The sequence below is a fragment of the Suncus etruscus genome, chromosome 9, assembly GCF_024139225.1.
Source record: "Suncus etruscus isolate mSunEtr1 chromosome 9, mSunEtr1.pri.cur, whole genome shotgun sequence".
NCBI lineage: Eukaryota > Metazoa > Chordata > Mammalia > Eulipotyphla > Soricidae > Suncus > Suncus etruscus.
In genome coordinates this window covers 98,037,267-98,098,946 of record NC_064856.1, presented here as the reverse complement: position 1 = coordinate 98,098,946, position 61,680 = coordinate 98,037,267, and the positions used below count along the sequence as shown (strand labels likewise).

At 34.7% G+C, this 61,680-nt stretch overlaps 2 protein-coding genes and 1 non-coding gene across 3 annotated transcripts; 1 reads left to right on the top strand and 2 right to left on the bottom strand.

Moving 5' to 3' along the window:
- Positions 1 to 20,821: 20,821 nt before the first annotated feature.
- Positions 20,822 to 21,748, bottom strand: LOC126017797 (olfactory receptor 4A15-like). Its single transcript, XM_049779850.1, has one exon. The coding sequence runs from the start codon at positions 21,746 to 21,748 to the stop codon at positions 20,822 to 20,824; it is 927 nt and encodes a 308-aa protein (XP_049635807.1).
- Positions 21,749 to 23,228: 1,480 nt separating this feature from the next.
- LOC126019482 (small nucleolar RNA U13) lies at positions 23,229 to 23,332 on the top strand. The gene has a single exon (XR_007499169.1). It is a non-coding gene; the product is annotated as a small nucleolar RNA U13 (small nucleolar RNA).
- Positions 23,333 to 45,544: 22,212 nt separating this feature from the next.
- On the bottom strand, positions 45,545 to 51,190 carry LOC126018610 (olfactory receptor 4A5-like). The gene is made up of 2 exons (XM_049780717.1): positions 50,290 to 51,190; positions 45,545 to 45,600 (listed from the first exon to the last, which is right to left on the bottom strand). The coding sequence occupies exons 1-2, from the start codon at positions 51,188 to 51,190 to the stop codon at positions 45,545 to 45,547; spliced, it is 957 nt and encodes a 318-aa protein (XP_049636674.1).
- Positions 51,191 to 61,680: the final 10,490 nt, after the last annotated feature.

The window sequence follows — 61,680 nt, the reverse complement described above, 5'->3', positions numbered from 1 at the left end:
GTCATTGAGAATAAAATTACCATTAAATTGTAAGATTGACAAATCGAGTACAGGTGCATTATAACAGAGGCATACTAACTCAAATATTTTATTAGAAATAAAAATATCAATACTCCAAAATTTTTGTTATCAGAATTTTTCTTAATAATAAACAAACAAACTAAAAATGTATGGTTAGATTAAAAAAGTCAACTTGTAAGAGAGTTTTGATAAATATATTTCAGTTGTATTTTTACAATAAAAGTGAAAGAAAAATGGCTTTTAACTTTTGTTTTGCAAACAACTGTAATGGTTTGCATCCATAAGGCATAATTAAAATTGATTTTTCTGAAAAATAAAAATACTTAATATTTTGTACTTATGTTCTGAATTGATCATTTCAATTCTTGAATAGGTTCTTCCATGTTAATACTGATACATGAATATGTCTCTGGAGTAAGAGCAAAGGGTTATAAGCACTTTGTCTACAATTGATGTAAAGCAGGCTTTGTAGAGTAATTCACTTGGCTCATCTCCGTGGATGATTCTTCTCTAATTAAATTCACTGGGACCTAAACATTATTTTACATTTACTATGCATCTCCAGAGATGTGTAATTATAATCATCATAGAGCAAAGGACATACATGTTCTTTGGGGAAGCAACACAAAAGTAAAATTTGAGTTCTAATCACCAAAGACAATTCCAGTGGACAAAGATAAAAATATATAAAAACTCTCATGTGTAAAGCATGAGTTTTGAAAAATAAAAGGCTCTTTAAATTATGTTATATGGTACCTGAAATGACTTAGAGAAAATGATGAAAATTTATTTTTGACTAATTTTTGTGAGACTTGATAGAGGACAGATGAGAAAAAGAGACTGCCTTTCCATCAACTCACCACATACTCTGAGAAAGGCAGGTTAACAGTGTCTGTTGTAGTGTGGTAGGAAAGAAATCAAACGATGAGTCAATGTTATTCTTCTCAAAGAATGAGAATAAACAGTGTTGGCAGGAATGTGGAGAGAAAGGAACTCTTATCCACTGCTGGTGGGAATGCCGTCAAGTTCAATCTTTATGGAAAGTGATATGGAGATTCCTCCAAAAACTGGAAATTAAGCTACCATCCGATCCAGCTATACCACTCCTAGGAATATATCCTAGGAACACAAAAATACAATACAAAAACCCCTTCCTTACACCTATATTCATTGCAGCACTATTTACCATAGCAAGACTCTGGAAACAACCAAAATGCCCTTCAACAGACTAATGGCTAAAGAAACTGTGGTACATATACACAATGGAATATTATGCAGCTGTCAGGAGAGATGAAGTCATAAAATTTTCCTATACATGGATTTACATGGAATCTATTATGTTGAGTGAAATAAGTCAGAGAGAGAGAGAAAAAAAACGCAGAATGGTCTCGCTCATCTATGGGTTTTAAGAAAAATGAAAGACATTCTTGCAATAATAATTTTCAGACACAAAAGAGAAAAGAGCTAGAAGTTCCAGCTCACCTCAGGAAGCTCACCACAAAGAGTGATGAGTTTAGTTAGAGAAATCACTACATTTTAAACTGTCCTAATAATGAGAATGTATGAGGGAAATGGAAAGCCTGTCTAGATTACAGGCGGGGGTCGGTTGGGGAGGAGGGAGATTTGGGACATTGGTGATGGGAATGTTGCACTGGTGATGGGTGGTGTTCTTTACATGACTGAAATCCAAACACAATCATGTATGTAATCAAGGTGTTTAAATAAAATATAAAAAAATATTAGTGATCATATATCTGTTTGGTTCTGATACCCTCCCTTGTTTCCCCCTCTATTTGAGAGGTGGAGCTAGATAATTCGAGTGATGTGGTTTTGTTTAAAGGAAAGAAAAGCAATAGAATGGGGTAGAAAACTAAATAATAAATAAATAAATAAATAAATAAATAAATAAATAAATAAATAAATAAATAAATAAATGAAAAGAAAAATCAAATAAGCTGAAAATGGGCTGATTCCTTCTAGAGGCTTTCAACCTCAGCTTGAGCGAGGACATAAAAAAGGTAATTGAAACACCACAACAACACAGAAAGAAATATCAAATTAAAATAAAATTGGTGACATCAACTTCAATATCTGCATAAAGTAAAGAAGTCAAAAAATAAATCAACAAATAAATATATATGTGGATAAGATGATTATTTTGTGGTTTTTTTTTTTCTTTTTGCCCCGGCATAGGCAGAGTAACTATTGGGGATATTATAGAGAAAATTCCCTTGGCCTAGGAGATTCAGGGTCTCTCCACCCCTGAAATATACTGTCATGGGATTAACTATAGATTTCTTGCATGATCATTTACTCTCCCCTCTGTGCTTTTGTGGTGTATGGAAGACTTCTGCTTCGTCATGGATGGTAAAATCAGACCTCTGTATCTAGAGATCTTGGTGTCTATACAGCTCAAGGAATGGAGCTTATGATGAAGTCTTTGTGGTTCTAGCAGTACTGCTTCTTCAGTGTCGTTTTAATCTACCTTCTGTAGTTGGTGGTCTTGGTCATTATGCTGCTCCTAGGATGGAGCCTGGGATAGAGTCCTTCATTATGTTTCTGGAAGACCCGTTCAGTTGCGATTGTCTTAGTCAGACCTCTGGAATTAGAGATCTTGTTTGTTGAACAGATCATAGAAAAAAAGCTAGGCTAGAGCTTTTTGTTGTTGCTCTTGGTGGTGATGGTGGTCTCAGGATGCGTACTGTCCAGTCATGGTTGTAACAACCAGTCATCTGTAAATAGTGATCTTGCTTTTGCACAGATCAAAGGATGACATGTCTTCTGATTTTGTCTTATCGTTGGCTGGTGAGGAAGGACAACTTGCTCTTAGATCAAGTTGTTGCCGTTTCCTCGTTGTCATACTGGCACGTGTTGGTGTCAGAGCAGCATCATGAATGCCCTGGAGGGGACTTGGTTCCTGGAGCTGTTGTGGAGAACTCTGTCGATTCTATGTCTGGGATCCAGTAGTCAAGGCTGGACGGTCAGTGCCTATTTCCCTGCGGTCTAAGTTGTTTCCACATGACTAACATTCAGGGTGGGAGCTGCCCCTGTGTTGTAAAAAAGTATGAGTTCTTATCCCTAGTAGATAAGAGCTTGTTTTTACACATAGAATTTCCCCTTTTTTTAAATATGCCTTTGCAGGAAGAAGAGGTGCTATATAATATGGCTGGTGGATTTGGGGGTGAAGAGAGAAGAAAACAGATACACGACAAAAACTAAAAATATATATGCTCAAACATATCTAAAAAAAAGTTTCTTTTTTTTAAAAAATATTAAGTAAAAGACATAATTAAAGGAATAAAGTGGGGCTAGGAGAGATAGCATGGATGAAAGGTGTCTGTCCTTCTTGCAGAAGGACGGTGCCTCAAATCCCGGCATTTCACATGATTCCCCATACCCACCAGGGATGACCTCTGAGCGTAGAGCCAGGAGCACCCTCTGAGTGCTGCCATGTGTGACCCAAAAGAAGCAAAAAACAAATCCAATCATAAAACAAAAACTAAAACAAAACAAATAAAAAACAAAAAACGAAGAAGAAAAACAAAGAAAAAGGGGGAAAGTGATACAGGAGATTACATTTGAGAAAAAACAGGATATGAGGTAGTGTTATATAGGTCTATACTTATGATGAAAGTATAGGATTCCCCATTGTCTTTTGAGATTTCCTTGTGGGGTGTGAGCTCCAGGCAGGCAGGTCTTGGGTAGAATTCTTGCAGTGGGGGTCCTTTTGGAGCTAGGTCTGATATCAAGTCACAGTCCACATTAGGAAGAGGTTATTAGGAGGGCCACACTACCTGAATTAGTCGGGGTGTTGGTTGTATTTTCTTGCCGGGAACGAGGTGTGAGTTTGAGTGGGTGTCTCTTCACTTGGTTACTGGGTACTGGTTCGTTGGGGTAGGAGGTCGGTCTTGATGCCTAATGGATTAGGAACTTAGGGTGAAGAGTTATAATATGGTGGGGATATTGGAAATGGGGTGAGGGATGAAGGGATAGTCAGATTTGTGAAGAGGGGAGAGGGAATAGTACATGGGAGAGGTTATATAGGGTATAGGTATGGGTTGTTTGTGGTTTAGGTTTGTTTGAGGATTCTTATCTCTGTGTGCTCCTGTCCACATATAAACATATAGAAGTTAGCATAGGTTTATATTAATGAAAAGAGGTGGGGAGGGCAAGAGATGGTTGATTACAGAAAGATAGGTAAGTATAGTACTTGTAAGGAAAAGAAACTAATATATCAACTTTAGGATATGTATAGATTTCGTGTCTCGAGTACTAACCATTGTGTTAGTGAGGTTTATCTATATAGGTGTTTACCCTTTGCAGTATTGTCCGCAGCACCCTATATGTCAGCTTTCCTTTCCTATAGAGGAGGTAACCGTGTGGTTTTTATTTGACATGGATTCAATTGATGTTAATGAGGAGGAGGAGGAGAAGAAAAAGAGGGAAACAAGAAGAAAGAAAAGGAAAAACAAAACAAAACAAACCAACAATCAAACAACAACAACAAAAATATGAAGTAATGAGAAAAGAAGGTAAAAGAGCAAGGGATGTTAGTTTGCTCGAACGTGTTTGATGCTTAGGCTCTGTAGTATAAATCTGTAGGACATGGTTGTTGCTTCAGTGTTCTGGCTGGTCATGTGCTTCAGGTCCTAAAAGAAGGCATAATCTAGAGATAAAGGGTATGTTAAAGAGTTTTATCCAGACAGTTTCATAATGCAAGCTGAGTATGGTGCCTCGTGTGACTGAGCACTGAGGTACCACCGTAGGACGTTCACCCTTGGTATCCAGGGACCCCTATGGACAGAAAAACTAAGAGGTTATTTTATATGTGGAAAGGGTAAAGCATTCAAACATATTGTTTTGAAATGTTTCACTGGAGTCAGTAATTTCCAGACATAATTTTTACCTGTAATCCTGTATATGATCCCTAGTAAATTAGTATGGGCCTTTGTAGTAAAAGGCTAATTACATATCTCTTCTCTCTATGCTACTGTTTCTGCTATTGCTGGTTTCCTTAAGATATAATGTGTAGTCGGGTTTTGTGTTGTTTCTTTTCCCTTTGGTTTGGGCTCTACTCCCCAGTATATGGTAATTATTACAGTGTTTGAGGTTTCTATCTTGTTACACCCTGTTATTTGATTGCGGGGTATTGGTTGTATATCTGGTGTATATTCTAGGTACTTCAGAATTGTGCTATCATTCTGTGTTTATCTTACATCTTCTGGCTTACTTCATTTAACATAATATTTTCTAGGTCCATCCATGTTGCTGCAAAGTCTATGATTGTATCATTTCTAATCGTCATGTAGTATTCCATTGTGTATAGATACCACATCTTAATGATCCATTCAGCTGTTGTTGGACATCGAGGTTGGTTCCAAGACTTGGCTATTATACTGAGTGCTGTGATAAATAGTGGGGTGAACACATACTTTGGAATGAATGTCCTTCCGACTTGGGGATAGATATCTAGGAGAGAAATTACTGGATCAAATGGCATCTCAATTCTAAGTTCCTTGAGCACTCTCCAGAATGTTTTCCATAGGGGTTGGACTAGGGGGCATTCCCACCAGCAGTGGATGAGAGTTTTTTTTATACCGCATCCTCGCCAACAGCGATTGTTCCCATTATTTTTGATGTGAGCCATCCTCACAGGTGTAAGGTGGTATCTCATTGTTGTCTTGATTTGGATTTCCCTTATGATGAATGAAGGTGAGCATGTTTTCATGTGTTTGTTGGCCATCTTTCGATCTTCCTCGGAGAAGTGTCTATTCATTTCATCTCCCCATTTTTCTATGGCTTTATTTGGTTTTAGAGGACTCAGCTTTCTGAGTGCTTTGGATATTCTGGTTATCAGCCGTTTATCTGACATGTTGAGTGTGAAAATTTTTTTCCATTCAGTTAACTATCATCTTGTTTTAAGTTGGGTTTCCTTCGCCATGCAGAAGCTTCTTAATTTGATGTAGTCCTATTTGTTTATATTTGATGCTAAAGTCCTTGCCATTGGTATTCCATCCTCAAAGACTTTTTTGATATATAGGTCTTTGAGTGTTCTGCCTATTTTTCCTCAATAAACTTTATAAATTCTGATCTAATTTTAAGGTCTTTACTTCATTTTTGAATTGACTTTTGTATAAGGAGTGAGGTATGGGTCAATTTTCAATTTCTTATAGGCAGTTTTCTAGTTGTACCAACACCATTTGTTGAAGAGACTTTCTTTGTTCCATTTCAACTTCTTGGCTCTATTGTCAAATATTAGTTGACTGTATATCTGGGGATTTATGTCTGGAAATTCTGTTCTAACCCATTGGTCTGAGGCTCTGTTTTTGTTCCAGTACCATGCTGTTTTGATCACTATGACTTTACAGTATAGCTCCAGGTTAGGTAAAGAGATGGCACCCAGTTTCTTATTTTTCAGGATCTGTTTGTCTATCCTGGGTCTTTCGTGGTTCCAGATAAATTTTATGATTGGTTGTTTTAAGTCTTTTAAGAATGATGCCTGGATTTGGATGCGAATTGCATTGAATCTTTATAGAAGTCTGAATAGGACAGTCATTTTGATTATGTTGACTCTACCTACCCATGAGCATGGGATGTTCTTCCATTTCCTTAGATCCTCTTAAATTTCTTTCTGAAGTGTTTTGAAATTTCACTTCCCTTGTAAAGTTGATTCCTAAGTACTTAATATTTTTGATACGATTTTAAATGGTATTGTATTCTTAATCTCTCCTCTACTTCGTTATTTGTATAGAGAAATGCTACAGTCTTTTGTGTATTGACTTTGTAGCCAGCCACTTTGCTGTATTGGTTAATTGTTTCTAGGAATTTTGCTGTGGACTCTTTAGAGTCATCTGCAAAAAGAGATAGTTTGAGTTCCTCCTTCCCAATTTGGATTGCTTTGATTCCCTTCTCTTGTCGGATTGGTATTGCTAGGACTTCTAATATTATATTAAATAAGAATGGAGAGAGTGGGGAGCTTTGCCTAGTTCCTGACCTTAGTGGAAATACTTTCAGTTTAAGGATAATGTTGGCTGTGGGCTTTTCATAGATAGCTGTAACTATTTTGAGGAAGGTTCCTTCTAGCCCTATTTTGCTAAGTGTTTTCAACGTGAATGGGTGTTGGATTTTGTCAAATGCCTTCTCTGCATCGATGGATATGATCGTGTGGTTTTTGTGTTTCTTATTGTTGATGTGGTGTATGATGTAGATTGATTTGCATATGTTGAACAAACCTTGCATCCCTGGGATGAAACCCATTTGGTCATTGTGTATAATCTTTTTGATATAGTGCTGAATTCGGCTAGCTAAAATTTTGTTAAGTATTTTTGCATCTATGTTCATTAGTGAGATTAGTCTGTAGTTTTCTTTCTTGGTGGTATCCTTGCCATCTTTGGGAATGAGTGTGATATTAGCCTCATAAAAGGAGTTGGGGAGGATTCCTGTCTTTTCAATGGTTTGAAAGAGCCTGTGGATCAATGGTAGTAATTCATCTCGTAATCTTTGATAGAATTCACCTGTAAAGCCATCTGGACCTGGACTTTTGTTCTTAGGGAGTTTCTTAATTACAGCTTCAATTTTCTCTAAAGAGATTGGCCTGTTTAGGCTTTCTAGATCTTCCTTATCCAGTCTCAGAAGATGGTATTTTTCGAGGAATCTGTCTATTTCTACTGGGTTCTCTAGCCTAATTGAGTATAGTTGTTCATAATATGACCTTATGATATTCTGTATCTCTCAGGGTTCTGTTGTAATCTCTCCCCTTTCATTTGTTATCCTACTAATTTGGATGTTTTCCCTCTTTTTTTGGTGAGTTTTGCCTGTGGTTTGTCTATCTTGTTAATTTTTTGAAAAACCAACTCCTGGTCTCATTGACTTTTTTGTATTGATTTTTAGTTTCTATGTTGTTTATTTTTGCTCTTTTTTATTATTATTTCTTGCTTTCTGATTGTGGTTGGATTTCTTTGCTGCTGTAGTTCCATTTTCCTCTTTCCTGATGTAGGCCTGTATTGCAATGAGTTTGCCCTAATTACTGCTTTTGCTGTGTCTCACAAATTTTGACAAGTTGTCTCTTCATTATCGTTTGTCTCAAGGAATCTTTTTATTTCTTCCTTGAGTTCCTCCTTGATCCAGCTATTGTTGAGCAACATGTTGTTTAATCTCCAAATGTTGGATTTTCTCCATTTCTTCTTCTTACAGTCAATTTTGACCTCTGTTGCATAGTGATATGATAGGGTGCTTCTAATTATCCTTACATTTGTGGTTTTGTACAAGTTGAATTTATATCCCAGGACATGATCTATTCTGGAGAAGGTTCCATGAGGGCTTGAGAAGGATGTGTATTCTTTTTTGTGGGGTAGAGGGCCATATATAAGTCTATTAGCCCTAGATCTTCTAATTTTTCATTTAGGGCTCTTATTTCTTAGCATTTTACTGTTTGGTGGATCTGTCCAGTGGTGATAATGGAGTATTGAGATCTCCTACCATTATCACATTTCCCTTCATTTGTTTCTCCAGGTTAGCAAGCAATTGTCTCACATATTTTGGTGACTCTACATTAGGTGCATAAATATTGATCAGGGTTAGTACCTCTTTATCTAGTGTTCCCCTGATTAGTATGTAGTGACCCTCTTTGTCTCTTATCATGTTCTTGAGGTTGAATGGAATTTGGTCTGATATAAGAATGGCAGTCCCTGCTCTTTTTTGTTTTCCATTGGCCTGAAAAATTAATTTCCATCCTTTTATTCTAAGCCTATGCCTGTCCTGTACTTGTAGGTGTTTTTTTTTTTTTGCAGGCAGCAGAAATCCAGTTTATATTTTCTAATCCAGTTCTCTACTATATGTCTTTTAATGAGAGAGTTTAGTCCGTTCACATTTAGGGAGATTATTGACAGAGAGGGCTGTTGTGCAGTTGTGTTGTTTAGGGTGGTTGTTGTTACAATTGGGGGTTTGAATTGTGTAGTTTGTCTCCGAGTAGGTCATTTAGAGTCGGTTTTGCTATCCTTACTAGAATAAGATGATATCTCATTACCATCTTGATTTGAATTTTCCTAATGATAAGTGCTGATGACTATTTTTTCATGTGATCGATAGGCATCTATTGGTCTTCCTCAGTGAGTTTTCTACTATTACCACTATTCAATACAGCACTAAATACAATAGTTAAAAGTTGAAATCAATCTAGATGTACAGCAACATTATAATAGTACAATATTACTGCAAATACATGGTAGTGCAAATTGGGGACAAATATAAAAAAACACTGTCAGGACAGTAATTATCTCATGCACAGAGATGTTTGGTAAGTATGGTTTAATTTTTCAAAGATGGAATGGCTGCCTGTATAAACAATTTTTGAGAATTCAAGATCTAACGTCTGCCTCAAATTTGTCTCAATTTTCATACCTATGAACACTCTAAATTCTACACCATGTATATCCCAAATAACTTGTAGAATTAGTTTAAAAATTAAAATACTACAAACACTTTCTGGCCACTAAATAGAGATTATGCATGTTTAATATGTTATTTAATATTAAGTTTCTTTATATTATTGTAAGTGCCAATTTTCTAGAATTAGTCTTACATAAATTTTACCAAATTTCAATATATATAGACGTTATACGAAATTACCTTCAGGAGACCAGAGTGATAGCACAGCAGGCAGGGTGTTTGTCTTGCATGTGACAGACCCGGCTTCCATCCTTGTCATCCCATATGGCCCTCCGAGCCTACTAGTCGTAACTTCTGAGCACAGAGCCAGCAGTAACCCCTGAACACAGCCAAGAGTGGCCCAAAAAAAATGTTTACCTTCAAATGAAACAAGTGAAAAAAAAACAGTATGTAAGAGTTAACTCCAGTAATTCTTAGCATAATAAAATATTGAAAGATATTAGAAACTGGGGCTGGATAAATAGTACAGCAGGTAAGGTGTTTGATTTGCATGAGATTGACTTAGATTTGATTATCATCTTCCAATATGATTCCTAGGCACTGCAAGGAGGCACTTCTGATTGCAAAGCTAGGAACATTATCTGAGCATAGCCAGGTATGGGGCCTTTCTCTGCCAAAACAATAAAAAATAAAAAGTTACAGCCTAAACATATACTATCTTCACAAAAAAAAAATGAACAGCTCCTTAAAAAGTTAAACATTTTTACTAGCACTGTTTTCTAGCAAATTAGTACCTAGGTATATTAGAAAAGAATTTACTAAATATGGCCAGTTAATAACTTGATATTTTAATGGAGTTCATTACAGCATTATTATATAATGCTGTGTACATTTTCCAAACCTATATAGTGTATAACAACAAGAGTACACTCTAATATAAAATATAGAATTTGGGTGATAATTATATTTCAATGGATCTCTATTTATTATAATAAACAATATCACTATATGATAGGATGACAATAAGCTGTATATGTATTAAACAGAGTTAAGAGAACTAAAATTTTCTGTGAACCTAAAATAGCTTAAAATAGTGGAGAAAGTAGTGCTAGAATTCTTTGCCTGATTTTTATGCATGACTGCCAATAACAGAATTGTAAATAATATGCCTAGAATAAATTAAGAGAAGTTAACAAATTAAAATAAAATGAATAATTTAAGTAATATTAAAATAATACAATATAGTTAAAATGTCCACAAGTTCTTTTTTTTTGTCCACAAGTTCTTAATTAACTTTTTCTCATTCTCACAAAATAATGAAGGTTTCCTGAAAGATTTTTTAAAGTAAAAACATCATATCCATGTTTTATATAGCATGATGAGTTCAATCAAAGAGGTATTATTGTATTACTGCATTAGGATCATATAAGATTTAAGGAAGAAAAAGGAAATATTTTATAGTAATTATGTCATGAGGTATATCTTTTAAGAACTTTTGAGGGGCATACCTGGTGGTTTTCAGTTCTTACTCATGGATCTACTACTATAGGCAGGCACAGGGGACCTTATGGGATGCTGGAAATGGATTGAGGATTTATTGAAACCTGGTAACACAAGTAATGCAAACAACCTACCAGCTCTGCTATCCATCCAGCCCCAAGAACATTTAAAGAATAAGTAAATAAATAACATAAGGAATAGATCTATTTCATTCATGTCATACTAACTTTTCAAGAACTTAGAAAAAGTTTTTAATGTGTAATGAGCAAAGAATATAAGTTAGTGAATGGAACTCTTAGGACAAGAAGACATTTGTGTTCCAGAACAACACTTAACAAACTTCATTGGAAGACTCACAATGATCAAAGAGACAAGATAACCCATCAGTCATGTTTATTCTCCCAGTTCTCAATCTTATTAAATGAACCAAGATGGTCTCAATTATGCCTGCACTCACAAATATAGATTTTTTTCCCTCTTCGTGGGTTTTCTGACAACTGCTACAGTGTCATACTCAGCCTAATGTCAATAGAAAACATATTGAATATAATAGAACTCCAGTTGATAGAGTATGTCTGATATAAACTGTTACAATAGAGTCAAGGATCTAGTATCAATTGCTATAGTAGACAGATGATTATGAAACAGCTGTCACAGAACCAGAAATTTTGTAGCATTAATGTACATAGATTCAAAAAAGTGTTTCAATTATTGTCATGCAAACCTAGTGTTGATTGAAATATAAAATATATGGCATAAAGTCTACATGTTGGGAAAGCTGCCCCATGCACTGAGTTTCTAACCCCTCAGGCAGACAGCTCTGAGGAGGAAGGGTAGCAACAGAGAAATAATTCACAAGCAGTCAGTTAAAATTTCATCGGAGACAGCTCACTTTATTCCCTCACAACTTTTTCTCTGCCATGATTTTTTCTATCTGCTTTCTTTATGAGCATTTCTTTTGTGGCTTCTCCTCTCTGCCTTTTGTTGCTCCTTCTTTGCACACACACCCAGGCTCTTTTATCCTTTATTCAAAGCCACCCACCCACATGGATGGGTCTGACTATCCAAGTGTACTCTTACATAAGAAGAAATGATCAATATATGTGTGTGTACATCTTATCAATGGTTGAAAATTATGATTATTAATTTTGGCCAAAGAAGTCTTTATAAACTAGACCAAAATAGTCTACTTTGTGAAATTGTTTTTGGTTTTTTGGTGCATTTTTATCCTCCTTTAACTTTTTATGAAGAGCACTTCTATTTCATATTTTATTACAGAGTTGAAGCAATGATGTGTCCAAGATGAAATAGGTTGATAATGAAAAGAAAAAATGTTCTGTGACATTTGTACCAGGGCAGACTTCTTCTTCATGTCCAAAGTCCAAAGTGAAAAACAACAGTAAAAATTGTTAACCGTTTTGGATGTACACAAATAATGCACATGCTCACAATAATCAAACTCTAAAAATTTTCCACCATATACTGGAACCTTTGATGCTGATCCAAAACAGCATATCAGTTGAGCAAATTTGCCTTTTAACTATTAGTATGACTACACTAATAGAAGAAGCAAACATAAGATCAGAAAATGAAAAGAAAAGAAAGCAAGTAGTAATTTCTCAGGCTTTATCCCTATTAGGGCATGCCTTCAAAACATCTTTTAGTCTTTCGGCTATTGCATTAATGACGTTATAGCTGGCACAAGAAGCTTCACAAATATAACTGCTAATGAATTCTCTCCCCATTTTCCATTTTTTTATTTTCTGTTTTTATTTCTTAATAATTTTTCTTTCTGTCATGCCAAAACAAATGTATTATGATCAGTATGTCAACAATGTAATACATTTTCTTAATAAATAATTTAAATTAAAAAAAAAACATCTTTTACTCTTGACCAAAATGTAACTTCTGTCAACTTACCATTCTTCTGTTACAGCTTACTATATGTAAAAAATAATATCTCATCCTTGTGTTCTTCCCTTAGTATAAATAACAAAGATTCCCTATGCATCTAGTTGCTTCAACTAATAAAATTGCTCACCATGTAAGGGCTAATTATTTTGAATATATTTATAAATGTTTACTCACTAAATAAAATGTGTAAGTATTGAAAAAGAAGATATGCAGCATCTATAAACAAAAATTAATTATTCTTATTATAGAAAATTCTAAAGAACTCAAAGATAAAAGAAAACAGTAGAAAACAAAAATAAATATGGGGTCAAAGAGATAATATTGTCAGTAAGATGTTTGCCTTGAATGTGCTTAACCTGGTTTTTAGTCCTGGAATCCCATAGATTTCTTAAGCCATGGAAGTAATAATCATTGAGTACAGTCAGTAGTAAGCCCTGGACACTGTGAATATGGCCTCCCAAACAGTAAACAAAATAAGTAGATTCACTTTTAATATAAATTAGAAAGAAATGTTCAACAGACATGAAAATATGATGATAGTCAATTAACATATTTTAAACAATTAAATTTCTGACACTACCAAGTATAAATTAAAAAAATTATAAAAATTGAACCCAGATGCTTTTGCCGGCATGAGGGTCTGAGAGGCTCCAAGCTGAATGTCTCCTACCAAGCTTAAATGGACCTACAGGGCCTCTGCCAAACCAGCAGCCTTCAACTATTCTCCCACTGGACTCCAGGACCATGCCTGGGTCCCTATCCAGGGGGCCAGAGAGGTGGATGTGGGGAAGACTTTAAAGGGGACCCCAGGCCTTCCCCATGCCCCACCTCAACACCGACATTTTTTTCTTATAGGAACCTGGAGGCTTTTGCAGCATGAGCGTATGAGAGGCTTCAAGACAAATGTATTGTGGAATGGCTTGGGGAAACTGCCGGCAACTTTCCTTCCTATCAATTTCAATTCTCAAAACCAAAGATTAGATAGTTTAACAGGATATCATAGGGGTCATAATGTTAGAATGCTTAGGAAAGGAAATGATATGCTCACGACCCACTGGACAGGATTTCATGGTATAAACTCCACATACAGTGCCTACTACTATATTACTTAGCTTTCTAGACTTGAAAATTATAACTTTTTTTTTAAATGCTCTATTCACAATCTAAACCATGAACCCTTTCTTCAGTAAATGTTACTAAATTGTTAGTTAGTTAGTTAGTTAGTTAGTTAGTTAGTTAGTTAGTTAGTTAGTTAGTAAACTATGTTTTGTCGAGAAAATGAAAAACTGGCCCTCTCCTGAGCTGGAGGCTGAAGACCCCATGTGGAAGGCCTTCTCCCTAACTTGGGTGCGCTGGGAGCCTTGATAGGCCCCCAGCCTTCCCCTCTTCTGCCCCTGGTCTCCAGGCCTTCTGGGGTGGCAGCCCAAGTGGCTAGAAAAGGTGTGTGTCAGGGGTCCCTCCTGGATGGGGTCCCAAGCTTTCCCCACCCTTCCCCCTGCTCTAGGTTGTAGGGCAGGCAGATCCTGGCTTCCGGCTCTCTATCGATCCTCTCTTGAGCTAGAGGCTAGCTCTAGCCAGCATGGGGTTTGGGGAGACCCCATGTGGAAGGCTTTCTCCCCAACTTGGGTGCGCTGGGAGCCTTGATAGGCCCCCAGCCTTCCCCTCTTCTGCCCCGGCCTCCAGTTTAATGCTTATGATTGAACCATGTCATGGGAATTGTTGGACTTGTTCTTATGGCCCCCGTATGCGCCAATAACACCACATGGCATTGCTCCTTTTTTGCATAGGCACATTAAAATGGGAAAATACCATACATACAAATAAGATCCTATCTAATAGAGATTGGAACACACAAATCTTGTGTGCAAAAGGACCTTACACCCGAACATTGACATAACGACCTGGCACAGGCCTCAGAAGAAAGCGCATTTTCCATTCACCCCTGAACCAGGGAAGCCATCCATGAAACATCCAGGTTGATCTTATATCACCTAGAAGCAATCCTCTATCATGAAGACCCTACCACTACTCAGACATCGACCTGCTCAAAAGAGACTTCCCTTAACACTGAGAAGACTTAACAACAACAACAACGACCTGCTTACAGGACAGGGCTTCCTGCATTGCCCTTTAATGGTGAGGTGAAATGAGAGGACGCTCCATATCCTGAATTCAATGTAGGATATGCAGATACCAGTATCTTTAATACAGAAACATGATACCAACAACAGAGACTGTGTGAAAAATAAAAGTGTGTTGGCACTACAGACAATGTCTTGGATTGGACAATCTAGCTTGCCCAGAGCCTAGAGTTGATCTTATGCCAGGAAACTTCACAGATAGGGTCTCTCTGTATTTAGGCCATGCCCCTCATATTTTGGTAGGCCTATGCAAACAATTGCCACTCTAACACCATTTTTACTATGCTCCTTTGACTCTAATCCTTAAAAAAAAAAAACACTTAAAATTTGAGGTTAACAAGCTAATATGCATGTACATGGAAATGTAAAAAATAATATGCCTCTAATGTTTAAGGAGTTACATAAGTTTTATGGCCTTAGATTGCCTTGTGTGTTGTTAAGAAATATTATGTGTTACAATTTGGGGACTTGAGGGACAAAGTAATTGTACATGGATTCTGTTTTATTTATCTTAATGTTCTTTGGCTGAAATTTCAAAGTTAAGATATCAGCAAGGGGACTTCTTATGAGAATTATGTTATGGGTGATTGTCCTTCCACTGTAACTTTACCTTGTCCTCTTTCTTTGCATCTTTGTTCTCATAACTAAAAACAAAAAAATTAAAGAAAAGTAAAAAAAAAACTGGTACACCAGACTACCTGGTATGTATGTATGTATGTATGTACACCAGACTAGCTGCTATATTTTATTTACTCTTTTTCTTTCAAAAAAGCATCCTTTCACACTGTACCTGGGACAATATTTCAACTGTAATCCTAAATTTATCCCCAGTATATGCTGATACAACTGCATGAGTATATGTGTATGCCATAGCAATATCTGTCCAATGTCCTCTGTGACATATGTCTATTTCATGGTATTGACTCCATATAAGTGCTCACTACCATTTCACTTAGCTTTATAGACTCAACTACTATGATTTCTTCTAGAAAGGCACTATACACAATCTAATTCATAAAGCTTTTCTTCAGTATACTCTACCCTCACCAAGCATGACTGGCCAAGAAAATAAAAATCCTCTATATTAGACTGTCTTTTTCTCATTTTATTTTTTAAGCATTCTGTCCCATTCTATTTGGGTTAGCTTTTCGATTGTAACCCATGAGTCAATCCTTAGTCTCTGATGATGTATGCACATGAGTGTACAGTCCGCCATATCTATATCTGTTTAATGTATGTTTGCAATAATACAGAATGCCTATGTTGTATACTGTCCTTCCCCCCTTGGTTCACTACCTTAAAGGCTCATTTCTAGTCCTTCACTCCCTTATCCCCACCTGCTATTACCCCACATTTAACCCTTTTACCCTCAGTTCTTGGCTCCTCACGAAGCATATCATTATTCCCACTCAAGCCAGCCTACAACCAGCTCCCAAAGTGAAAAGATAGACTCTCAGCCTTAGAAGAAACCAATACTCCGTTGCTATTGATTCATTCTCAGCGACCTCCTTTCCTCTACCCCCTTTCACTGTGGACCTTTGCTTGCTACCAGACTCGGTTTCTGAGAAGTCCCCACTCAAAAATATTTCCTGATATGGAAATTCTGGAAGCCATTTTTTAGACTCCACAAGGACAAATCACAGATCAAAATGGTGCCCTAGTTTTTACACCCCCTGACTATTTCTAAAGACTTAAAAGGGACTTATATATCTCCTTTGAATATCTTAGATGGATTCCCTTAACAGCTATAACCGTTATTTAATATCCTCTTATATAGCAACAATTTCCCCCACTGTTTGTTTATTTATTTATTTATTTGTGATATGTTCAATAAGGAATTCTGGTAGAAGAGTCTCTCTGTTTAGAGATCATGTTAGAATCAAGGTACGGGGGTTGTTGGACTTGTTTCCTCAGCACCCATATGCACCAATACCTTGTAGCATTGTTCTTTTTTTGCATAGGCACATTCATATGGGAAAATGCCACACATACTTAAATTTTCAGGGGGGCTCAGCCTACCAGATGTATCCTCAGATTTTCCTGGTGGGGAGAACTGAATATACCCCCACGGGGTTCCTCAAAAGGCTCACTGTGGACGCCTTTTTTTCCCTGTGTGGATGGTTGAGGAATTTCCGAAGAGATGCTTGGCATTACAGTTTTGGCTATCTCTCCTTTGTAAAAATTACAGGCCGAAATAGGCCTCTGTCAAATTCCTTTTCCCAGAGAAATTTCCGCACCAAATAAGACAAGCTTGGTTTCTTTATGTCAGCCTATTTACTTCCAAAGGCTAAGTCAAAACATAACTCTTCAAGACGGTGTCTTCTCTCCTTGTCTTTGAGCATGACAGCAGGATGATTTTGTCTCAGGGACTTTCCCTATCACTTTGAATACCTGCTAACAAACAGGTTCGGCCAGTGTAGAATTAGGCTATTTACTAAGTATAATTCTGTATAAGTATAATCCCTTTCAATAGTTTTATTCTCTTTCTATTACCAGATCATAGGAAGTGGGTCTTAGCCCCTAGCTAGAAAACTATTCCCTCAAGTTAAGGATATTTGTTATTAGTAAGAAAACCAGGGTTCCTGCTATCCCTTAATTTACATCAGTAATGACACCTAGGGCCAGGAACTACTTTGATATGTAAAAAATTAGCCTTTCTTTTATCCTCTGGCTCCTAACTGAAACCTATTCTATTCTAAGGTTACAAACCACCTAAAGCTATGTATATTTGTTTTAAAAATCAAACAATGTACATTGATAGTTCCTGCACTTTGAAAGAAACAAATGTGGACATTCCTTTCATGAGATGACTCTTTATCCTTTATATACTCCCTTGCCTAAACATTAAATTTGTCCTACTCCTGCCAGAAACGTGTTGACCCCACATTCTATGTGTGTGGTTTCATTTATTTCATATTTCATATTTCTCCATACACCGTCCTAGGCAACCCACTCTCCCTGACGTGGATTCACCGAAATCGCAGTGGCGCTGCAAGACAGAAGCCGCTTGCAGCAGGAAAATATTACATGCAAACTAGTTCTTACCTGATAGAGATAGGAACACACAAATTTTGTATGCAGTGGGGCCTTACACCCTTTGTTATAATGTTCATATGTTCACTGTCATAATGTCTTAAGCCTCAGAAGAATGGGCATTGTCCTTTCACCCTGAACCATGGCTATCATCTACGGAAACAAACACGGTTGTCTATAACATCACCAGGAAGCTAACCAGGGAAGACCCTGCCACTGCTGTGGCATCAACTTACTTCAAAGAGGGCTCTCTAACACCCAGACAATTTACCAACAGCCACAACCTGCTTGCAGGGCAGGGCTCTCCGCATTGCCCTCTAATGGTGAGGTGAAACTAAAAGATGCTCCACATCATTCTTACTTCGATGTAGGATAAGCTCAGAAATCAGGAGCTTTAACTATAGAAACCTAACACCAATAACAGCAATTGTGCGAAAATATTTTACTAGGACCACAGTGGATGACTCAGGGGTTGGCATCATAGGATGCATGGAGCCCAGAGTTGGTCTTATGCCAGAAAACTCAGGAGTAAGGTCTTGTACTTAGACCAAGACTTTTCCTTTTCATTTCCCTTATATTTTGCTGGACCTATGCAAACAACAATTGCCACTTTCACATCGTTTTTACTGTTTTTCTTTAACTCATATGTTTAAAAAAATAAAAGAGCTTGCTAAACTTTCTGCTAGTGCTTTAAGGAGTTCATTAGTGATTCAATAATTTTCAAAAATATACTTGCTACTGAACTTTATTTTCTTTCCTTTCTCTCCCATCTCTTAAGTTTTTCTTTCTATTTTCTATTTTTTAATAACTTTGCTTTTGATCATCTTGAAACAAATGTATTATGATCAATTTTGTCAACTCTGTCATGCACTTTCTTTAAATAAACTTAATAAAAAAGAAAATACAAAAATAAAATTATTACATATTACAAGAATGTGTATGACTGATGATACAGCTTTAGAAGAAAGCTATGAAGGATATTATGTAAATAACTTATTTCTAGCCAATTAATTTATATTTAAACTACTAAATTTAAATTACTAACAAAGTAATTTATATGATTCAAATAGAGCACAACAAGGACTATCTAAACCTGAAATAACCCCAATGATCATTAACTGTATTTACATATGATATATATCATATCAGATAGAGAAGTGGAGGAACTAAAGAGTCATGCAACATCAAGAGCAAATGATTAAAAACATAAAAGTCAAATGAAAAATATCTATCATATATGTTAAATTTTATAGATTAATGGATAAATTAATGGATAAAATAAATTATAATAATACATACATATGTAGGTAATTTTTAGTGATAATCAGCAAAAAGTTCAGTATTTAAAATTATCTCTAGAAGAGGCAAAGAAACAGTCAAGAATGAAAAGACAGTTTGTTCCAATGATGCTAACAAAATTCTAGATAGTAGGCTTATATAACAATATATTTATTATATATTGTATATACTATTGAACATGTAAAATAAAAAATTATTAAAACTATTTTAGTGGGAAATACACTTCTAAAAAGCATAGGTCACATTCTTTACTGTTCTTATATAAAGTTATACTTCTTTGTAAGTTTTGTACAATACCTAGTAAGGAAAATCGTGAAAATATTTACACTTAGCTGATATGGGTTTATATCTTCTAATAAAAAAACTAAAACCTGTTTTATATTTTATTATATCACAAACTCAGTATTTAAAAGAAAACAAAAGAAAGTCTGAGATTTAAAAAAAAGACTTAGAGAGGGGCAGAATTAGGAAATAGCTCACTGATTAGATCTCTAAGTAAATAGGATATCCTCCTGCATACAAAAATCTGAACCCACAAATACATAGACACTGACAGGAGAACAAGAAATAAATTTAAAGACAAAATTTATAAGCTACAGAAACTTAGTGGGACTGATTGACAAATGAGCATTCAAAAACTTTAGGGCCAGAGATATATAGCATGGCAGGCAGATGCTTACCACCTCAGTTTGATTCCCAGCTCCATATAATATTCCTTGAACCCAGGCAGAAGGGATGCCTGAGCCCATAGTCAGGAATAAGCTCTGAATACTGCTAGAAGTGGCCAAAAAAACAAAAATATATACACTATATTAAGATATATTATATAATTTATGTATTATATAATTATATATAAATATATAATTATACACTATTTTATATATAATTATATTATAAATAAATATATATTTCTTATATAAAAGAAAATAATTTGAATAATTAAATAAAATGTTTAAATTGCTGCATTAGACAAGAAATATTTTTGAAGTATTAGTCAAAAAGTTTCTTTAAAAATTTCTTAAGGTGACAGGCTAGAGCTATATAGCACATTGGGGAGGGCATTTGCCTTGCACACAGCCAACCCAGGTTCGATCTCCAGCATCCCACATAGTCACCCTAGCCTGCCAGGAATGATTCCTGAGCCCAGAGCCAGGAACAATTCCTGAGCACCATTAGGTGTGGCTAAGTAGCACCAAAAAAATTTTAGAATGAGATTAAATGTTCAGAAGGTCGTATTTCTTTTGTAGCTGATAAGAAAAATAATCTAAACATCCACTTCAATATAAACAGAAAAATAAAGATACAAAGTTAACATTAGAGGAACAAATAGCTCTGTCTTTTTATGTCCTCTAGAATTTCTTTATTAATTCTAATCTCAAAGAAGAAAATGAACTGATTCATTTAACTTTGCATAAATAAAAATCTATAAAGAAACATTTGTATGTCTAATTCCATAGTTCCCAAAATTCATTGCTTGTTTCTTGGTTTAAAATAAGTGACAATCATATCCTGTATAAATAGCACATTCATATTTTACTAATACTTTTTTTACACCATAGTTTTCCCATTGCATTTTTCATCTCTGAATTTCTCAAGGTATATATTAGAGGATTCAACATGGGAGTAATCACAGTAAATACCACAGTTATGGATTTATCAATGGGAAAGGTGGAAACAGGTCTAACATACATGAAAATACATGGAACAAAGAAGAGTACTACCACTGTAATGTGGGAACCACAAGTAGACAGGGCTTTGCGCCTGCCTTCCTGGCTGTGACTTTTCAGGGAATTTAGGATGACACCATAAGATATTAGAAGAAGAGTCAAAATGACCATGCAGATGGCACCACCATCAGCGACCACAATCAGTCCAACATAGTAGGTGTCAGTGCAGGCAAGTTCCAGTAATGGGTACATATCACAGATGAAGTGGTCGATGACATTAGGGCCACAGAAGGGTAAATCATATACAAAGAGAAGTTGTACCACGGAGTGTAGAAACCCCCCAATCCAAGACACCACTAAGAGAAGAATGCAAACTCTCCTGTTCATGATGGTCAGATAGTGCAGTGGTTTGCAGATGGCTACATATCGATCATAGGCCATCATCACCAACAGGAAGACCTCAGCACCCCCAAAAAAGTGTTCTATAAAGAGCTGGCCCATGCATGCTGGGAAGGAAATGGTCTTTTTATCACGAAGCAAGTCTGCAATCATTTTGGGTGAAACAGCAGTGGTATACACGGCATCCATGAGCGACAGATAGGCAAGGAAGAAGTACATGGGGGAGCCCAGGGAAGGGCTGGCAAAAATAGTCATAACAATGAGCAGATTACCCACCATTGTCACAATATAGATGAATAAGAACATGACAAATAATGCTTTTTGCCCTTCAGGATCCTGAGTGAGGCCCAGGAGGACAAATTCAGTTACATTATTTCTATGTCCCATTTACTCTTATTGAAAACAGAGAAGAGCTCCAGAGAAATTGACCTGCAATGATATTATCAACAGGACTGTGAGTTATCCATCATTGAATAATGGAACACATTATTATCATTTACTTCTACAGAATTATACTTACAATAAACATTTAGAAAATACTTAATATGTATTGAGTTTTTCAGAATCATTACATCGACTTTAACAATATTATTTATCTTGAAATAAATTTATGAGGATTACATATATAGGTGGTCATAGCTTTATATACCTTACAGCAGCTCCTATAGAGAAAGTTTATCAAAGAACCAATACATTCATTCATTGTAGCCTTATAAAATGTACTGGCATAAAAGGCAGCAAGGATAAGCAAGGGAAAAATGCCTTTTCTCCAAAACTTGATTCTGTGATGACAATAAATCTGTGATGACATAGAATTCTTTGAGATGATTATATTTGTGTTGGCTACATTTATAATGTGTACAATGTAAGATTAAAATACTTTATTTTCTAGAATAATTTATATAAGAATATGATATTCTACTATTACATATATCTTGCCTTTCTTGCCTCAAAGAATGTTTTAAGAAATTGCATATGAAATTCTTGTACATAACTAGGCATTTATATATATCAATTGTTTCCTGAATAAACTACTTTGATTATTATTGTCAGAGTTTTGAAAGTTTAATTTTTTCCAGTTATCTTTGTCTTTCTTACAACTCTAAACATAGATATGTCAGCTAGATTTTCATCAAACCATTCTGAAATAATCTGAATTCATACCAGAATAATGCAAACTATTAGGTTAGTGACTGGTTTTCTTTTTCAAATAAACTTTTAATTTTAGCCAGACAGTAGGGAAAGAAAAACAGATACTGAAACTAAAGGTAGAGAACAATAGGTCATAGTATTATTCATAATCTTCTTAGATAGCAAGGTACATGAAAACTAAAGCAATGGCCCCCAAATTCCAAAATATTGCCTCACAGGGGCGGGATAAAGTTCAGATAAAGTATAAAAAGTGTGGAATTGTTTTTATGTTTATCATAAAACCTCTATATTTATCATTATATCTTCTGTTATTATATCAGAATTTTTCAAGTCCCACACCTACTCATATTCTTTCACCTTATTCTACTGACATTCATTTGTTCTTTATATTTTATATGAAACATAACAATTATTTAAAATGTACTACACTCAGGAAATAGAATTTCATCAGTCAAGAGACCAAATAATGAAGACAGATTTCCCATTCATTGTGAATCTTTGAAGATCTACAACTCAGTGAAGTGGAATCATCTCTAGAGCTCTATTATTCCTGTTGGAATGCAGGCTGCAATATGTATTAACTGATCTCAGGAAATTCATCTAGCTCACTATGCCTGTCCTGTTATTCATCCTTTTATACAATATAGTAGCCAATTGAACATTAAATAATGTACCAGAGCATAGCTTAACACTTGCTTTAAAAATGCTTAAAATGATCCTTTTCCGGTTCATAAGCATGATGATTGGGTTTTCACACACCTGTGTGATATGTGCCTCCCTTCATATGTGTTACAACATCTGCACATGACACTTCTGACATTAAAAAAAAATGTTTAAAATAGCTAATGTATCAATGTTCATTTTGAATGTCTCACTAGGAATAGCAGAATAAATGTTCTGGATCTTTGTCAGTTTTTCAAGTATAGACATAATCTGAGAAAAAGAGGAAAAGATAAAATTATATGCTTTGGAATTTAGTATGTATATAGTATTTACTTATGATGGACTGTATCATAAAAAACAGCTAAATAATATAAAATAATCAAAAATGAAAGAAAATGTAGATCACATAAGGAATAAGAAATTATATAATATATTAATATTTAAAACAACATTAATATTATAATAAGTACTCTAAAATTCTTCAGAAAGATAGTTTATTGTGTGAAAATGCTCAAACCCAGTCATTCGAGTTTTCTGAGTTCCTCAGAAAGCTTCTTGAAAAAAAAATACCAGACAAATACAGAGCACATTCTAAAGTGTAATTTTCAAATATATTGTTTCTTTGGTAAGCACATAAATACATTAGAGCAAAGAATCAAAGTATTGCTACAGGATCAAAGTTTGGTAAATTCACAATTCAGGAAATTATCAAAGTACTAATCCTCAACGTATGCAAACTAATTCCTTTAAGGATGTGTCCAGAAAGAAATTGAGCATCTTTAGAAGCCAACTGTGACCTGCTATTATTTGATTCTGAAGTATCAAACTAATAAAAACTCAAAATGATAGAAGCATACATAATTAATAAAATACAGCAGACTATATCCAGTACTTTTCCAAGTCAAACTTTCTGCAGGATTAACTCTCAATAATTACAATACTGAATAAATTGGTCATCCATTTTAGTAATTTAAAATAGTTACAGGTAAAAATTAAGTTTGCAAATAAATTCAACCTTACAGATTCAGTATAATAAAAACATATGCTATTTGTAGACGTTCAAAACAAAACATAAAATAAATGCTTTTTTATTTAGCAATAGTTTTATATCATTTCTTAAGAGCATGGTTTTAAAAAACTCAATAAAAATCTTACAATTATAAAAATGCCCTTCACAGTATTTTTATTTATATAAAGTAATAGCAGATAAGTTATTTCTGAGCTTGGGCTGAAATTGAATACATTCAAACATAATTTAAAGTTTGTTGCATGCCAAACTCCAAAAAAAGATGACAAAAAGTTATTTTAAATTTGATCATTCTTGACATCTTGGCATTCTTGACATCATATATAACCTAACATTCTCTCATTTAATATCTGAGATTGACAAAATAATATTAATATTAAACCTGAAAATATAGGGCATTAACCAAGATTTTTAATTCACTGGTTTATAATACTTTCTATTTCTCTGTTATTTGGAAATTGGACAGCAAGCATCTACCACATTCTAATACTAAAGACTAGCAATAGTTAACCATATTCATTAATTTTCAGTGAGTATCCTGTAAACTATTTCAAGACCTCACCTCCAAAGTTTTTTTTCCTTGTCTCTCAAAAGTTAGTGCTTCTTTTGCTGAAGATATCTTTTGAGACATGTACCTTTATGTGTCTATGGAACACAAAATAATATGCAACTGATCAGTGAGTCCAGAAATAGCAGCCAAATATTTATATTTATATATATATACTTATATATAAATATATTTATATATATATTTATATACAGCCCCATATTTCCAGATAAATCCTATCTTACTCTTTTTCAAGTAAGAGAGAAGTAGCTTATTTAGGTTTCTAGTTTATAAAAACACTTAAAGACATTATAAATATATACTATGCAGAGATAGACAAATATGCTCACCTGCTGAAAATTTCCTCAGAATCAAAGTTTTACATGAGCATGTAAAGCTTATCTAATCTGTGGATATTAACTTAGTCATGTTTATTACGATCAAAATCAAATTATTTTAATACTAAAATGACTTATTTAATGCAATTCTTCTCAGACATATTTAGTGAGACTACCCCAAAATACTTTACTTTGATGATTTAGAATAGCATTTATGCCTTTAAAGTCTCCCTATAAGCCAATGGAATGAATTTAAGGCTCTTGAAGAATCAATGACTTTATAGGTGATTGTGATCTCTTTAGCCTTTCAGTCATTCCAATGGCTTGTCCCCAAGGCTGCTTCCTACCTAATTAAAAGCATGACACTATCTCTTCCCAACTTAGGTCAAATAATTGGGAATGTCCACAAACTTCTATATCCAGTGAAAGAAATATTATCAAACCTCTAGAGGTTTAAATAGCAATAAGAGATATTAGCCTGAGCAAAAGTTAGCACTTTCAAAAATTCACTTTATTTAGAAAGAAATTATTTTGTTTATATATACAATCTCTCATATATGATGCAGTATTTTATATATCCAGACACATTCATATTAAATTTAAGCAAAAAAAGATATCATTTGGAAATAAACACACTAACAGGTATAACTATTGAGGTATTAAACATCAAAAGAAAATATAGATGTCCTCATTAAGTCTTCTGAGATATTCTTGAGGGGCATGGGGTCCAGGGTACATTTTCGTCTCACCCAATGGTCTTTTTGGGTTTGTGAAATGGTTTGCCGCAGTAAGGGATCAGGTAGTGTCCTTGAGCTGGGGGTCTTCTGGAGCTGAATCTGGTAGCATGCAACAGTCTACATTTGGGGGGGTGTGTGAGAAGGCCACATAGAAAGAGTCAGCAGGAGTGGTGGTTGCAGCTTCTTGTCAGGGCATGAGATGTGGTTCTGAGATGGTGTCCTTAAGCTTTGGAAGCTAGGTGGTGGTTTATTGGGGCAGATGATCGGTCTCAGTACCCAATAAGTTAGGAACTGAGGGTAAAGAGAATTAAATAGGGAGGAATAATGGATCAGGAGTGTGGGGACGAGATGGTAGGACTTCTGAAAGGGGGAAGGAGGGATAATATATAAGAGGGGTTATATACAATATAGGCATGAATTGTTACACCAATACAATATAGGTTTGGCAGACATAGGGGTAGGGGAATCCACTGTATAGAAATTTATGCCCACTTATAGACAGACAATAGAGATCTATTCATAAGCTATTGTTGGAAGCCTGACCCTCATAGGATGGGTCTGAGTCCTTAAGAAATAATTGAATTTAGCTCCTAGATTGTCTCCTCACAACTTTTTCCCCCAACAAAACCACAGAACTTGAATCATCTTGTTCTGCCTCATAAATTGAGGGGGAAAATGAAGTGTATGGTACCAGGAGCAAATAAACATTTGGGTTTAAGACACATAAACATTGGGTGGAAATAAAAAATGATCAGACCTAAATACCAAACACAAAGTCAAAGACAAGAGAATCAAGATACACAATTTTCCACAAGTTATATACAAAAGGGACCCTTTACACTACTAGTCCAGGGGGCAATTAGGGGAGGTATGGACAATTAGGGGAGGACAGGGGTGGAGGGAGAACAACAATGGTGGTGAGAATGCCCCTGATTCACTGTCACTATGTACCTTCAATATAACTGTGAAAGACCTGTAATTCACATTGGTCACAATAAGAATTTAAAAAATATGATCATTGTGGGCTACTTAAAAGAATATTTAAAGAAATTCAAATGATGTAATGAGACAAGAGTGTGCCCCCAAAAGAGTATTAGATAACCAAATATTTTATAAAGCCTTAAATTAGAAATATGTGAAGTGAGTTATAATGTGTGAACTTTGTATTAGAAAAGATCTTTAGGCAAATAATATTTACAGCAAAGTAAATTAAAAAAAGTTTCAGATTCTCTTATCCAGTGATATTTTTAGCAAATAAGATCCTTTCATTACACAAGTTCAGAAATTCCCAAACTTATTTTGTTTACTGACTGCATTTTATTTTTGAGTGGTCATGCCTGGTGACTCTCAGGGGTTACTTCTGGCTCAGAAATTACTCCTGGTTTGGAGGACCATATGGGAGACACCAGGAGATCGAACCAAGGTTCGTCCTGGCTCAGCCATGTGCAAGGCAAACACCCTACTGCTGCGCCACTGCTCTGGTGCTACTGACTGCTATTCAAAGGGGAAAAAAACTATTTTGACCCAGTATTCCCCTTAAGTAGACCTTTTCTTAGTAAAACAGAAAAGGCTGAAGACTATTAAATTCATCAGCAGGCATCTTAAGAGATTACTGCTGCAGCCATCACTAACCGCCAACCCCACCATTTTAGGACCCTGTGAGTGTCGTCTACATTTTATTCTATGCTCAAAGGTCTGGACTTAGACATTGAGCTTTGGGAATAAGAATATTATTGCAATTGATCCTTCAGTTACTGAAATCAAAAGTAATCATCGTTGTGTAGTTGTAAGCTGGAGTGAAATGTTTAGAAAGACCAAATCTATATCAGCTGTAATAACCATAATTTTCTATCCATTCGTTTAATCCTTCATTTTAGCCCCACGTCAGCATTAAATCTTTATAATGCTTTACATAGTATCTTGCTTGCCTCAGTGCCATAGGTAGGTCATACAATTGTTCCAACCAAAATTTGCTTATAAAAGTGACAGAATAGTAGTTTTGGAGTAAGTCCTGGTGCTATCACTTTACCACTAGACTTCATAAATATCATTTTGAAAAACTATATTCCTTAAAGTTCTACATTTACATAGATAGAAATAGAAGTCAAGATCCATTCAGTTATTAGATCTAAGTCTTACTAAAAGAGAATTAAGTGATCCTGAGTTGCACAGATCACCCAATTATCAGTTGGATGACAGGGTTTCTCCAATCTGTGACACCTATGACAGATAAATACCCAACTAATCTCTGCCAGAATACCTGGCACTCAACATTTGAGATAAAATAAAGTTTGTCATTTAAAGTCATAAAATATGGGCTCATACATCATAGAGTAAGGAGTAACAAGAGTAAAATTATGGAACCTGAGAGTATTGTGCTTCTTAAACAAAAAATTAAAGTCTGGGTCATTTGCTATGATACCAAAATTCTGATAGCAACTGCAAGGACTTTGAGGGGTTTGTGAGATTTTAAGAGACAGAAGGAATAGTTCTTACAGGCTAATGCAAAAGTGACTGGCATATAATAAAAAAAATCTGGCAATAGTATCACTTTCCAATGTGAAAAAACAGAAAAGATGACACTGAAATGAGAGAGTAGTTTCAGCTAATAACTACAGATAGAATAAAGAAACTATTAGCTTCTCTATTCAGCAGGTATATGACATTGTATTATTTCTGTAGTATTTAGAAAAAAATTAGGGACTAAAGCAATAGTGCAGAGGATAGAACTCTTGCCTTACATGTAGCAATAACAGGTTCAATCCCCAGAATACCACCAAAATTGTCTCCAGAGTCCTGCCAGAGGTGACCCTCAGAACCACATTTATTCCCCAGAGTACATCAGGGTCAGCCCGGATCACAGAGCCAAAGTCAACCCTGGCACTATTGAGTGTGGTGAGTCTAGCCCCAGGTGAACAAACAAGAAGCAGAAGCACCATGAGGATTAAAAAAAACATACAGACATAAGGAAAGCAAGAGTCAGGGTCTCACAGCCTCTTTTTTTTTTTTTTTATATAGTTCTGTTCTTTTTTTTTTTTTTAATTTTTTTTTATTTAAACACCTTGATTACATACATGATTGTGTTTGGGTTTCAGTCATAAAAGGAACGCCACCCATCACCAGTGCAACATTCCCATCACCCAAGTCCCAAATCTCCCTCCTCCCCACCCAACCCACGCCTGTACCCTAAACAGGCTCTACATTTCCCTCATACATTCTCAATATTAGGACAGTTCAAAATGTAGTTATTTCTCTAACTAAACTCATCACTCTTTGTGGTGAGCTTCCTGAGGTGAGCTGGAACTTCCAGCTTTTTTCTCTGAAAATTATTATTACAAGGGTGTCTTTCATTTTTCTTAAAACCCATAGATGAGTGAGACCATTCTGCGTTTTTCTCTCTCTCTCTGACTTATTTCACTCAGCATAATAGATTCCATGTACATCCATGTATAGGAAAATTTCATGACTTCATCTCTCCTGACAGCTGCATAATATTCCATTGTGTATATGTACCACAGTTTCTTTAGCCATTCGTCTGTTGAAGGGCATCTTGGTTGTTTCCAGAGTCTCACAGCCTCTTAAACTGAATCCTGGACAGTCCTCTACATACAGTATTTGTTGTTCAGGGACAATCAACATGGGATAAAGGACAGACTTTAACAGGCAGATATGATTCTAATGTTAATCAAGGCTAAGTGGGTCTTTACATCTCAAAAATTGAGGAAATGAGGAAGAGGAAGCTAATGACAGTGTCTGTGGAGTATCTTCCTCCTGGAGAGGTGGCAAACAAAAGGGAGGACCATTTCTTGCAGGTACTGGTTTTCCGAAAGCTTAAAAATTAAGAGCCCTTAGCCCTTTCTGCCTTGGACTATCAGTTCTCTTGATAAATTTATTTATTTCTTGGATGTCTTCATATTCACCACATCATACTATTTCACACAATTTGGGCATTTAAAAGTTAGTCCCCAACACATTTGTGGATACATGCTTACACAAAGAAATAAATACCAATTAAGAATATATAGGAAAACTACATGAATTTTAGAGAATTATGGTGAAAGAAGTACTAGGGCTTTCCCTTTGAAAAGAGTTATTTCTTTTGGTTATGCTACAATTCCCCTTCCATGCCAGAAATTTCTATATAGGACACATTTCATAAAAAATAATTTTAATGTATTATTTTAGTTTTCCCACCATATTGGTATATGTGAAATATATACAATTGATATATAGCACTGTAGGTTTAATTTTTAAAACTTGTAGATGTAATATACAATTACAATGCAGAATTTTTACCATGGTGAGGTTAGTTAGCATAACCGTCATCTCATCTATAACCAGTGTTAAGACAAAACATAATATCTACTCTTTGTAACTTTAACATGCAGAATATAATATTGTAGGATATTTTCACCATGCTAGGTATTTGATTGTTGGATTACACCTTATTTTTACCTAAAACAGAGTGTATCCCTGATTTCTTTGTATCTGTTAGTTTAGAACTTGGTTTCACCCAAAACACAGATTGTCTTACTTGTAAACCTGAGCTGAACAAGCTCAGGATAGCTTCCCCATGTAGGGTGGTCCCTGTACTCAATAGAAAACAATTCTGGCAGGCAGAATGATGAAAATACCAAGTAGAAGACTGCCAGACTTCATGTGTTTCACCCTCAGTCTGGTCTGAATTTTTTCTTGTGCGACCCTGATTGAGACTAGTTCAACCTGGGTTTGGAAATAAGGTACATTGGACTGATTTTACATTTGATCTGATTAGCTTTCTCAGCTTGTGATTCAAGAGTTGCATTTTTTTACCAACTTCCTTTTTTCTCTAAACTCAAACTTCTACAAGCAAAATTTCAACCATCTGCTTCTAGGAGTTTTTAAAATTTTAATAGCTTAAAAAATTTGAAATTAAAAATTAAAATTTAAGTTATTAATATATCTTCCAGCTTAGTTTAATAGAGCATAATGCTCTGAGAGACTCTCCAATGTATTCTAAATACTTGGTTTTGGGTTTGGGGCACATCTGGTGGTACTCAAGTGATATTCATGAAGGATATTCTCAGAAGAACTCCTAGCAGGATCCTTTTTAGAGTTAGGGACTCAAACTATCAAACTAGAGTTAACCACATGCAAGGCGAGTGCCTTAGCTCCTGTAATCTTTCTTCAGTATCCAAATCCAATTTTATAAAAGGTAATATTGAATGTCACATTTTCTTCTTCCTGTGAACATGTGTCCATGGCTGAGCTATTGTGACTTCGTTGAAATTAAGACAAAATTTCAGGTCAATTATTTGCTTCCTTAATACTAAACAATATTGAGAAAAAATAATATGGCTGAGAAGTTCCACAAAGAAATGCTTTTAAGGCTTTTTTGCCCATTTATTATGGGTTGGTTGTTTTACTTTTTTGCCTAAATAGTAGTTTCCCTTGGATGTGTAAGTTTTTTCAATTAAATGTAAGCCAAAGTACTTATTCCTGTTTTGTTCAGCAGGGTTCATCTAAAAAATATTGAAAAGAACATTTTTTGGTGAAGAAGTGGAGCACAACTCTGAAACATTGTTGATAAGAATGTAAGTTGATATAGTCATTTTGAAAAATGGTATAAATAACCCATAAAAACAAAATTCAATAGCATCAATTGCTAAGTTGAATTCTGGAGGCAGTTGCATCAGCCTTTCATTCCAAGGAACTATTTATATGAATGAAATTATCTTTGACACTTCATAAAAGCTAATCAGTCAAATGCTAAAGTAACCTTAAGTGATGATGTCTTATAATAGAGAGGAATTGGTAGGGCCTGTTTAGTATGTTGATCCTCAGCATCCCAGGTCCCCTGATTACTGTCAGCAGTAACTCCAGAGTGCTGAGCCAAGAGTAACCCTGAACACCATTGAATGTGGTTCAAAAACACCGAGAGAGATGAGAGAGAGAGAATAATTGTTTAATCAAGTTCATAAAATCATATATTGTCAGGAACAGACCAGGATATAGCAACAGCACATAGTCCTGTGGGTAAATATGAATCTCTGTATGATTAGATTGGATATACATGAAAGAATACATACATCTCTATATAATATTTAATATTCAAATAAATAATAGGAATTTGAATAGTTGTTACCACGTACTACCCATTTTATGTGCATGTCACATATAGACACATATTTTTTTGTATTAGGCCTGAACACCATTGACTATACACCTAAAGATGGGAATATAGACCTATATGGGATCAGAAGATATTTAAGTATATAGCCATAATCCATACTGGTGTATCATCAGATATAGTTATAAGGGTGATTGGATGTCATGTCTATGACTTAGAATTATTCCATATTCATGTTTGCAAAAGACACTAATTTTTCATATAAACTCATTGAACTAAGAATAAAATATAAATGTAAATTGGGGGCGAGCAACAGAACAGCAGGTAGGGCATTTACCTTGCACACAGCTGACACAGGTTTGATCCCCAGCATCGCATATGGCCCCCTGAGCCTGCAGGAGTGATTTCTGAGTGCAGAGCCAGGAGTAACTCCTGAGCACTTCCATGTATGGCCCAAACCCCCCAAAAAGAAAAGAAATAAGAGAATACTTTTAAATGAAAATCAAGATTGAAACATACCACATGAGATAGTTAAAATTTTGGTATTGTGTTATCAAGTAAAATTAGAAGATGTGACTTGTCTATATGGGAAAATAAAATATTAAATAAATAATTTTTCCATATGAAGTATCCAAATGTACAAAATATGATTGCTTGAGAAGTTGTTACACTTTACAAAATAAGGATAAACATTTATCATCAGAAAACATAAATACTTAGACTTTGATAATACAAATTTTAATTCTAATAACAGCTTAAAATTTGATTCTTTAGGAGAAAATATCTATTAAGTAAAATTATGCATTAGCTGACAACTGAATAATTTTTTCTTGAAAGCATCATGATATAATGTAAATAATCATGTAAATAATCAATGTAAATAATCATGATACAATGTAAAATGTGAAAGTGAAGGAGAGATAATAATAGAACACTCTCATATTTACTGTTTCCTTTCAATCTATATTCTGCTGTTTAGAGAAGTTTTAATTTCAAATATTGTATTTTAGTTGTTAATTTTAGATTTGCTTCTTTTGAAACAGTGTTCATGTCTCTCCCAAGATTTTGTATATTTAACTACTAAGAGTATGTTAGTAATAGGATATTGCTAAAGCACAGGAAGGAGGAAGAGGAGAAAGAAGAATTGATGAAGAGGAAGAAATGCAGGACAAACCCCCAACACACACACACACACACACACACACACACACACACACATCAAACCATCTAGAGGTATAAAACTTAGATTTTAAATGGAATTTATAAAAATAATTTCTGGAATTGATGATAATATTGGCAGATTATTTTATTTGTTTAGGAAGACAGGCTTAGTAGTTTCTTGATATACATATAAATATATATCAATATAGTTTTAAAAATTATTTGTAAAAATCCTCTTTTAAGAACAAGGCTGAAATTTGTGAAATCACAGGGAAAACTGTAAATTTTCAGTCATAAAAAAATGAAAAAAATACAAATAACTTCTATATGTTATTAGAGTGTGTTATAACCTGAACATAGTAACCCACTTTTTAAAGTCAGTAATGTAAATATAAATACTCCAAAATTTTTGTTATCAGAACTTTTCTCAATGAAAAACAAAGTAAAAATATTAAGGTTTAAATAAAAATGTGAATTTGCTTGAGTGTTGATAAATATCTGGCGGTTGTATTCTTATAATAAAAGTGAAAGAAAAATGGCTTTTAACTTTTGTTTTGCAAACATCTGTAATGTATGCATCCATAGGGCATAATTAAAGTTTAATTTTCTTGAAAAATAAAAATATTTAATATACTTTGTTTATGTTTTGGATGAATCATTCTAATTCTTGACTAAGCTCTGCCATGTTAATGCTGGTACATGAATCAGTCTCGGGGGTAAGAGCAAGGGTTATAAACATTTTGTCTACAATTGACATACAGCAGACCTTGTAGAGTAATTCATTTGGCTCATTTCCAGGAGCCATTGTTCTCTAATTAAATTCACTGGGACCTAATCATAACTTTACATTCACTAAGCATCTCCAGAGATGCCACCAGTATAATCATCATGAAGTGCAGGACTTACGTGTCCTTTGGGGAAACAACACAAAAACTTGACTTTCAATCACCAAAAACAATTCCAGTGGACAAAGATAAAAATATATAAAAACTCTCACATGTGTAAATCACAAGTTTGAAAAAGAAAAACACTTTCAATTATGACATATGGTACCTGAAATGACTTAGAGAAAATTATAGAAGTTTATTTTTGTAAGACTTGACAGAGGACAGTTAAAGAAGAGATCTTCCTTTCATCGCTCACCACATATTCTGAGATAGGCAGGTTAACAGTGTCTGATGTATTGTGTTGGGAGAGAAATCACACAAGGAGTCAATGTCATTCCTCTCAAAGTATTTCTGGAACAGTCATCAAAGGAATCATCACAACATCCAATATGTTTAATAGATATAAAAGTGCATAGAGCATAGAACTTTTAATAGAAGAATTTAACTAGAAATGAATAACAAAAATAGAGCAACATAATAATTTTATGAAATTGCCATATATAAAGCAGATTAAATCTGAACAAAATTTTGAATATATATCAATAGCAGTATGAGGAGGGAAACAAAGAGGATTTTTTGTTGTTGTTTGGGGGCCAAACCTACCTCAGGGCTTCTTCCTGACTGCTCTCAGGGATCACTTCTGGGAGTGTTCTAGAGATCACTCCCAGTTTCATCAACTTTATGAATTATAATTTTTGCTCTGATTTATATATTTTACCTTTACTTATATTATATTAACAAAATTCATTTGTTATTCCTTTCAGTAAAGTCTCAAAACTATAATCTAGCCTATTTTCTTGAATTATTTTCCTATTTTTGATGTAAACTCATATTGCTATAAAATTTCCCTTTTGTTCTATTTTTACTGTCTTATAAATTCTCATTTTTATGCCTTAATTGTTCATCTAGATACACAATTCAATTTCTTCTTTGACTCGATGGCTATTTAAAAGCTTTGTTTTATTTATAAACATTAGAGATTTTACTAACTTAATTTTAAGATTAATGCACATGTCATGAGATTGTGATCTGAGATGTCATGATAGGATTTCTATTTTCTTGATTTTATGAATATTCAAATTGTGCCCCAGCATAAGGCCCATCCTGGAGAATGCTCTTCATGAACTGCAGAAAAAAATTTTATTCATTATTTGGTTGAAGGCTTTCATACATGTTTATTAATCCAAGTTTTTCCAATTTATCACTCAGGTTTTTATTTCCTTGCCAATCTTCTTCCTGATGGCCAAAGTGGGATGTTGAAAGTCTCCCACTACAATTTTTCACTGTCAATTTTTCAATTCTATTAATATTTAGTTTATAAATATTCCCTTTATAATTAGTACCTGCACTTGGTTATATAAACTTGCTGATAAAACCCATGTTCTCTCGCTCCATTGATTCTTCGACCAACTACATGATGCTCAGGTTTGATCCACTGCGTCCTTTTAGGTTCCCTAAAGCCAGGATCCATTTCAGAGTGCATAGCCAGGAGTAACCCCTGCGCGTCATCGGGTGTGGCCCAAAAACCAAAAAGCAAAAAAAAAGAAAGAAAAGAAATTCTTGATTTGAAGGAGTTTCTTGAAATTTTGGAAAGTTTGGCCATTCAATATTTATCTTTTTATTATTCCTTGTAGATCTAGTTTGGATGTCACAAATGTTCAATGTTTCTATTTATCTGTTTCTGTTTGTCTGAGAATATAATTTTTACTCCTTCAAATCTGAATGATAATCTTGCAGGGTAGAGTATTGTTGGTTGGAAATTCTTTTCATGTAGTACTTTACATATATCTTTCCGAATTCTATTGCTTCTAGAGTTTCATTTCATAAGTCAAAAGTTAATTCCAAAATATGTGTTTTATCTATTATATTCTGTAGAAATTTTTATAAAGAATTCTTTATGTAATTAATTTTAAGTACTAACAAAAGTCAATTCTATTTTTTCTTAAAAATATTTAAAATTGGGGCAGGAGAGATGGCATGGAGGTAGGGCTTTTGCCTTGCATGCAGAAGGACGGTGGTTCGAATCTCGGCATCCCATATGATCCCCAGAGCCTGCCAGGAGTGATTTCTGAGCATAGAGCCAGGAGTAACCCCAGAGAGCTGCTGAGTGTGACCCAAAAACCAAAATATATATATAAAATTTGGGGCCTGAGCAGTGGCAAAGTGCTAGGGCATTTGCCTTGCACACAGTTGACCTAGGACTGACCACGGTTCTATCCTCTGGCATCCCATGTGGTCTTCTAAGCTAGGAGCGATTTCTGAGTGCAGAGCCAGGAGTAACTCCAGAGTGTCACAGGGTGTGTCCCAAAATAAAAAAAAAATTAAAACTTGATCTTTTATGAAGTTCTGTGTAAAAGTAGGCATTATTATTATAAGTAATGATTAAATCCTAGTGGTAATAATTTATCATTTCATATTTATTAGGCACTATTCATTGTATATGAATTTGCTCACTTCATAGTTTTAAAATATTACACAGAAATGTGATAAATATTAAATTGAGATTAAACTGAAATTTTAAATATTAAATACTAATCAAATTTTTCATCTTAATTTGGTTATGGATGTCATGGTGTTCGTTATTATATTATTACTTAATTATTAAATATGTCAGCCTCATTGAACACCTCTCTATTGTTTCAACTTTTATTTATGAACCATTATTTATAATAATGTTAATATATACTTTCAGGCACACCGTGTTCCAATATAATATCCCTACCAGATTGTCAGCATAATCTTGCAGGGAAGAGGACTGTTGGTTGGCAGTTCTTTTCATGTGTTACTTTAAATATATCTTGTTAGCATCTCTTCACTATAGACTGAATCTTTGGTTTCTTACCACGGTTCATTTGTTATTCTCTTATTATATTTCCTTATGTCCCACATAAGAGAAAGATATAATGATATCACTCAGCACAATATGCCTCTACCTTCTAGTTGTATTCAAGTAGCCACAAATTGCATGATTTCATCTTTTCTTATAACAGATTAGTTTTACCATGTCTTTTTTGGAGGCACTTGGATTGTTTACAAATAATTGTGGGGGTTAGGAGCCACATTCATTAGTGCTCAAAACTTACTTCTGCCTCTGAATTCAGGGATCATTTCTAATGGGAATCCAAGGACCACATATAGGATGCTTTGCTAGGGGTAGGGATCCAAACCCAGGCTGGCCATTTTTAAGATAACTACTATACTATGGCTCCAGCTCATTTGCAAAAATTTTTATTCCAGAGACACCTTCAAGAAATTACTGCCATAGGGAAAGGAGGGAAAATTAACAAATGGTACTAAATAAAATTAAAAAGGTTCTAAAATAAAAAGAGTCAGAGAGATAGTACATGAGTTAAAGTTCTTACATTACATGTGGCCAACTACTCCAGTTCAATCTCCATCATGGTATCTAGTACCATGATCACTATCAAAAGAATTTCCTGAGCACTGCCAGATGTATTTCAAACACTTTCCACTCCACAACTATCCCCCCAAAAAATAGAAAGAAAAGAAGCTTATGCACTACACAAAATAAATATTATAAAACCAAATGGATTAGAATAAATGGATATTCTATATATATAAGTAATTACATATATAATGTACATTCATGTATATATTTTTAATTTTTAATTATGAGAACAAAGATGCAAAGAAAGAGAGCAAGGTAAAGTTACAATGGGAGGACAATCACCCATAAGCAGAATTCTCAGAAGAAATCCCCTTGCTGGCACATTAATTTTGAACTTTCAGCCAAAGAACATTCAGAAAAATAAAACAGAACCCATGCACAATTACTTTGTCCCTCAAGTTCCCAGATTGTAGTACATTATAACATTTCTTAGCAGTACACAAAGTAATCTAAAGCCATAAAATTTATGTAACTCCTTAAACATTGAAAGCATAGTATTTTTTTACAGTTACATGCACATGCATATTAGTTTAAGTTAACCTCAAAAGTTTAAGTGGTTTTTTTTTAAGAATTAGAGTCAATGGAGCACAGTAAAAACGGTGTTAGAGTGGCAATTATTGTTTACATAGGCCCACCAAAATATGGGGAACCTGGAAAGGAAAAGCCTTGCCCTAAATACAAGGAGACCCTACCCCTGAAGTTTTCTGGCATAAGACCAACTCTAGGCTCCAGGCATACTAGGTTGTCCAATATAAGTCATTGTCTGTAGTGCCAACACACTTTTATTTTTAACACAGCTGTTGTTGGTGTCAGGTTTCTGTATTAAAGATCCTGGAATCTGCATATCCTACCTCTAAGTCAGGATGATGTGGGGCGTCCTTTAGTTTCACCTCACAATTAAAGGGCAATGAAGAGAGCCCTGCCCTGCAAGCAGGCCGTTGTTGTTGTTAAGTCTTCTCAGTGTTAAGGGAAGTCTCTTGAGTAGGTCGATGTCAGAGCAGCATTAGGGTCTTCCCTGGTAGAGGATTTCTTCCAGGTGATGTTATAGACAACCTTGTTTGTTTCATAGATGGCTTCCCTGGTTCAGGGGTGAATGGAAAATGCCCATTCTTCTTTTTTTTTTAATTTTTTTATTTTGAATTATGAGAACAAAAGATGCAAAGAAAGAGGACAAGGTAAAGTTACAGTGGAAGGACAATCAGCCATAACATAATTCTCAGAAGAAGTCCTCTTGCTGATATCTTAACTTTGAACTTTCAGCCAAAGAGCGTTAAGATAAATAAAACAGAATTCATGTACAATTACTTTGTCCCTCAAGTCCCCAGATTGTAGCACATTATAATATTTCTTAACAGCACACAAGGCAATCTATGTACTTCTGTTTTCATCACATTACTATTCACAGCATTCATCTAATATTTTTCAAAGAGCAATCTGTGATTTGAAGTGTTCCATTTTATGACATAAAAATGAAAAGTTAAAACTTTGCACCCAGGACATATATTAGTGACGAAAAAGTCTGAAAATGAATTCACATCTGTTTGACCTCCAGTCTGCCCTTGACTTTCCCTATATTTTCTCCTACATAAAAACCTAATGACAAACTCATTATCATGGTACTTTTTAATATTTGTTTTTAAAAAGTGTTTAAGAACTCATGGTACATGAGTAGCATTTAAACTTCCTCCACTTAAAAATGTTACATCTACTCACAAGAGAATTTAGAATTACTAATTTATCTATTTATTGACCTTGTTACCTCAGTAACACATTGCCATTCCTCTTCATTTCTAATATGGCCAAAATCACTACTCAAGAAAATTATATATTATGCATTACTTGCATGCGGCTTTCTGGGGACCCCGGCCAGCAGGGTGAAGGGGATGAATGCCGCAACTTATTCGTGGATTCACTGAGGCCGACCCGATCCGAAATATCTGTGGAAAAATCTGTAGAGGTTAGAAAGAACAGCACAAGTCTTGTTACTGATCAAAGGCAATTTTATTAAGGTGGGTAAGCGCTTATATATTTTTACACAAAGGGAAGTATGTCTCAAAAACTATTGGTCATCTCGAACCATCTCTTATCCAATTATATTCCAAGCATAGGCACATAACCAAAAATGAATAAAGGTACTTAGCATTAAACCTATGGGGCATAAAGCAGTGGTTAATTCAAACAAGCTTTTCACCAATTATATGCTTACTACAGGTATTTTGCCAAAAAGGGAAAAAGGCTAGAGTGTGCCTTGTTAAGCACATCCCATAGGAGGTGGGGAAGGGGAAAGGGGAAAGCATAACTCAGTGGCTGATCCTAGCAATCTTAGCTTGACCAGAATCAGAGACATATAAGGAAATACTATCTACATCTTGTCCCTGGCCTCATGGCCCTGTGGTTAGTACAAGGGGCTATCTTTTGTTGCAAGATTTCCTATTTGCTCATGGGCTAAGAACCTGCGAATGGTCACGTATACAGCTCAGTGGAACTTTCCACAGAGATAGAGGCTAAGGTTGATAGCATCCATTTTGTGCAGGCTAGAGCAGTCTTCCACACTTGTAGTGTGTACTTAATATTTAATTTTCAAAAATCATCTATAAATGAGTACACTATTCCCATTTCATATATTTTTTTTTTTTTTTTTTTTTTTTTTGGGCCACACCCGGTGGTGCTCAGGGGTTACTCCTGACTGCCTGCTCAGAAATAGCTACTGGCAGGCACAGGGGACCACATGGGACACTGGGATTTGAACCAACCACCTTTGATCCTGGATCGGCTGCTTGCAAGGCAAACGCCGCTGTGCTATCTCTCCGGGCCCACCATTTCATATATTTTTAAAAGTTGATGTGCTAATGACTGATTTTTCTTGTTCAAAATGGTGTAACTTGTCAATAGTAATAATAAAATGAAGAATCTATTAATTTAGCTTCACAGTACTAAATATTCACCAGTAAGTTTTTTTATGTTCTTGAGATAAATAATAAATATCCAAAATTGGAGTTGCTGGTTCAAATGGTCGATCAATTTTTAGTTTACTGAGAACCCGTAATACTATTTTCCATAGTGATTGGACCAGGCAGCATTCCACCAGATGGGAGTTCCTTTTTCACCACAACCCAACACAAAAATGTTCCCAATAATTTTGATATGTGCCATTCTAACTGGTATAAGATATCTCATTACCATCTTGATTTGAATTTTCCTAATGATAAGTGATAATTACCAACTTTTGAAACAAAAAAAAAAGTCAACCGAAAATCGGGGGTCGTCTTATATGCCGAGTATATCCCGAAAAATGTTTCAATATGCCACTAACCGAAAATTGTCTGAATATTGCCACAAAACGAATTTTCCAACTTGATCCAACCAATCACTGCAAGGCTGCTCGGACCGCCTCTCTAACTCAGCCAATCCAAGCAGGCTTTTGATGCATGCGAATTAGACAATGTTCTGTACCCAAATCTACACTGTAAAAAGTCTGCTCAGATTGGCCAGAGTCAGAGAGGAAGTCTATTACAGTATAACCTTTGAACCTTTGCTTGTTGTGATTCGCTCACTGTGGTACATGAGCACAGGAACACATGCAGCACATGCAGCACAGGAACGTTCTGTCTGATACAGCGAATATAGGCCTAAGCCTATGTTTTAACTGAAAAATTAGGGGGTCGTCTTATATGCTGGCAAATACTGTACTATTTTTTCATGTGACTGATAGGCATCTATTTATCTACCTCAGTGAGGTTTCTATGCATACTACTATTCATTACAGCACTCAGTACAATAGTTAAGATTTGAAATCAGCCTAGCTATCCAGCAACATAGTGGATCAATGATATATTGATTATTAATTATATAGTCCTGGTGGTGGATGGAGTGGATGGTGAAGCCTTTCTCTGTTCTGCAGCCCCTCTGACCTAGCAGGACTGTAGGTATCAGGATGATGGCGAAGAAATGACCCACAGCAGTCAGATTTCAGGAGACATCCAGCTTTATTTACAAGGCCTAACCGCCATGTGCATATCTCATATGGCTTCTAAGCTAACCAGCCTCTCTGCACCTAACCTGCTTCACACTCAATCTTATAAGGAAAACTTATTTTGGGTTCTTTATCTTATACATCGTGGACCATGAATCTATCATCTTGGAGCTTACAGTTGACTTCCTGACTCATGTTTCTGGTTGTGGACTTTGTAAATCACATGGTTTAAATAAAACATTTTAAAAAGGAACAAAAGAAAAAAGAAACAACAAAAAAACACAGCAGATTCTGAATATATATTACAAAAAGTGGGGCATATGTTGGCAGATTTCTTATTGTTTGGGGAGGTTTGCACTAGAATATATAAACTAACTTTCTTCAAACCTATTTCTGATGAAAAATTTTATTAATTTTACAGTCCTGGTATGTGATATAATAAATATGTATTGTTGCTGTCAAATTCTCTCTTTGCTTTTGATAGTTTAATTACCATCCATCATGATGCAGGTCTCAGTTTTCACCACACTTAAAGAATTTTTAGCTTATTATATATTTAAGTTTTTTAATCACATTTGAGAAGTATTACATTTTTATTTCTAATGATCTCATAAACATGAATTTTAAAACTCCTCAAAATATTAAACTTATTAAAAATAATATAAAATCTAAATATATGAGGGCCTAGCAGTGGCGCAAGCGGTAAGGTACCTGCCTTTTCTGTGCTAGCCTAGGACAGACGGCGGTTTGATCTCAGTATGGTTCCATATGGTTCCCTAAGCCAGGTGAGAATTCTGAGCACAGAGCCAGGAGTAAACCCTGAGCATCACCAGGTGTTGCCCAAAACAAAAACAAAAAAAGAAAAAAGAAAATAAAAAATCTAAATATATGAACAATTACGCAACATGATCAAGTTAGTTTTATGCCATGTATAAAATGCATTCCAACATTCAAATTTTAATTAATATAATTTACATGTAAGTATATTTAAGAAAATTGATATCAATAGAAAAATTACATCTAGGTATTAAAGAACATTATTTATTAGTTTTAATGTCTTAGAGCAAAAATGAGTCCTCCATTTGGCAAATAGATTAATAAATTTTGATAAAATACAATATTACTCTGTGCTTTAAAAATTATACATAAGTGTTATAACTCAGTATCATAACATTTTTCTATAAATGGGGCCTTGAGTTCAGTCCCTAGAACCAAAACCCAAATGAGAAGAGACATCAAGTGATGAGACAGGAGAAAACTTTAATGTATATTACAGAGAAATAAGCCAATCTGAAAATATAATTACATTATTTTAGTTATATCACATAATAAATAATAGTAAAATATTGCTATATGCCAACGATTTGAGTAAAAGAAGAAGTGAAAGGATATAAAAGAGATGACTATTTTAGGGGAGGTAAAACTAGTCTGAGTGAATTTTACAGTAATAGCACTGTAAAATTTCCAAAGCTATATAATGTATACCAACATGAGTACACTCTAATATAAAATATGGAATTTGGGGTAATAATTATATTTCAATGGATCTTCATCAATTATAATCAACAATATCTCTATAATAGAATGACAGTAAGGGAAAGTTGTATATGTCTGAGGGAGTTGAAGGAAACTATATATTTTCTATGAACCTAAAATAGCTTAAAATGGTGGAGAAAGTACTTGTAGAATTCTTCGCCTGATTGTTATTCATGACTACCAATAACAGTATTGTAAATCAGATGCCTAGAATAAAAAGAGAAGTAAATAAAATAAAATAAAATAAAATGGATATTTAAAGTAATATTAAAATAATGCAATCTAGTTAAAATGTCCCTAAGTCCTTAATTAAGTTTTTGTCATTCACACAAGATAATGAAAGTTTCCTGAAAGATTTTTTAAGGTTAGCATGATGATTTTAGACAAAGAGGTATTATTGTATTATTATAATCATAAAACATTTAAGGAAGATGTAAATATTTCATAGTAATCATTTCAGGAACTATATCTGTTAATAACTTTTATGGGAACACACCTGGTGGTGTTCAGTCCTTATTTCTGGATCTTCACTCAGAACTACTACAGGCAGGCTCAGGGGACCTTATGGGATGCTGGGGATCTATCCAAGGCTTACTGAAACTTGGAAGGGCACAAGAAAAGCAAACAGCCTACTAGCTGTGCTATCACTCTAGACCTCAAGAATATTTTAAGAATAAATAAATAAATAAATAAATAATAAATAAATAATTTACCTGAGAAATCAATCTATTTCATTTATACTAACTTTTCAAGAACTTAAAAAAAGGTATTAAAGTGTAATGAACAAAAAAATATAAGTTAGTAAATTGAACTCTTAGAATAAGCAAGACATTTATGTTCCAGATCAACACTCAGCAGACTTCATTGAGAAGACTCATAATGAACAAGGAGACAAGATAACCAATCCATCAGTCATGATTATCCTCCCAGTTCTCCATCTTATTAAATGATCCAAGGTGGTCTCATTTATGCCTGCATCACTAATATGGATTTTTCCTCATCAGAGGTTTTCTGACAACTGCTACAGTGGCATACTCAGCCTAATGTCAATAGAAAACTTCATATTGGGGGCCGGAGAGATAACAGAGCTGTAGGGCATTTGTTTTGCATATGACCTTACCAGAACAGACAGTGGTTTGAATCCTGGCATCCCATATGGTCTCCTGAGCCTGCCAGGAGTCATATCTGAGCACAGAGCCAGGAGTAACCTCTGAGCAACACTGGGTGTGACCAACACCCCCCCCAAAAAAAGAAAGAAAACTTCATATTGAACATAATAGAATGCTGGCTGCTATAGTATATCTAATATGAACTGTTACCGTAGAATCAGAGATCTAGTATCAATTGTTATATTAGACGATGATCATGAAACAGCTATCACAGAACCAGAAATTCTGTTTGAAACATTAATGTACATAGATTAAAAAATGTTTCACTTATTGTCATGCAAACCTAGTATGATGATTAAAATATAAAATATATAGCAGAAAGTCCAGGTGTTTGGTGAAGTTGCCCTGGCACAGTATTTTTAACTGTTATACTGTGAAAATATCTCAAAGTGTATGTTGTAAACAGAGAAGAAAAGGTTAGAAAGGAATCTGGTTGGGGGCAGAGTGATGGACTAGAGGTGAGGCATTTCTCTTACAAGTGCTAGCCTAGGATGGACCGCAATTTAATCCCCCGGCATCCCATATGGTCTCCCCAAGACAGGAGCAATTTCTGAGTGCATAGCCAGGAGAAATCCCTGAGCATCAAATGGGTGTGACCACCCCAAAAAAGAAAGAAACCTAGTTATTTGAAGTGGATGATATCATACTTTGAGGTGCAGACTCCTTTATGGAAACTGCTCAGTAACTATTTTACTTAATATTTTAAACTTCAAAATTAGGATTGTTTTGGAAGTGTTTTGTGCTCAATCTAAACCTTGAAGTTTTTATTTTCAGGAAAGTTCCACTTCATCCACAGCAACTATTGCCAGAAAAGTTTTCCGGCAAACTTGCCAGCTCTATATTTGAAAGTGCTTGTTCCATTTTACCTGGGTCAGTTTTTCTGATGTAAGCATTGGATGGATCCTTTTGTCTGTTTATGTGTGTGTTGAGTGTAAATGTTGTGGCCACCTATGTGTTTTGTTTAATTCCAGAAATTTCACTCAGTGCTGTTTGGTTTTGTTTGAAATGTCTGCTTATTTGGTATCTCTATATTTTATTGTATTTATATTCCTTGACTCCTGTGGAAGAAGATGACATCACCACTGTGAACTTTCATTGTCAGGACCTTCATTATGTTCAGAAGTTTTCAACCCATAATAAAGGGTTAAAATGGGATCTTATAGAGTTTATGATAGTACCAACTGATAAAGGATTTAACACAAATTTATTCCCTATTTTTTTCTTGCTACAAACTGTACGTAGTGAAAATATTCTCAGAGAGTCTCACCTCAATAAAACTTTAATCAAAATCAAACTTCAGGGCATGGAGGTTACACCTTGGTGGTGCTCAGAGCTTTCTCCTGGCTTTGCACTCAGGAATCATTCCTGATCATCTTGGGGATCATATATGGTACTAGGGAGTGAAGACAGGTTATCCATGTGCAAGGTAAACATCCTACTGCCATAGTATCTCTCCAGTGCTCAAAGTAGCTTCTTTAGTAATCAAATGATAAATTAGATTGCACTATTGCAGTCATTGTCACTACTGTACCTACTATACACAGTAATCAAGAGTATATTTGTGATTCTAATTCTTAAAAACTTAATATTTAGAATCTTTGTGTCCCAAAGACAAAAAGAAGGTTTGATTAAAATTAAATTTCTAACCTCCCTGGTTATATGATCTCCAATATGGAAAAATGGAACAATATTGTACTTTATTGAGTATTTAATCATAATTGACGATAGAAAATGGTTCCTTTACACAGAGATTAAGACCTGAAATACTAAGTCCAAATCCTCTTACTTCCATGCTCAGTTGAAGGCAATGAGAAAGAGAGGCAAGCTATGAGACAAATGCTCCATAAACTTGATCCCTATATATTTAAACTTGAAATGAACAAGATAGATATAATTTTGACCAATAAGAAGTAGTCATAAAAGATATAAAGTGATTTCAAGAGATGATATAATGAGTATGTACATCTTATCAATGGTTGAAAGTTATGATTATAATTTTGGCCAAAGAATACTTTAGAAACTAGACCAAAATAGTCCATTTGGTGAAACTGTTTCTTGGCTTTTTGTGCACTTTCATCTTTCTTGAACTTATGAAGAGCATCTTTATTTCATATTCTAATACAGAGTTGAAGCAATAGGTGTATGTCCAAGTTGAAATAGGTTGATAATGAAAAGAAGAAGTGTTTTTTGGTACATGTACTAGGAAAGACTTCTACTCTGTGTCCAAAGTCAAAAGTAAAAAAGTAGCAGTAAAAATATTAACCGTTTTGGATGTACACAGATAATGTACATAGTCCCAATAAGCAAATCTATTATTTTTCCACATTATACTGGCACCTCGATGCTAACCTAAAAAAGCACATCAGTCAAGCCAATTTGCCTTTTAGCTGTTGGCATAACTACATTTATGGATATATAACATAAGATCAGAAAATTAAAAGAAAAAAAAGTAAAAGTAATTTCCCAGGCATTTTCCCTAAGGGATGACACCTTCAAACATCTTTTTTTCTTGACCAAAACACAACTCCTATCAACTCACCATTCTTCTGTTACACCTTACTATATGTGAAAAATAATATCTCATATTTGTGTTCTCTTCAGAACATAAATAACAAAGATTTCCTGTGCATCTAGTTGCTTCAATATGAAATTGTTGTTACCATGTAAGAAATGATTCATTTTAATATAGTTAGAATTTTTACTCACTAAATAAAATGAGTAAGTATAGAAAAAGAAGATATGCAACATCTATAAACAAAAATTAATTATTATTATATAGAATTCTAAAGAATTCAAAGAGAAACTGTAGAAAATAAAAAGATTATGGGGCCAGAGATAATATAGTCAGAAAACTAATTTGCCTTGCATGTACTTAACCAAGTTTTTAATCCTGGAATCCCGTAGATTTCTTAAGCCATGGCAGTAATGATCATTAAGCACAGAGTCAGTTGTAAGCCCTGGACACATGTGGATGTGGCCTCCCAAAAAGTAAATAAAATAAGTAGATTCATTTTTTTTTTTTTGGTTTTTGGGTCATGCCCAGCAGCGCTCATGGGTTACTCCTGGCTCTATGCTCAGAAATCGCTTCTGGCAGGCTCGGAGACGATATGGGATGCCAGGATTCGAACCACCGTCCTTCTGCGTCTAAGGCAAACACCTTACTGCTGTGCTATCTCTCCAGCCCCAAGTAGATTCACTTTTAATATAAATTAGAAAAAAGGAATGTTCAAGAGACATGAAAATAGGATAATAGTCATTAGCATATTTGAAAAATGTAACTTCTAACACTACCAAGTCTGAATAAGAAAATATAATAATAAAATTATTACATACTACAAGTATGTGCATATCTGATAATACAGCTTTAGAAGAAAGCTATAAAGGAAATTATGTACATAACCTATTTCTAACCAAGTAATTTATATTTAAATTACTAAATTTAAATTACTAACAAAGTAATTTTTATTATTCAAATAGAGCACTACAAGGAATATCAACAACTGAATAACCCCAATGACCACTAACTGAATTTATATATGATATATCACATATTCAGATAGGCAAATGAAGAAACTAAAGAAACATGCAACATCCAGATCAAATCATAAAAAATAAAAGTCAAATACAAAAGTATCTATATTATATATGAGATTTCATAAATTTAATGAATATAAGAGGAATAAATTATAATAATACATGCATATATAGGTAAAGTATTTTTAGTAATGATCAAAAAGAAGTTCAGGGGCCAGTAATGATCAAAAAGAAGTTTAGGGGCCGGTGAGGTGGCGCTAGAGGTAAGGTGTCTGCCTTGCAAGCGCTAGCCAAGGAAGGACCGTGGTTCGATCCCCCGGTGTCTTATATGGTACCCCCAAGCCAGGGGCAATTTCTGGGCGCTTAGCCAGGAGTAACCCCTGAGCCTCTCCCCAAAAAAACCCAAAAAATAAAAAAAGAAGTTCAAAGTTAAAAGTTATCTCTGGAAAGAGGCACAAAAACATAATCAAGAAAAAAAATACAGCTTGTTTCAATGATGCTATCAAAATTCTAGATAGTAGGCTTATATAACAATATATTTATTATATATTGTATATACTATTTAACATGTAAAATAAGAAATGTTTAAAATTACTTTCGTGGGAAAATATATTCCTACAAAATATATGTGATATTCTTTACTTTTCTTATAAAACTATACTTATTCTTACAAAATTTATTCTTATAAAATTATACTTCATTTTTCATTTTATACAATACTTAGTAAGGAAATTCAGGAAAATACTTAGACTTATATTGGTATGAGTTTATATTTTCTAATCAAAAACTAAAACTTGTTTCATATTCTACTATATCACAAACCACAGTGCTTAAAAGAAAACAAAAGAGGGACCAGAGTAGTGGTACAGAGGTAAGGTACTTGCTTCCCTTGCAAGAATCTGACCCATAACAAACCGAGGTTCAATCCCCAGCATCTCATATGGTCTCACAAGCCAGGAGTGATTTCTCAGTGCATAGCTAGGAATAACCCCTGAGCATCATAAGGTGTGGTCCAAAAACAAAACAAAACAAAACAAACAAAAAAACTAAAGAAAGATTGAGAGATAGAGAAAGACTGAAAGAAGGAAGGGAGAGAGAGAGACAGAGAAAACAGACAGAGAGACCAAGAGAGACAGACAGACAAAGAGAAGAGAAATGACTGCCATTGAGACAGTCAGGGGAGAGAGCAATGGGGTGGCAACAGGGGACATGGGTAGAAGGAAATGTGCACTAGTGAAGGGATAGGACTTGGACATAATATGACTGAAACTCAATCATGAGCAACTTTGTAACTTTCTCATGATGATTCAATTTAAAATTTTATTAAGAAATAACAAAAATTTTCATCATAAATCCCAGCACACTGATTGGCTCACTCACTGATTGGCTCTCTAAGTAAATAGTATATCCACTTGCATTAAAAATACGAACCTACAAATACATAGACACTGACAGAAGTGCAGGAAATAAATTTAAATACAAAAGGCATAAGCTACAGAAACTTAGTAGGGTAGATTGACTCATGAGCATTCAAAAAATTTAGGGTTGTATATGTATAGCATAGCAGGTAAATGCTTACCACCTTGGTTTGATTACCAGCACCATATAGGAATCCTTGAGCCCAAGTAGGAGGGATGCCTGAGCCCACAGCCAGGAATAAGCTCTGAACATTGCCAGGAATGGCCCCAAAACCAAATATATATAGATAATTCATATAATAATTTAATATGTATTATTACATATTATTATATAATACATATTATATTATAAACTAAATATTTATGTTTCTTATATATGAATCTAATTTGAATAATTAAATAAAATGTTTAAATCTGCATTATACAGAAAATTTTTTCTAAGTAATATTAGTCAAAAAGTTTCTTTAAAAATTTATTAAAGTAATGAAATAAATAAAAACAAGAAATAAATAATTAAAAAAACAAAAATAAATAAATAAATATATTATTAAGGTTATGGGCTGGAGTGGTGGCACAGCAGTAGAGTGTTTACCTAGCACATGGCTAACCTAACAGGGACTGCAGTTTGATTCCTCCGTGTCCCATATGGTTTCCCAAGCCAGGAGCAATTTCTTAATGCATAGCCAGGAATAAATCCTGAGCATCACTGGGTATGGCCTCCCCCAAAAAATTTACTAGGGTTAGGGGCTGGAGTGATAGCCCATTTGGGAGGCCATTTGCCTTGACACAGCCAACCCAGATTTGATCTCCAGTATTCAATATAGTCACTGTAGCCTGCCAGGAGAGATTCTTGAGCACAAAGCCAGAAGCAACCGATGAACATCACTGTGTGTGACCCAAAAACAACAAAAGAAAAAATTTAGGATAAGATTAAATTTTCAGAAGGTTGTATTTCTTTTGTTGCTGAAAAGAAAAATAATCTAATCTATTTCAATATAAACAGAAAAATAAAGGTACAAGTTTAACATTAGAGGAACAAATAGCTATGCCTTTTATTTATCCTCTAGAATTTTATTATTAACTTTAATCTCAAAGAAGAATACAACCTAATGTTTAATATTACATAAGTAAACATTTCTAAAGAAATGTTTGCATGCCTAATTTCATAGTTCCCAAAATTCATTGCTTGTTTCTTGGTTTAAAATAAGTAACAAATATATCCTGTATAAATGGCACATTCATATTTTACTAATACTTACTTTTTCTACACCAGAGTTTTCCCATTGCATTTTTCATCTCTGAATTTCTCAAGGTATATATTAAAGGATTCAACATGGGAGTAATGACAGTAAATACCACAGTTATGGATTTATCAATGGGAAAGGTGGAAACAGGCCTAACATACATGAAAATACATGGAACAAAGAAAAGTACTACCACTGTGATGTGGGAACCACAAGTAGACAGGGCTTTGCGCCTGCCTTCCTGGCTGTGACTTTTCAAGGAAGTTAGGATGACACCATAGGATATTAGAAGAAGAGTCAAGACGACCATGCAGATGGCACCACCATTAGCAACCACAGTCAGTCCAACATAGTAGGTGTCAGTGCAGGCAAGTTCCAGTAATGGGTACATATCACAGATGAAGTGGTCGATGACATTAGGGCCACAGAATGGCAGATCATACACAAAGAGAATTTGCAACACAGAATGAAAAAATCCCCCTATCCAGGACACCACTAAGAGCAGGATGCAAACTCTCCTGTTCATTATGGTCAAATAGTGCAGTGGCTTGCAGATGGCCACATATCGATCATAGGCCATCATCACCAACAAGAAGACCTCAGCACCCCCAAAAAAGTGTGCTATGAATAGCTGGCCCATGCATGCTGGGAAGGAAATGGTCTTTTTATCACGAAGCAAGTCTGCAATCATCTTGGGTGAAATAGCAGTGGTATACACGGCATCCATGAGCGACAGATAGGCAAGGAAGAAGTACATGGGGGAGCCCAGGGAAGGGCTTGCAAAAATAGTCATAATAATGAGCAGGTTACCCACCATTGTCACAACATAGATAAATAAGAACATGACAAATAATGCTCTTTGCCCCTCAGGATCCGGAATGAGGCCTAGGAGGACAAATTCAGTTACATTATTTCTATGTCCCATTTACTCTTGTTGAAAACAGAGGAGAGCTCCAGAGAAATTAACCTGCAATGATATTGTCAACAGGGCTGTAAATTATCCATCATTGATAATGAAGCACATTATTATCATTTACTTCTACAGAATTATACTAACAATAAATATTTATAAAATACCTATTGAGTTTTTCAGAATCATTATATCAACTTTAACAATATTATTTATCCTAAAATAAATTCATGAGGATTACATAAATAGGTGGTTATAGCTTTATAAACCTTACAGCAGCTCCTATAGAGAAAGTTTATCAAAGAACCAATACATTCATTCATAATAGCCTTATAAAATGTACTGGCATAGGAGGCAGCAAGAATAAGCAAGGGAAGAATGCTTTTTCTCCAAAACTTGATCCTGTGATGACAATAAATCTGTGATTACATAGAATAAATACTTTGAGATGGTTATATTTATGTTGGCTACATTTATAATGTTCAATGTAGGATCAAAATACTGTATTTTCTGGAATAACTTATATGATAGTATGATAGTCTACTATTATATATCTTGCCTTTCTTGCCTCAAAGTATGTACAGTTTTTAAGAAATTGCAGATCAAATTCTAGCAAATAACTATGCATTTATATATATCAATTGTTTCCTGAATAGATTACTTCAACTTTATTATTGTAAACTTTTTGAAAGTTTAATTTTTTTCAGTTACCTTTGTTTTTCTCACAATTCTAAACATAGATATTTCAGCTAGATTTTCATCAAACATTTCTGAACCAATCTAAATTCATTAGACTAGTGACTGGTTTTCTTTTTCAAAAAGACTTTTCATGTTAGCCAAACAAAAGGGAAGAAAAACAGATACTGAAACTAAAGGTAGAGGACAATAGGTAAATGTGTTATTCATAACTTTTTAGGTAACAAGGAGCATGAAAACTAGAGCAATGGTCCCCAATTCCAAAATATTGCCTTGAAGGATAAAGTCCATATACAGTATAATAAGTGTGAAATTGTTTTTATGTTTATCATAACATCTTTGTATTTATCATAATATCTTCTATTATTGTATCAGAATTTTTTATTCCCATACCTATTCATGCTACTCCACTTTAATCTGCTGACAATCATTTATTCTTTATATTTTATATGAAACATAACATTTATTTGAAAAGTAGTACTTTGAAAATTTGATCAGTAGGGAGACCCAATAATAAAGACAGATTTCTCATTTTTGTGAATCTTTTTTTTTTTTTTTTTGGTCACACCCGGCGGTGCTCAGGGGTTACTCCTGGCTGTCTGCTCAGAAATAGCTCCTGGCAGGCACGGGTACATATGGGACACCGGGATTCGAACCAACCACCTTTGGTTCTGGATCGGCTGCTTGCAAGGCAAACGCCACTGTGCTATCTCTCCAGGCCCTTTTGTGAATCTTTTAAGATCCACAGCTCAGTGAAGTGGAACCAACTTTAGAGCTGTATAACTGTTGTTGGAATAATACAGAGTAATACAATAATAATAATAATTGAAATACTAATTTCTGGCTGCACCATGTATTAACTGACCTCAGAAAACTTAGCTAAGTTCACTGGCCTGTCATTCATCCTTTTATACAATATAGTAGCTATATTTTAATGACATTAATAATTAGGTAATTTACCTACAACATAGCTTGATACCTGCTTTAAAAAGCTTAAGAAGGGGCCAGAACAGATGACATAGGACGGACCACGATTCAATCCCCCAGGGTCCCATATGCCCTCCAAACAAGGAACAACTTCTTTTTATTTAAATAAAATCTTTATTTGAGAACCATGATTATAAGCATGATTGGTTCGATCCCTGGCATCTAATATGGTCCCCCAAGCTAGGATCGACTTCTCAGTGCATAGCCAGGAGTAACCTCTGAGCATTACCTGGTGTGGCCCCCAAACAAAACAAAAAACAAAAACAAAAGGCCTAAAAATACTAAAATATCAATGTCCATTTTGAATGTCTCACTATGAACAGTAGAAAAATGTTCTGGATCTTTGTCAGTTCTTCAAATAATCTGAGAAAAAGGGGAAAAGATAAAATTATATGCTTTGGAAATTAGTATATATGTGATGTTTACCTATGATGGACTGTATTATGATGAGAACCCAGAGAATTGCATAAAATCATCAAAATGAAAAAAATGTAGATCGCATAAGGAATAAGCAATTATATAATATATTAATACTTAAAACAATAAAAACATTAATATTATAATAAAGTACTCTAAAAAAAACTTCAAAAAGATAGCTTATTATGTGGAAATGCTCAAAACAAATCATCCAAGTTCTCTTTTGTTGTTGTTTTTGGGGCCACAGCTGGTGACCTCAGGGGTTCTGGCTATGCGCTCAGAAATTGATCTTGGCTTGGGGGCCATATGGGACGCCAGGGGATCAACTGTGATCTGTCCTAGGCTAGTGCCAGCAAGGCAGATCACCTCACTGCTTGCACCACCCCTAACCCCATAATCATCTACGTTTTCTAAGGTTCTCTGGAAGCTTCTTGAAAAGCAATGACAAACAATATAGAGCACATTCAAAAGTGTATTTTTTAAATATATTGCTTCTTTGGTAAGTACATAATTACATTAGAGCAAAGAATCAAACTATTGATACAAGATCAAATATTTGGTAAATTAACAGCACAGGAAATTATAAAATTACTAATCCTCAAAGTATGCAAACTAATTTCTTTCAAGATATCTACAAAATTGAGCATATTTAAAAGCCAACTGTGACCAAATCTTTTCAGTCATCCTTCACATGCTTGTTATTTTTTGATTCTGAAGTATTAATCTAATAAAATCCCTAGATGATAGAAGCATATACTTAATAAAAAATACAGCAGACTGTATTCAGTACTTTTTCAATCCAAACTTTCTGCAGAATTGAATTCTCAGTAACTACAATGTTGGATAAATCAGTCATTCATTTTAGTAATTTAAAATATTTACAGGTATAAATTAAATTTATAAGTAAACAGCGTTACAGATTCGGCATTATAAAAACATATGCTATTTGTAGACTAACAAATCAAACCACAAAATGAATACTTTTCTATTTAGCAATATAGTTTAACATCATTTCTTAAGAACATAGTTTTTAAAAAAGATCAATTAATATCTTACAATTATAAAAATATCCTCTACAGTACTGTTATTTATATAATTATATTTCTTCAAATAATATAGAAAATAAGAAAATTATAGAATATAGGAAATATAGAAAATAACTTATTGAAAATAAATTACTTCTGAGCTTCGGCTGTATTGAATAGATTAAAATATGATTAAAAGTTAGTTGCTTACCAAACTCTCAGAAGAGATGCCACAAAAGCTATTTTATATTTGAACATACTTGACATCAAATAAAATGCAACATTCTCTCAGTTAAATATCTGAAAGTTTGATAATATGCATACTAATATTATACCTAAAATATAGAACATTAACCAAGATTTTTAATTCACTAGATTATTTGTAATGCTTCTTTCTCTCTTTTAGTTGGAAATTTTACAGAAAACATCTACCACATTCTAAGACTAAAACCCAAAGCTTTGAATAAATTCTGGGTAATTTATGTGCTTTGTCACTTTTTTTCCTCAATTCAGTTCTCCACCAATTAGAATATATTGACTGAAGACTAACAATATTTAAATATATTCATTAATTTTCATTGAACACCCTGTAAACTATTTCAGGACCTCAACTTAAAGGTTTTTTTCTTTGCCTCTCAAAAATTAATGCTTCTTTCACTAAAGGTTGTTGTTCAGACAAGTACCTTTGTGTGTCTATGGAACACAAAATAATATGTGAAAGATCAATGAGTCCAGAAATAATTTCTAGTGGCCGCAGCCCCATATTTTCAGATTAAATCCATCTTACTCTTTCAGAAGTGAAGTAGCTTATTCAGTTCTCTAGATTATAAAAACGCTTGAAGACATTATAAATACGATATATACTGTGCATAAATAGACAAATACGCTCACCTGCTGAAAAATTTCCTCAGAATCAAAGTTTTACATGAGCATGTAAAGCTGACCTAATTAGTGGAAATTAACACAGTCAAGTTCATTATGGTCAATATCAAATTACTTTTAATACTAAAATGACTTATTTAATGCAAGTTTTCGCAGATATAGAGACAACTCCACATATTTTACGTTTATGATTTAGAATAGCGTTTATGTCTTTAAAGTCTCTCTACAAGAAAATTGAAGGAATTTAAGGCTCTAGAAGAATCAATGACTTTATAGGTGACTGTGATCTCTTTAGCCTTTCAGTCATTCCAATAGCTTGTCCCTAAGCTGCTTCCTAGCTAATTAAGAGCATGACACTATCTCTTCCCAACTTTAGGTCAAATAATTGGGAATGTTCACAAAAAACTTCTATACCCAGTGAAGGAAGTATTATCAAACCTCTAGAGGATTAAATATCAGTAAGAGATATAGAATAGCCTAGCCATAAGTTAGCACTTTCCAAAAGTTCATTTTATTTACAATAAATTCATTTTATTTATATATGCAGACACATTTTTATGCAGTTTTTAATACATGCAGACACATTCATATTTAAATTAAAACAGATATGTGGGTGACTTAAAAGAATATTTAAAGAAATTAAAATGGTGTAATGTAATTGGGGTGTGCCCCAAAAGAGTATTAGATAGCCAAATATTTTAAAGACTTTAATTCAATATATGTGAAGTGAATTATAATGTATGAACTTTGTATTAGAAAATCTTTAGGTGAATAATATTTATAATAAAATTTAAAAAAGGTTCCACATTCTCTTAAAAGAGATATTTTTAGCAAATGAGGTCCTTACATTATGTAAGCTTCAAAATTTCTGAACTTATTTTGTTTACTGACTGCTTTTCAAAGGAAAAAACTTTTTGACCCGGTATTCCCCTTCAATAAACCTTTTTTTAAGTGAAACAGAAAAGGCAGAGGACCAGAACATTCACAACCAGGCATTTAATTTTAATTTTTTATTTTTAATTATGAGAACAAGGATGCAAAGAAAGAGGACAAGGTAAAGTTACAGTGGAAGGACAATCACCCATAACATAATTCTCAGAAGTCCCCTTGCTGATATCTTAACTTTGAAATTTCAGCCAAAGAACATTAAGATAAATAAGACAGAATCCATGTACCATTACTTTGTCCCTCAAGTCCCCAGATTGTAACACATTATAATATTTCTTAACAGCACACAAGGCAATCTAAAGCCATAAAACTTACGTAACTCCTTAAACATTACAGGCATAGTATTTTTTTTATATTTCCATATACAGGCATATTAGCTTAAGTTAACCTCAAATTTTAAGTGGGTTCTTTTTAAGGATTAGAGTCAAAGGAGCACAGTAAAAATGGTGTTAGAGTGGCAATTGTTGTTTGCATAGGCCCACCAAAATATGAGGGACATGGTAAGAAATAACCTTGGCCTAAATACAAAGAGACCCGACCCCTGAAGTTTCCTGGCACAAGACCAACTCTAGGCTCCAGGCAAGATAGATCGTCCAATCCAAGACATTGTCTGTAGTGCCAACACACTTTTGTTTTTCACACAGTCTCTGTTGTTGATATCATGTTTCTGTATTAGAGATCCTGGAATCTGCATATCCTACAATGAAGTCAGGATGTGGAGCACTCTCTAGTTTCACCTCACAATCAAAGGGCAATGCAGGGAGCCCTGTCCTGTAAGCAGGTAGTTGTTGTTGTTAAGTCTTCTCAGTGTTAAGGGAAGTCTCTTTTGAGCAGGTCAATGTCTGAGCAGTTTAGAGTCTTCCGTGGTAGAGGATTGCTTCCAGGTGATGTTATAGACCAGCCTGGATGTTTCGTGGATGGCTTCCCTGGTTCAGGGGTGAATGGAAAATGCCCTTTCTTCTGTGCCAGGTAGTTATGTCAATGTTCAGGGTGTAAGGTCCCTTTGCACTACAAGCTTTGTGTGTTCCAAACTCTATTAGATAGGATCTTATTTGTATGTATAGTATTTTCCCATTTTAATGTGCCTATGCAAAAAAAGGAGCAATGCCACGTGGTGTTATTGGCGCATATGGGGGCCAAAAGAACAATTCCAACGATTCACATGATATGGTTCAATCATAAGCATTAAACTGGGGGACTCTTTCACCAAAATTCCTTCTAAACAGTTCAAAAAGAGAAGATAAAAGGTGGTTAGAATCGTCACTGTATAAGACAACATTTAGTAAGAATTATAGCTGTCAGAGAAAAAACACAAAATATTCTAAAGAAATACGTGTCCATTTTATGTATCTTGAAACAGTTTGGGGTTGTTACACACAATGCACGGCTTTGGTCTGTGATTAGGATTGTACACTGCTGAAGTTAAAAAGAGTAATGTAGGTTAGTGACTTTTGGGGGGGTTAGAGAGTTAAGGAGTAAAAAAGAGCTTTGTAGGGGTGTGGGAAAGGGCAGAATACAAAATGAACATTCTGGATATGCAAAACATAGCATAAGAATAAGGAATACTCTTAATACATGAAGTACGCGCAGGGGCGTGAGCCCCCGCGCAGTTCTGTAGTTTTTGGATGCCTAGGGAGGAATTTCTCACCCTCTCCCCCCAGGGCCCGATTAACCAGGCGTGGCGCTGAAGACCCGCCTACAACCAGGCATTTTAACAGAATTACTACTACAGCTATCACTAACCACCACCACCAACATTTCAAGACCCTATGAGTTTCTGGAGAGACACAATATGGTAAAAGGATTGGGTTTTGATATTGAGCTTTGGTAATAGGAATATTATTGCAACTGATGCTTCAGTTACGGAAATCATTGTTGTGTAGTTGTGAGCTGTAATGACATGTGGGAATTTTGCACTGATGAAGGGGGGTATTCTTTTCATGACTGAAACCCAACAACAATTATAATTGTAATCAGATGATTAAATAAAAATATTATTTAAAAAGTAGAAAGACCAAATCTATAACATAAAATAACCATAATTTTATATCCATTCATGTAATCCTTAATTTTAGGCCCATGTCTGAATAAAATATTTATTATGCTTTGCATAGTATCTTGCTCGCCTCAGTGGCATTGGTAGGTCATGCAATTGTTCCGACCAAATGTTGCTTAAGAAATTCACATTATGCTAGTTTTGGAGTAAGTTTTGGTGCCATCTTTTTACCACTAGATTTCTTTTTTTTTTTCTTTAAATAAAATTTTATTTAAACACTTTGGTTACAAAGATGATTATGGTTGGGATTCAGTCATATAAGAGTACACCTCACATCACCAGTGCAACATTCCCACCACCATTGTTCCAAATATCCCTCCTCTCCACCCCACCCCCCACGCCTGTACTCTAGACAGACATTCTATTTCCCTCATACATTCTCATTGTTAGGATAGTTCGCAATGTAGTTATTTCTCTAACTATACACATCACTCTTTAAGGTGAGGTTCATGAAGTGGGCTGGAACTTCCAACCCTCCTCTCTTTTGTCTCTGAAAATTATTGTTGCAAGAAAGTCTTTCATTTTTCTTAAAACCCATAGATGAGTGAGACCATTCTGTGTCTTTCTCTCTCTCTCTCTCTCTCTCTCTCTCTCTCTCTCTCTCTCTCTCTCTCTGACTTATTTCACTCAGCATAATAGATTCCATGTATCCATGTATAGGAAAATTTCATGACTTCATCTCTCCTGACAGCTGCATAATATTCCATTGTGTATGTGTACCATAGTTTCTTTAGCCATTGATCTGTTGAAGGGCATCTTGGTTGTTTCCAGATTCATGCTATGGTAAATAGTGCTGCAATGAATATAGGTGTAAGGAAGGGATTTTTGTATTGTATTTTTGTGTCCATAGGCACAGGGGTCCTCAAACTTTTTAAACAGGGGGCCAGTTCACTGTCCCTCAGACCATTGGAGGGTCTGACTATAGTAAAAACAAAACTTATGAACGAATTCTTATGCACACTTCATATATCTTATTTTGCAATGAATAAACAAAAGAGATGTGGCCCGTGGGCCATAGTTTGAGGACCACTGCTAGGGTATATTCCTAGGAGTGGTATAGTTGGATCACATGGGAGTTCAATTTCAAGTTTTTTGAGGAATCTCCATATCGCTTTTCATAAATATTGAACTAGATGGCATTCTCACCAACAATGGATAAGAGTTTCTTTCTCTCCTCATCCCCACCAACACTGCTTGTTCTCATTCTATGTGATGTGTGCCAATCTCTGTGGTATGAGGTGGTACCTCATAGTTGTTTTGATTTGCATCTCGCTGATGATTAGTGATGTGGAGCATTTTTTCATGTGCCTTCTGGCCATTTGTACTTCTTCTTTGTCAAAGTGTCTGCTCATTTTCTTCCCATTTTTTGATGGGATTAGATGATTTTTTTCTTGTAAAGTTCTGTCAGTACCTTGTATGGATATTAGCCCCTTATTTGATAGGTATTGGGTGAATAGTTTCTCCCACTCAGTGGGTGGCTCTTGTATCCGGAAACTAATTCCTTTGAGGTGCAGAAGCTTTTCAGTTTAATATATTCCCATCTGTTAATCACTGCTTTCACTTGTTTAGAGAGTGCAGTTTCCTGCTTGAAGATGCCTTTAGTCTCAATGTCATGGAGTGTTATTCTATATACCTTATGGTATCAAAGTCTTTGATCCATTTGGATTTTACCTTTGTAGATGATGTTAACTGGGGGGTCTAAGTTCAATTTTTTTTTTTAAAAATGACTAGCCAGTTGTGCCAACACCACTTGTTGAAGAGGCTTTCTTTTCTCCGTTTAGGATTTCTTGCTCCTTATTCAAAATTTAGGTGATGGTATGTCTGGGAACATTCTCTGAGGATTCAAGCCTATTCCACATATCTGAGGGTCTGTCTTTGTTCCAATACCATGCTGTTTTGATAACTATTGCTTTGTAATACAGTTTAAAGTTGGGGAAAGTAATGCCTTCCATATTTTTTTCCCAATGATTGCTTTATCAACTCATTGTTCCATATGAATTTCAAAAGTGTTTGATCCACTTCTTTGAAGAATGTCATGGTATCTTTAGAGGGATCATATTTAATCTGTACAATGCTTTAGATAGTATTGCTATTTTAATTATGTTATCCTGCCAATCCATGATCAGGTATTTATTTCCATTTCCATGTGTCCTCTCTTATTTCTTGGAGCAGAGTTTATAGTTTTCTTTGTATAGGTCCTTCACATCTTTAGTCAAGTTGACTCTAAGATATTTGAGTTTGTGTGGTACTAATGAGAATGGGAATGTTTTCTTACTGTCCATTTTTTCCCTATTATTATTGCTGCATAGAAAGGCCATTGATTTTTTTGTGTGTTAATTTTGTAGCCTGCCACCTCGCTATATGAGTCTATTTTTCTAGAAGCTTTTTGGTAGAGTCTTTGGGATTTTCTTTCTTTTTTTTTTTTTTACGCCCTACCTCCATGCTATCTCTCTGGCCCCAAAGTTTGCAACTTATTTTTATATAATTACTTATTTCCTTTATTTAAACATATTGATTACATATATGATTGTGATTAGGTTTCATTCATGTAAAGAACACCCCCTTCGCCAGTGCAACATTCCCATCACCAATGTCCCAAATCTCCCTCCATCCCACCCACCCCCACCTGTACTCCAGACAGGCTTTCCAGTTCCCTCATTCATTCATTCACATGACTATGGTAGTTCTCTGTGTAGTAGGGTTTTTTTTTTTTTTTTTTTTGGTTTTTTGGGCCACACCCGTTTGACGCTCAGGGGTTACTCCTGGCTATGTGCTCAGAAATCGCCCCTGGCTTGGGGGGACCATATGGGACGCCGGGGGATCGAACCGCGGTCCTTCCTTGGCTAGCGCTTGCAAGGCAGACACCTTACCTCCAGCGCCACCTACCCGGCCCGGTTTTCTAAGTACAGTATCATGTCATCTGCAAACAGTGAGAGCTTGACTTCTTCCTTTCCTATCTGGATTGCCTTGATATCTTTTTCTTCCCTAGTTCCTCAACAGAACAAGATTTACCAATCATTTTAATTTGGCCCTTGTTCAATGCAACAGTGAGAAATAAATGATTTCTTTTAAGTATAATTCTTTGGCATTCTGTTCTAGCAATCAGAATTAAAAAAGACATACATTTAGTTAAATTCCCCATTTATTTCATAGGGTGAGATAAGAATTTTGATTAGTTGTTTTTATTTATTGGTTTATAAACTCTCTGAAGTTAAGGAAAGTCCTTAAGCTGCCCGCTCTTTGTATTATTCCTTGGATATAGAATTGCTCCCATAAATGTTGTCAAATATATTATTAAATTATTATTGTTATTTTTATTGTTAGGTTCTATGCACAGATATAATTTTTGCCAATTCTCTGGAGATCTGGTATCATATGCTGTACCAGAACTGGAGTCAGCCTTGTGTAAAGCAAGTACTTTATCCTCTTTGTTCTCTGGCCTTCTATTTTTAATTTCTTAAGTAATAAAGTGAACTTTATTTGTGAAATTTAAT

Excerpts from the sequence above, each read along its gene's own strand:
- LOC126017797 (XM_049779850.1), bottom strand. The coding sequence starts at position 21,748 with ATGGGACATAGAAATAATGTAACTGAATTTGTCCTCCTGGGCCTCACT.
- LOC126018610 (XM_049780717.1), bottom strand. The coding sequence starts at position 51,190 with ATGGGACATAGAAATAATGTAACTGAATTTGTCCTCCTAGGCCTCATT. Across the intron at positions 45,601-50,289 it reads TGCAATGGGAAAACTCTGGT|GTACAGTAGTGACAATGACT; the intron begins GTAGAAAAAGTA and ends TGTGTATAGTAG.